Source organism: Pinus tabuliformis, chromosome 2_2 (assembly GCF_031772625.1).
Source record: "Pinus tabuliformis cultivar Carrire ecotype Pingquan chromosome 2_2, CPIR1, whole genome shotgun sequence".
NCBI lineage: Eukaryota > Viridiplantae > Streptophyta > Pinopsida > Pinales > Pinaceae > Pinus > Pinus tabuliformis.
In genome coordinates this window covers 1,108,509,239-1,108,581,327 of record NC_142300.1, presented here as the reverse complement: position 1 = coordinate 1,108,581,327, position 72,089 = coordinate 1,108,509,239, and positions in this window count along the sequence as shown.

Genomic DNA, 72,089 nt, shown 5'->3' with positions numbered 1-72,089 from the left:
TTACATTGAATTCCTCTTTTGAAGAGGACTAAAATCAACCCTAAGATCATCGAATTTGGACAAGGGAAAGTGTATTTTTTAATTATAAGCCCACATATGCATATTTGATTAAGTCAACCCTAAAGAAAATTGGACACCCTTGGAAAGTTAGAAATACAAGTGACCTAAATCTCATTTGGACATCATCATGAGACATTCTTATATTCTCTTTCTTGTTTTTGGCTTGCACAAGTCTGGGGAAGTTCTGTGGAGGAATGGGGTAGAAAAAAGGTGAAATTGCAGGGACTGAAGCTGACATCTCTATTTTAGGGTTTTAGGTCTCAGTCGTAGGAAAAACATAGAGAAATATCGAGTACACTTGCTTGTTAATTGACTCATCCATGTGACTGAAGCATTTCAGTTGCTTGCACAACATGTCCTCTGTGCAACTAGAAGTTAGGTTTTGGTTTTTTTTACTTATACAAAATTTTCGCTCATTGGCCATAATGTTCAACAGTTGTTCATAGAAAATAAGATTTCATTACATGCTATAGGATCATTTTTTTTAGTATGAGCATGATTAGGTTCATCTCATGGAGATTGTTTTGTTTATTTTTGTTGGATAGTTGTATGGATGAAGATATGGACCATTTTACTCTCTTTCCCTGAATCATTCAATGAAAAACTAATAAGAAGAATAATTTGAAAGGGTATTCCCCATAGTGGGTATTTCCCTAGTCTATGACAAATTTTGGTGTCTCTATGTGTGAATTATTTTCTTCTATTGTTCAATTATGTTATGTTGCATCGATGATGATGATATTTTTCTTTCTACATAGTTTCTTATGTTGCTAAATAATAATGTCAATATGAATAATGTTATAATTGTATGAGGTGAATTTAATGTGTAAATGAAGAAATGCAATTATCAAAGCAAAGAACAATATATCCCTAAGAAAAAATTAACATGCTTTCAGAGTTGGGCTCAAGAAAAGTCATGGAGATCACCCATATGATGACACCATTGATTGATGCAAGAGAGGATGGTGGAGACCTAAAAGAATATTAGGGTTTGAAGGTAACCCTAGGAAATTTGTGTATTAGGGTTTGATGGATATTATGAGGTAAGGGTTTAAAAGAAACCCTGGCTTATGGAAAATATATGAGATATGAAATCTATAAAACCTAGCATGATCGATGGGAAAATGTTCAAGCAATTGTGTCATATTTAGTAAAGCCCTAGATGGGATAGTCTCTAGTAAGCCTCGTTGTTGATAAAGTTGGTTAAAATAGTGAAGGCAACATTTTCATATGGACAATGGACAATGATGGTTGATGAAGGCTAGTCCAAGAGGGAGATAATCAACGCTCATTGAAGATAAGTACTTTTGGATTTGTGATGCTTCGTTATGTCTTTATTTTTGTTTAGAATTATGGATCTGATTATTATTATTTATACTTCATGCATGTAGATTTGAGTATTTGGATGCATTTAATCTCCTGATAGTTTTTGATAAGTGAATCCTTCTCGACGATCATGCCTACTGCAGGAAGTGAAGAAATAGCACGAGAAGAGGTAAAAGTTCACTTGATGAAAATGTGAAAAAGTGTTACAAGCTACCTATGTAAAATAAGAAGGTTCACAGGTATTCGAATACTACAAGGCATGGATGGTATATTGTTTCAATGTTATGTTTCAGTTGTAATATCGGATGGCAAGGTAAGCCCTAAGGTATGATGAGAATGTCTCCTTCGCAAATGGCTCATGCATATGAAAGTGATTTGAATTCTTGGTTCTTATGATGAAATGGTACACTTGGTATTGAACAAGTATCTTACTTCTTAGACATGATGAATTTCGTGATTCTATAAAGCTACTTAATATTGATATTTGCTATATTTGTATACTTGATGTTTGTCTAACTCCTATCATTTTGGATATCTTGATCCCATAAAGAAGGATAACACATTGATTCTAATGGATGGTAGTTTTATACTATTGATAATGATTGTTAAAATCATGGTAGAATGATCATAGAATTGTAACAATTAGATTTATATTCAAGATCTTTTGTTTACCGTGGTTAAGTCTTTAATGTGATTAGTAATTATGGTACATGGTAAAACTGAATTCCCTAACTTGATGGATTGAGTTATGTGACAAAGAATTAATGTTGTTATCATGATTCTTGAAGTATAACCCTTGATGAAACACTGGTGTCATGATGTAATGGTGAAGTAGCTGATGCTAACATATATGACCATCATAAATATGTGATATAGCATGAATTTACGATCTAATAGACCTGTGGATGCATGACAATATTATAGACGGTTTGATGACTTGAATGAATATTACTAAAGTGGCTTCCCATTCATAGGGAGGATCTCTCCATAAGGTCCTTAATCCTATTATCATTTGCATTATATGTATAGAAGATTCCTTATTTTTGAAGTAAAATTTATAGACATGAATAGATAAATATATGATATTTTTGGTCTGGAAAAAAGGTTATGGTCTAAGAAGAAAGATTTTTCCTTAATCTAAACCTCAACTACGTGGAAGAAAGCCTACGGGTGTGACTATAGCCTCTCAACCACATGGAAGAAGGTATATGGATACAGTTATGCTTGTAAAGCACAAAAGTGAAGTTGTTTGTAAGATTACTACACACCAATTTCAATTATGATGCACCTCTCACTAAAATCTTAAATTAAAATACCCCAAATTTATAAAAAAATTGACCCAATAAGAAAACAAAAAAAAACAACAAAATGCAAAGAACAGGCCAAAGAAATCCCCAAGCTAGAATGCAAATCACTCCAAAAGCGTATCAACTAGGAAGTCAATACTAAAAATAAAAACCAAAACACTCAAGCAATCAAACAAGAAATAAAAAATGAAAAAGGAAGGTAATTTAAACATGTTATGGTTTTAGCACAATGGAATAACTAAGGCCAATGTTCTACAAAGTTAAAAACTAGACCCTAGAGGCAGGAAGGCCTAATTAAGGTCAAATGAAAGTGATATAAAGCAATAAAAACAAACTAAAATGAAATTTTCTAGATGACAACTACAAAACCAATCACAACACCACCAATTGTGACAAAAACAAGCAAGAAAGAGAAAAGATCACCTGAAAGCAAGCAACAATACCACACAAAGGTAACTAGAAACCAAAAATGAGACATGAAAGAGATCGAGATAGTCACCAAAATCATCCTAACAAATACTAAGATGAGATCTAAAAATGATAACTCTAGTTCTTAACCAAAACACACAAGAAATCCTCAAGAGAACCTTGATAGAAATCAGCAGGTAGTAGCAACAAAAACCAATAGATCCAACAGATCCCCAATATATGAGCAAAAACTAAGAAGATCAATGCCCCAAATAAGACAAAAACATTCTCCTTGTGAAGGAAAAAAAAAAATAAGGAAATCACACAACATAAAATGGATATTGACCAGATCTAACTAATAAATAGAGAGCTCAGATAGATCAAGGAGAAAGGCAAAAATTTCTGATGACCAAAATAATTTTTTCAAGGCTAGAAGCCTAGTCGCATGCACAATTCAGACTAAATTCTACAGGTGCTCTATTGTAAACTACAAGGGAGTGACTAGGATCCTCCAGTCACATAGATAACTCCGTATGTGAATGATTGGGGAGAAAACTAATCATTCTTGAAAAACCTGGGCATAGGCGAAGAAAAGATCCAAATATTCAAACAAAGAAGCTCTGAAAAACAACCACAAAGAGTCAAAAAAATTGGAGGAAGCTAAAAAAAATGGAATAAATGAGAAATCACCAAATACGCAAGGCAAACTGGGCACAAAGCAAGAATTCTCTCATTGAAATCATCACTTTAGTTGCATCAAAATTTGCATGCAAGGAGTTATTTATCTATGATCTCATGCCCAAATAAAATCACTAGAGAAAAAAAATGAAAATAAACAATAGATCTATAATCGAATCCCAACCCAATGTTCAATTAGGAAACAATCAAACATTCCTAGGGCTATAAGGGAAAATGTGTGCACCTAGCCTCCTCGAAAGTTGATGAAGGATTTTGGGTCCAATGCAGACTCATGTTCTCCACTCGAGAAATCTACCTCATCCACAATTGATCTCAATACCTACACACAGAAACATACGTAGACGACAAGTGAACTTCCTTAGAAGATTCTTAGATTAAAGCATCATAAAAAAATATGAAGAATTATTGAATACACATGAATATAGGGAAGGAACATGTATCTCTATTGATCATAAATCAAAATCATATTACAACATTACACATTCGCTTGAAAGCTTCCTATCCATGATATGGTAGAGTCTCCCCTCTATGATAAGGAAATGAGCATGAAGAGAAATAACCCAAGAAACAAGAGCCTCAGAAGCTCTCTCTCTAGCAAAAAAATGGCAGCATAAACTCAAGATATGTAACTCTCCCACAATCTGGTTCTCCAAAACCTAGCTTGAACCTCTCAAATGGTCTAGTATAAATACGAAAAAGAGAGGTACCAAGGGGATGAATTTAGATGATCAAGACAATGAGAAGTCATGGAAAATTCTCAATGATAAGTCCTGACCATCTTGAATAAGTGATGAGTCGAACTACTCTCCTAGGGACCATGAAACTCTAGAAGACATATCTATTCGCATGCATAGAAAAGACTAAAAAAAGCCATTGCCACTCACAAAAGGAAGGCCTTGGAATGACTGAGAGGATTCAATCGCTCTCATAGACCTCCATTCTTGTGACTGGGAATTATGGCTATAAAACGAAGGTCTAGGGCCTGGAAAAAAATAAATATCCATGAGGATTAAGGAACACTAACCCTAGTGGGTAAAATAGGCTCATAACAATTGTCACCATAACTAAACCATTATTACTTTAATGTTGTTGAGATTTTTTCATTTATGTCAAAGTAAGGGCAATCCAAATATGGTCAAATTCAAATGGTTGACCAAGGCATCATTGGGTTGAGTGTCCTTCAATAATTGTGAAATAAATGCCTAATTATACTACAAAAGGTCAATTAGTCATTCAAAAACTATAAAAGAAATTCCTACTTAGAAATTATGAATTTCATATAACCTTGGAAGATCTTTTTATGGTGATATCATTAAAATTTTGAAGGGAACATATTGTTGTGAAGATAACTCTAGGTATAACGTAGACTAGTCTAGGATTATTTCCAAAAAAAACAAAGTAAGAATGAGATGCGTGCCCTAACACCAACTACGAACAAGAAGTTTATGGATAGGAAACATATATTGTAGATTACTCTTCAAAGCTCCACACTCATTGTTGAACATATTCATAGATTTTTTGTGCAAAACTAAGGGAGCATAACCTGTTTGGCACAAATCAGAATGGACATAAATTAGTAAGGGACATGTTCTAGCAAAAATGTACTATATTGAATGCAAAACATAAATGTTAACAATATAAAGGAAATACCCATAATACAATGTAACATGAACACAAAATGATGTTAAAAGTTACATATTTCTGTAGCAAGTCTTCTCCAATAAAATGTAATGTATGTTCGACCACATTGAATATTGACAAAAGCTAAAGATTATGAATTACTTATTAGTAAACATTTTGGGAAAACCATGCTGGATTGTCCAAATTTTGTTAAAATATAGACTCTATTTTCATAAGTCCAAATAATCTTCATTATTACTAATCTGAGGAAGTCATTCTGAAGTTAAAACCAAAGTGTTTGGGGCACCTTTTTATCTGGTATAAGGATATTTTATTATCTATTTTATCCCTCCTTGAATTCAAATTTTTACCTTCCTCTTGAGGCACTTTTTGCAGGTTTCTTGAGGACATAATTTCAGCCCTATCTAGGGCTATTATAAGAAACCTTTGGAACTCTTTCACTAAGGCCCAATTTAGACAACTTGAGGCCCAATTTTAGACCTATGCTTAAAGCTTAACTCAAATCGTGAGAGAAAAAAATGGACTTTGGACCAAAACTTAGACTGTGGAGTAGAACTCAACCTTTGATAGGTACACATCTAAAACAGTGGAAGGTGAAAACCTTGGCTCAATTTCAACCTATAATGAAGAGTATAATTTGGGTTTATTGAAGTAGTTTTGCAAGAATATTGAAGTAGTCTTGTTGAAGAATTCTTTATTTTTGAAGTAGTGTTTTGGGAGACCTTGTGGAACACCCCTAGAATCCTTCCTTGAGTAGTCATTGGAGTAACCTTAGATCAATATTTGGAGTACTTATTTAATAATTTTTTAGTGTAGCTATAGGAGATCTTGGATCAACCTTTTGAACACATATACGTGTAGTTTTTGTAGTAGCCTTGAAGCCACCTTGAAGCAGATTTGGTGTTGTCCTTGGAACACATTTGAAGAGTATTAGACTAGAATTTTGGAGCTGAGTTGAGAAACCCTTGATAAAATCTTTGACCAGACCTTGAAGTGTGAAGAAGTGCCTTTTGGAGCAGATCTTAGGCTAGGTTGGTGCTTGGATTAGATTGAGAGGATCGTGTTCTCATATAGACTAGGTTGGTTCCTAGATTTGTCTAAGAGGAGTGGTGTCCTCAAATAGATTAGGTTGGTGCCTAGATTTTCTTGAAATGATTGGTATCCTTGTACAAGGTTGGTGCCTTGAATATTTGAAAAGGTTGGATCCACATTTTTGTAAAAAAGGGATTGGAGTCCTCACTATTGTTTTCAATAATAAAATTGTTTTTTTCTAGTATATCTTGTGCTTCCTATTGTAAAGTACTTTAACTAGCTTAATATTACAATTGAAATAATTACTGATTCACCCCACCTCTCATTGTTTCCAAAAATTGGTATTAGAGCAATTCCTTCAAGAAAAACCTGATATATAGAAGGTATATCCTAGGAACACAAATGGAAAATTCAAGAAGGGAATACTCCAAACCATGTGAAGATATCTTCTCCTCAATAATGAAATTAGAAGTAAATCGGGTTGGAAAATATCCCTTATTTGGTGGAACAAATTATGTGTCATGGAGCAAAGAATGCATTAATATTTGATGGCTATAGGATACAAGTTATGGGTATCAATGGTTGTTGGAAGCACATTGATATAGTATTAAAAATAATACAATACAAGAGCCATGAAGGTGATCTTAAGTAGTCTATTAGATTTTGTAAAAGGCAAGATGGGTCAATATTATTCAAACAAACGTTTTTGGGAAAAGATACAAAATATTAATGTAAAGGAATCTACTCTTATGACAATTGAGCCAAAACTAGAATACGTAGAAAAGGAAATGATCAAGAGTCGAAGGAGAGAGATGAAAGCACCATGGATATAAAAGTCTATGAAGTATACCTTAAAAATTAGAACTTGTGATGTCTCTAGAAGAAATAAATAGATTGATAAAAGAAAATCAAGAACTTATGAAGAAGGTACAAGATGTTGAAGAAAATAATCATGACCTTAATGAAAAAGGAAAGAAGTTTTCTCCTAAGGAAAAAAATAGAAGAAATATCTAAGGATCTCAACGAGATTGAAGCGTAATTAGATCAACAAGATCGGATACATGATGAATAAATCATCTGCCTAAAAACTCAACTAAAAGAAGCAAATAAAATGGAAGAAGTTGTTAAGATACAACTAATAAAGAAGAAGATTGTGAGAAGCTTGATGAAGAAATCATCTCATTAAAAACTGTAGTTGAAAATCTATGCAAAATTCTAAACATTTCTCAAACATTGTGTGAAATTATAAATCATCATAGATCACCATTTGATAAAAGCGAACTAGGATATATAGGTGAATATCCAAAGATGAAATAAAAGAAAAACCCGAAAGTAATGTCATCATTCTCCAAAGGAAAAATCATAATGAAAGCCAGAAATATGTTGCAAGTGCTCCTGTTCCTAAAATTTATGTTTATGGCATCAAGGAATCTTCTCTCTATGCAAGTAACCAAGATATTTTTCCAAGAATTGAACCTCCTCCAAGACAAAGTGATCTAAGAAAGTCATCAAGGAAAGTCTTCTCATCTAGGTATCAAATGTTATTCTCTAGTTATTATTATTCTTGCACTAATTTTGGTGATAAAGCTGGAGATTGTAGAGCACACTACAAGAATTAATGCAAGGTTATCATTAATACAATAGAAGGAAGCTTGTAAGAATACAAGATATAATCCCCAACAGTGGTTAGGGTTCAACTATTACACTATTCAAGTTCAACATATAATATTATCAATGTCACAACTTTGGACATATAGAACGAGACTACAAAAGTGGCATGAGATGGAATCCTACACAAGTAAAAAATCAAAAGTTATCTGAAATTCCTATGAAGGTTTGGAGAAGCAAACAAATAGATCGAAAGAAAAATAATCATGAATTAGTTCTACATCTTCAAAATCCAAGTCTAAATTAAGGGAACTCATCATTTTATGCATTCTTACCATGATGAAATAATGTTATAAGAATGGATGGGAAGGAAGTGCTAAGTGGTGATCAATTTACTCAAGGTTTAAGTGTTGTATGGATCTTTCTATGATTGCCTACAAGGTATATCTTCTTGGAGGTTACATTATAATGTGTAGTGCATAACATTAAAAAATATGGAATAACAAGAACATAGGAATTTGCTAGAGAGAGGAAGTATTGACACGACAGGATATTGTTTGATATGTTTCTATGTAAGAAGTACAAAATTAAAGTATAAGATGGAACACTTACACACGATTTCTTAAACCAACCACTCTACACTACTTTGGCTTAAACACCCCAAAAGGGAGGAAATGAAGGAGCTACCACTTCATCTCTTGCATAAATATGGACTCTTTATCTTTTATACACTTGTAAGGAAAATTCTTTGTAGATCCCAAGAATGGTATTTACCTCCTCCTCAATTGTAATGATATGGGACTCTTTCAGTACGTAAATGTTTGTTCATTCTTTCCTTCCGATATATGTCTACATTATTAGCCCTTGGATTGATTTTCTTTGTTGCTTTTCTTTTTGTATAACCGACAGACAAAATTTATGAAGCTCTTGAAGTAGCAGTGAAGGATGCTTTGACAAATACTTCTAATGTGGCCATTGACATTGTTAGGCACAGGTGCGAGAATAACACAGATAAATCATTGTACAGGGAAATAAATCAAAGCTTAAATTCTATGAAATTTTCATAAATGGGTGTGTATTGAATGCAAGTTTTGGGGGAAGGTAGGAGGGGTTACTGAAGAAACTTTAGCAGTTGTTGGGCATGCTTTGGCGACTACATACAATCTATACAAAGTCATTAGTCCTACCTCAATAGACGTGAATTATCTGGGGAAATCCCTAGGGAACAACATAAGGGTGGAGCTTTGAGCTTGATGAAGGAAGGGAAAGGTGTAAGGGTGGAGATTTGAGCTTGATGAAGGAAGGCTTCATTCAAAATGGAGATGATTGCTAAAATTTGCAACATATCAAAATATCAATAAAAACAAATTTGTAATATCTGTAATATATTTTACTATCTCTCCGCATTGCGCTCTGTATTTATTAGTTATTAAATTGGACACACATGTGGCACCTGTCAAATAAGTCATGTTATTTGTTGTTTTGTCTTATTTGATCTCACCCACCTTGAGCTCTCATGTTACATATGTTGTCTTTAGCCCTAGCAGAGAAAGAAAACATTATCCACATAGACAAGATGCATAAAGGACCCTCCTAAGAGGGAGATAGAAAGGAGAATTTCCTCTTCAAGAAGCCCTCCCAAGAAACTTATTCTTTTTTATTTTCTTGTTTTATTTTGATTATTTTTATTGCTTTTTTAATATTTATTTCTATTTTTATTTTTCACTTTCCTCTTACAGCAAGGAACTTCTGAATGAGCTAAGCTCCAATACAATATATTTCAATTCATTGTTCATAAAGGGGGCCCCATATGTATATATAACTAATTAGAATAGTAATAATCAAATGCTAATTACGTAGTGAACCTTCTTTAATGAGGTCAAGTTACATGATTTCCATGCTAAGTATCTAGTGGCCTTATTTAATAATAAAAAGAATATCGGCCCTAGTATATTTACATTAAGTATCCACCCTAATTATAATATTATTACTCTTATGAACCCTTTGGCCTCCCATTACACTCATAGGAAGGTATTCACCATTTCACTTGAATTCAAAAGGAGTCTCCTTCAATTATTGCAAATATGATTGGTAATTCAAAATGGTCACATGTATATGTGTTTGCCATAATTATGAAGGGTCTAGGAAACTAGGTTTCAAATGGTAGCATCAACATTTAATAAATCCAAGAATATTGTCAACAAGCATGGGTTCTTAGTACATGTGTTCATCCATAAACTATTGTGGATATTCCACTCGACAATTTTTCACAACATATTTGATAAATTATGCTTAATATTCCAAAATCTACATTATGAGTGTTTATTTCTCTTTAGATTTCAAGATATGTAAAGTATTCTTTATTGCATATGCATGTAAATTATAATTATGCAGAAAATAGATATACAAAATAAAAACTCAGAAACGATAATTAACACAAGATATATTGTGCAAAACCCTCTCAATTGAAAACCCAACTAGAAGGTGAGGTCACTTTGCTCTCTTTCTTTAAACATAAAAGTGGTTGCAAGTTCAAAAAGTAAGGCTTCTGACCTATGGACAACTACAATCCACAAATCCTCTCTTTGTGGTATCTTTGTATCCCTATTGGCTAGTTTTCTTGTTTATGGAACAAAATGCACTCGAAAAGAATGGAACCTCTTTTCCTTCTACTCGCTTGGTTATATCATGTCTTGATAATCTACTAGTGGTTAGGTTTGACTCCATCAACTTTTAGTTAGAGTTATAATATGGACTCTTCTGGTCATATTCATCATGATTGCATGGCTAGCACCTCTTTAATAAGTAATTGGGTTGATTTGGCATCCTCTCAAATTATTGTGGAGAAAATAAGAGGGTCAACTTCCAAGTTGCATTAAATTTTTCATATAGACTTTGATAGTGGTGATTCTTACATCATTGGAAAGGTGTCAATGTGCATAATAGAGAAACGGGAGTTGGTGCTAAATCAACAAAGTCTTACCCCAAAAAATGATGTTTGATGCCTCAAAATTCTCCCAAAACGTTTTATACTACAACTAGTGCTAGAACTAGTGCTAGGCCATTTGCTAACCAGATTCTCCACATTGGAATCTCTTAATAGCTATTTTTTTTGGCATGGAGTGGTGGTGCTACTACTGAAAATGAGGCTATGAATTTCCTCACAAACTATGTTACCCCAACGAAACTCATGGCCTATAAAATATTAGTAGGCATCGACCACTTTAATATGTGCTCCATCTTGGTAGAATCAATTTCTAATTGTCCTCCACATATGACATACCATAGATACACCAAATACTACTAGCCAAACTCACACTCGTTGAGATTCCTAGTAGTTACTGCTTCTTTAATGTATTTAACACCTATGTCAAATGTGATATGTGCTTCTCCCAACTAGCATTGTATACCAATATATTATTCAAATACATAATAACAAATGACCAACCGCTCATACAAACCATGTCTAGATTTGAATACGGCCTTCCAAGTATCTTCTTATATGAATTGAACCTAGTGATATCAAGAGTTATGTCTATATTGGTGAAGTAGTTTTCTTGTAACAACTAATCCAACATATCATTTATTATGGGTACGGGGTACCATTCTTAAGCATAATTTTGTACAATGGCTTGTAATATATACACATTCACACAGTACCATCATTTTTTGACATAATCATGATGGGTGTTCCACATGGTGATGTACTTGGTCGAATAATACCCTATTCTAGTAGTTGTTATACTTTGTCTCTTCAACTCTATTTATTCTATAACAAATTTCTCATACAAGCCAATGTTTGCATGGGGAGACTCACAATATTTGGATCTCATGCTCCACTTCCCTCTTAGGTGGTGGCCCTTTAGCCTCCTGGATCACATCCTTGTATGCCTATAGAAAATATTTCTATTGTTGTTTTTGTTTTTTAATACACCCCTTTAGAGATTCATTTTCTCTTTTTGACTCCTCTACATATTGATTTTCTCTTAAAAATAGTAAAACATGCTTCTTGCTATAACTGATTAGTTTCTTGGCTTAGTTGGCACTTGCCAGTGAATTTTTTTACTTATTTTTATGCACATTGATGGTGAATGATTCTCCATCATTGACGAGGTAGAACTAGTTGGATCTCTACATGCATATTGCATATAACATGTACATATTGGGACTTGAAAACACCACCCTACATATATCAAGGGGAACTACATATAGTTATATTTGATAATAAAAAAATAACATTTAAATCAAATCTAATTTTCATTGTTTGATTACCTTTATTTTTGCATCCTTATTTACCCAACCCAAAAAATATGGGCTTGGATAATCACAAAATTACAATCCTAATTCACTGACTAGCTCTACTGTAATGAGATTTGCATGCAATCCTTAGTTAAGTAGAGCATCCATCTTGATCTCTTTCTCTTATATCATTAGATCTTGGTATTTTCATTCTCTTCATCTTGACAAAGGCCACTCATTTTCGCCTCCTTCTGCACTAATGTACAATTGATATTCTCATTGATGTTTGTGCTACTTTCAACATGGTTTCTCGAAATAATGGCCATGAGATTCTTCTTATTATTATAATTCTTATTTTTCTTTGATTGAAGCTCTACATGCAACTCCCAACACTTCACCTTTATTTTTCAATCAACGTTACAACGTCTACAGTTCTTGTTGGGATATTTACATTGGTATGTTGTGATAACTGTATTTTTATTTTTCCAACTTTTTTCACTTCTTCTTCCACTCCTTGGAAGTGTCTTGGTTCTCCTTATACCTCGATCCATTTGATTATCCCTTTCTTCATGCCTACGTTATCCAAGTACTATGCTTGTACAAAAGCCTCATCCAATAATATGGGCTTGAACAACATCACCTACTTTCGTAGATGGCAATGTAGGTCCCCCAAATACTTGAGGAGTACATATAGGTTCTTTAGGGATACACCCAACATTATGGCTGTCTTTCTAAATTTTGTGTTGTACACCTATACTTTTCCCTTGCTTTTGCTTGAAGTAGTGCTACCAGAGCCACTGCTCCTCTACATACCTAATAGGTTTAAATTATGACTTTAAGAGGGATTTAATGTCCTCCCATTTAGTCACTAGAGGATCTCCCTCCAACCTCAATGTATCCATGTGGATTTCCCACCCTGTTAGGTCATGAGCCTCTAATTTCAAACACACAAATGATATGTGTTATTTTTTATTTATATGGTGAACATTGAAATAAACTTCTAATTGTTGCAGCCACTGCTTAAAATTTAGAGCATTGATATCACTTTGATAAAAATAAATATTGAACTCCTCTTCAATTTTGAGTAGGGAATATGAATGGTACATGACACTCAAAGTGGGTTGATATTTTTCAAGTTTTTTCTTCTTCTCGATCTCTATTTCTACTCAACCTATTGATCTCCCCTCTAGTCTAACCTTTGCATTAGCAACCTTGTATTCTTCGAATAACCTGAGCTTATTAGCCAAGGCCTCCATAAGGAAATTCACATTACAATTTATATATTTGACTTGTACTTCTAACTGCAAAAATGTCTCCTCTGTAGGATCAATGGGTTATTCATAAATTTGTCAGCCATATCGAAGGTTCTATGACTATGCCATGGGAGTAGTGTTGATGCAACACGGTAAACCCATATGCTATCATTCTGAGAAATTTAATTCTGCAGTAGTTAATTATCCCACATATGATAAAGAATTGTATGCATTAGTACAAAGTGTGAAAAAAGTGGAAACATTACCTATGGGCAAAGAAACAATTATACATACAAATCATCAACCACTTCAATATTTGGACTCACAAACTAAATTGCAGCAATCAAGACACTATAGGTGGATGGGTTTTCTACAGTAGTTTCATCTTGTCATTAGATATAAGAAGGGAATACACAATAAGGTTGCATATATGTTATCTAGACCAATCATAAATGCATCTACTATACATAAGCATAACTCAGTAATGCATGAAAGCTACATTGAACAATATGCGCAAGATGTAGATTTTAAAGATGTATATATGCAACCTTAAGTCATGGAAAACAAGTAGAAGAATTGGATTATTATGTTAAGGACCAACCTTGTATCATTTGGGAAAGTTATGCATTCCTCAAACTGAAAGAGTTAACATAATCCAAGAAGCACATACTTCTCTAATATCAGGTCATTTTGGTGCAAGCAAAACAGTTGCACAACTGCAAAGGTTCTGTTATTGGCCAAGAATGCATGCAATAGTTTCTAGATATATTAAAGGGTGTACCATGTGTGCTAGAAGAAAGCCCAGTAATAGAAAATTATGCTTTTACACCCCATTTCCAGTTCCTTCTCATCCTTGGGAAAGTGTTTCCATGGACTTTGTTGTGGGATTGCCAAAATCTAGAAAAGGTCATGATTATTTATATGTTATTGTGGACAGCTCAGCAAAATGTGTATTTTAATACCTTGTAACAAGAAGATTACAGTAAAACAAACAATGAAGTTGTTCTTTCAGCATGTATGGGTTCATTTTGGGTTACCCACTTCCTTTGTTTCTTATCGAGATTCTTGATTTGTTGGGAAGTTTTGGTCAAGTCTGTGGGAATTGATCGACACCAAATTGAAGAAAAGCACAAAATTTCATCCACAAACAGATGACCAAATAGAGGTGGTCAATAGGACAGTGATACAGTTTCTCAGGGGCTATTGCAGCAAGAATCCCAAGTTTTGGGATGAACATTTGTGTTATGTGCAACATGCTTACAACCGTGTCAATCACTCTTCTATACAGAGATCTCCTTTTGAGACTTGTTTTGGTTTCACAGAAAAGTCTCCCTTGGATTTTGTCTTTAGTAAAGACATTGGAGTTGATGGACACAGTGATGTGGACAAAGCAACCAAGTTCATTGAACAAATCCAAGAAATTCACCACGCAGAGTAGGAACAGCTAGAAAGAAGCCAAGCCAAGTACAAGGCAAGGCATGATAGGCATCGAATTGAGCATATCTTCCAATTTGGTGATTAAGCTTGCCTATACATCACAAAGATAAAATGCAAGGTGAAGGTAAGAAGCTGAAGCCAATAAGGTAAGAAGTTGAAGCCAATAAGATAAGAAGCTGAAGTCATTGTAGGTGACCATATGACAGTTGCGATAATGGTCAGTGCAATTCAACAAGGACCATCGATCAAGCGCAAAGATTGACAACTCAGGTTAACTCACGATATCGCATCGGCAATATACAAAGGAGTGTTTACCAACGGCCTGGGGACTTTGCTATATGCGTTTACGATATAATAGCATCACAATATCACATCGGAGTAATACAAAGGAGCAGGGCTATAAAAAATGTGATTGTGATAGCCAAACCCAATAAGATTATGGATGATATTTGATAATATTTCAAGTCCGATAAAATGGTTTTTTTAATGTATTTTGCACTTCATTAAATAAACGAAAAATAAAGGAAATGTGAATAAAGTGATGAATCCGGACCCGAAAGGGTTTATGCATGTAGATATATATATTTTGAGTTTCTTAATGAGTAGGATTTTGGGCGGGCCTTAGACAATAAGTGATATTGGATGGGCTCCACCCAATCCCATCCACTGGCCAACACGTGGCTTGAGAAAATCCCCTTTCCAGGCGGGTAATCTTCGTACACCTTAGCCACCTAAAATGAATCTTAATCGTTGGATCAAGATCACTTAGATCAACGATGGATATTCGATCACAATATAAAGGAGAGCCCGATGGAGTTCTAAGGTGGAATTAATGATTTTTGAAGTCCGATAAATGGTAGTTTGGCAGATTTTTCACGTGTTTTTGTGTATTTCTCTGTGTAAACAGAGAATGGCCATTTTTGTGATTTCAAAGGCGTGATGGTCCCTTCCATTACAAAATCAGTGGCCACCATCCCTGAATGCTTTTAGCAATGATTGCTAATGCTCAGAGGGGTATTTGAGCGGACAGAGGCCAGCAGCCAGAGAGCCCAGAAGAGGAAACAAATAGACATCGCCAATTGGCTTAAAAGCGATAGAAGACAAAAAGCAGAGACAAGAAGTGCTGAGACAGAGAGTGAGAGAAAGAGTCTATGTACTTAGAGATGCTTGAGGGATTCAAGCAAAACTCCTGTTGTTTTGTATCTATTGTGTTGAGACTCAATTTGAGCTCATATTTGTAAAAATTTGCTCTTGAAGACATAATAGAGAGGTCACCACTGAAGGCTGGACCAAGAGACGTATCCCAAGAGTTTTGGGTGAACTCCGTATTAAACTTGTTTTGTTTATGTGTGTTTGTCTATTATGTTTCTCTAACTGGTCAATTGTCTATATTATTTGCCATCTTATCGATCCATTGCACCAAGTAATAGAGGCAAATCAATGCACATGAGTCCGTAATACCTTAAAAGTAATCTAATATATTTATTTTCAAATAATTTTGCCTCCGCGTGGCCGATGTATTATATAAGCAATACCTTATAATACACATATTTCTATACAACATAAAAAACCCCTTTACCCCATATTATATGCTCAATATATTATTTCATTTTTTCTTCATTTTTTATGCCCCAATATGAATGCACGTGATATGATATTGCTTTGTTAGTGAAGCCCCCATGTAAGGAAATGAGCATGAAAAGAAGTAATCCAAGAAACAAGAACCTCAGAAACTCTCTTTCTAGCAACAAAATGGTGGCATAAACTCAAGATATGTAACTCTCCCAGAATATGGTTCTCCAAAACCTAGTGTGACCCTCTCAAATGGTCTAGTATAAATAAGAAAAAGAGAGGTACAAAGGGGATGAACCTATATGATCAAGACAATGATAAGTCCTGGAAACTTCTCAATGAAAAGTCATGACTATCTCGAATAAGTGACAAGTCAAACTAATCTCCTAGGGACCAAGAAACTCTAGAAGACATACCTAGTCGTAGGCATAGAAAATACTAAAAAAGGCCATAGACACTCACAAAAGGAAGGCCTTGGAGTGACTGAGAGGCTCCATCGATCTCATAGACCTCCATTCTTGTGAAAGGGAATTATGGCTAGACAACAAAGGTCTAAGGCTTGGAAAAAGTTAAATATCCATGAGGATTAAGGAACACTAACCCTAGGGGGTAAAATAGGTTGATAAAAATGGTCACCACAACTAAACCATTATTACTCTAATGTTGTTGAGATGATTTCATTGATCTCAAAGTAAGGGCCATCCAAATATGGTCAAATTTAGATGGTTGACCAAAATATCATTAGGTTGAGTGTCCTTCAATAATTGTGAAATAAATGCGTAATTATACTATGAAAGGTCAATTAGTCCTTCAGAAACTATGAAAGCAATTCGTACTTAGAAATTATGAATTGCACATGACCTTGGGTGATCTTTATATGGTGATATCATTAAAATTTTGAAGGGAAAGTATTGTTGTGAAGATAACTCTAGGTAAAAGGTAGATTGGTCTAGGATTATTTCCAAAAAATAACAAAGTAGGAATGAGATGCGTGCCCTAACACCAAGTATGAAAAAGAAGTTTATGGATAAGAAACATATATTGTAGATTACTCTTCAAACCTCCACACTCGTTGTTAAACATATTCATAGATTTTTTGCACAAAACCAAGAGACCATAACCTCTTTGGCACAAATCAGAATGGACATAAATTAGTAAGGGACATGTTCTAGCCAAAATGTACTATGTTGAATGAAAAACGTAAATGTTAAACAATATAAAGGAAATACCCATAATAAAAAGTAACATGAACAAAAAATCATGTTAAAATTTACATATTTCTATAACAAGTCCCCTCCAACAAAAAGTAATGTATGTTTGACCCCAAATTAGTGCTTCTTACCACACTATATATTACCCAATCATGGAGCTCAAAATTTCAAGGATGTTGAGCATCTTATGATTAAGAAACTCATTGAAGATCATCCGAGGCTTCAACCACATTGAATATTGATGAAAGCTAAAGATTATGAATTACTTATTAGTAAACATTTTGAGAGAACCATGCTGGATTGTCCAAATTTTGTTGCATCATTAGACTCTATTTGTATAAGTCCAAATCATCTTCATTATTGCTAATGTGAGGAAGTTATTCTAAAGTTAAAACCCAAGTGTTTGGGGCACCTTTTGATCTGGTATAAGGATATTTTATTATCTATTTTATCCCTCCTTGAATTCAATTTTTGACCTTTCCCTTGAGGCAATTTTTGCAGGTTTCTTCAGGACATAATTTCAACCCTATCTAGGGCTATTCTAAGAAACCTTTGGAACTCTTTCACTAAGGTCCAATTTAGACAACTTGAGGTCCAATTTTACAGCTATGGTTAAATCTTAACTCAAATTGTGGGATAAAAAATTGGACTCAACCTTTGATAGGTACAAATATAAAACAGTGGAAGGTGAAAATCCTTGGCTCAATTTCAGCCTATAATGAGGAGTATAATTTGGGATTATTGAAGTAGTTTTATAAGAACATTGAAGTAGTCTTGTTGAAGAATTCTTTATTTTTGTAGCATTTTGGAGACCTTGTGGAACACCCTTAGAATCCTTCCTTCAGCAATCCCTGGAGTAACCTTAGATCAATCTTTGGAGTAATTATTGAGTAAATTTTTGGTGTATCTATAAGAGATCTTGGAGCAACCTTTTGAACACATATAGAGGTACTTTTTGTAGAAACCTTGAATCCACCTTGAAGCATATTTGGTGTTGTCCTTGGAACACATTTAAAGAGTATTAAACTAGAATTTTGGAGCTGAGTTGAAAAACCCTTGATAAAATCTTTAACCAGAGCTTGAAGTGTGAAGAAGTGCCTTTTGGAGCAGATCTTAGGCTAGGTTGTTGCTTGGATTAGATTGAGAGGATTGGCATTCTCATATAGACCAGGTTGGTGCCTAGATTTGTCTAGGAGGATTGGTGTCCTCAAATAGATTAAGTTGGTGCCTAGATTTTCTTGAAATGATTGGTATCCTTGTACAAGGTTGGTGCCTTGAATATTTGAAAAGGTTGGATCCACGTTTTTGTAAAAAGAGGATTGGAGTCCTCACTATTGTTTTCAATAATAAAATTATTGTTTTCTAGTATCTCTTGTGCTTCCTATCGTGAAGTATTTTAACTAGCTTAATATTACAATTGAAATAATTACTAATTCACCCCACCTCTAATTGTTTCCAAAAATTGGTATCAGAGCAATTTCTTCAAGAAAAACCTAATATATAGAAGGTAGATCCTAGGAACACAAATGGAAAATTCAAGAAGGAAATACTCCAAACTGTGTGAAGATATCTCCTCCTCAATCATGAAATTAGAAGTAAATCAGGTTGGAAAATATCCCTTATTTGGGGGAACAAATTATGTGTCATGGAGCAAAGAATGCAACAACATTTAACAGCTATAGGATAAAGGTATGGGAATCAATGGTTGTTGGAACCACATTGATATAGAATTAAAAATAATACAATACAAAAGCCATGAAGGTGATCTTAAGTAGACTATCAGATTTTGGAAAAGGCAAGATGGGTCAATATTATTCGAAAAAATGTTTTTGGGAAAAGATACAGAATATTTATGTAAAGGAATCTACCCTTGTGACAGTTGAGCCAAAACCAGAATACATAGAAAAGGAAATGATCAAGAGTCAAAGGAGAGAGATGAAAGCACCATGAATATAAAAGGCTATTTAGTAGACCTTAAAAAGCAAAACTTGTGGTTTCTCTAGAAGAAATAAATAGGTTGATAAAAGAAAATCAAGAACTTATGAAGAAGGTACAATATGTTGAAGAAAATAATCATAACCTTAATGAAAACAAGCAAGAACTTGTTCGCCTAAGGCACAAAATAGGAGAAATATCTAAGGATCTCAACAAGATTGAAGCGTAATTAGATCAACAAGATATGATACATGATGAATAAGTCATCTTCCTGAAAACTCAGCTAAAAGAAGCAAATAAAATGGAAGAAGTCGTTAAGATACAACTGATAAAGAAGAAGATTGTGAGAAGCTTGTGGATGAAATCATCTGATTAAAAATTGTAGTTGAAAATATATGCAAAAGTCTAAATATTTCTCATGCATTGTGTGAAATTATCAATCATCATAGATCACCATTTGATAAAAGCGAACTAGGATATATAGGTGGACATCCAAAGATGAAATAAAAGAAAATCTTGAAAACAATGTCATCATTCTCCAAAGGAAAAATCATAATGAGAGCCAGAAATATGTTGCAAGTGCTCCTGTTCCTGAAATTTATGCTAATGACATCAAGGAATCTTCTCTCTATGTAAGTAACAATGATACATTTCTCAGAAATGAACCTTCTCCAAGACAAAGTGATCTAAGAAAGTCATCAAGGAAAATCTTCTCATCTAGGTATCAAACCTTATTCTCTAGTTATTTTTATTCTTGCACTAATTTTGGTGATAAAGCTAGAGATTGTAGAGCATGCTACAAGAATTAATGCAAGGTTATCATGAAAACAATAGATGGAAGCTTGCAAGAATACAAGATAGAATCCGCAATAGTTTTTAAGGTTCAACTATTCCACTATTCAATTTCAACATATAATATTATCAATGTCACAACTTTGAACATATAGAACGAGACTACAAAAGTGGCATGAGATGGAATCCTAAGCAAGTACAAAGTCAAAAGTTATCTGAAATTCCTATGAAGGTTTGGAGAAGAAAACAAGTAGATCAAAGGAAAAGTAATCATGAATTAGTTCTATATGTTCAGTATCCAAGTCTAAATTAAGGGAGCTCATCATTGTTATGCATTCTTACCATGATGAAATAATGTTAGAAGAATGGATGGAAAGGAAGTGCTAAGTGGTGATCAATTTACTCAAGGTTTAAGTGTTGTATTGAACCTAATATTTCTATGATTCCATACAAGGTATATCTTCTTGGGTGTTGCATTATAATGTGTAGTGCATGACATTAAAAATATGGAATAACAAGAATATAGGAATTTGCTACAGAGAGGAAGTATTGACAAGACAAGATATTGTTTGATATGTTTTTGTAAGAATTACAAAATTAAATTATAAGATGGTATACTTACACACGATTTGTTAAATCAACCACTGTACACTACTTTGGCTTAGACACCCCAAAAGGGAGGAAAGAAAGGAGCTACCACTTCATCTCCAAATAAATCCCCAAGCTAGAACATAAATCACTCCAAAAGCATATCATGTAGGAAGTCAATGCCAAAAAGAAAAACCAAAATGCTCAAGCAGTCAAACAAGAAATCCAAAATGAAAAAGGAAGGTAATGTAAACATGCTATGGTTGTAGCATAATGGCTTAACTAAGGCCAATGTTATACAAAGTTAAAAAATAGACCCTAGAGGAAGGAAGGCCTAATTAAGATCAAACGAGAGTGATATAAAGCAATAAAAACAAACTCAAATAAAATGTTCTAGATGAAAACTACAAAACCAATCAAAACACAACTAATTGTGACAAAAGCAAACAAGAAATAGAAAAGATCACCTGAAAGCAAGCAACAACACCACACGAAGGTAACAAGAAACCAAAAATGGGATATGAAAGAGATCCAGATAGTTTCCAAAAGCATCCAAACAAATATAAAGATGAGATCTAAAAATGAGAACTCTGGTTCTTAACCCAAGCACACAATAAATCATCAAGAGAACCTAAAATAACACAAGAAATGGAATATCCCAAAAAAAAAATATGAAATGGCTAATATCTGATAGAAATCAGTAGCTAGCAGCAACAAAGCCCAATAGATCCAAAAGATCCCAAACATATGAGAAAAAACCAAGAAAATTAATGCCCCAATTAATACAAAAAACATTCTCCCTGTAAAGGAAAGAAAATATAAGGAAATTACGCAACATGAAATGGATATCAACCAGATCTAACCAATAAACAAAGAGCTCAGACAGATCAAGGAGAAAGACAAAAATTTCTCAGGACCAAAATAATTTTTTCAAGGCCAGAAACCTAGTCACATGCACAATTCAGGCTAAATTCGACGGATGCTCTGTTGTTAACTGCAAGCGAGATATTGGGCTCCTCCAGTCACATAGGTGAATCCCAATGTGAGTGATTGGGCAGAAAACATATAAGAATTCCTGAAAAATTCGTGCACAGGCTAAGAAAAGGTCCAAATATTCAAATAAACAAACCTTGAAAAACAACCGCAAAGAGTAAAAAATATTGAAGGAAGCTCAAAAAAATGGAATAAATGAGAAATCACCAAATAGCCAAGGCAAAGTGGACACAAAGAAATAATTCTTTCTTTGAAATCATCACTTTAGTTCCACCAAAATTTTCATGCAAGGAGTTATTTCTCTTTGATCTCATGCCTGAATAAGATCACTAGATATTAAAAATCAAAATAAACAATAGATTTATAATGGAATCCCAAATCAATGTTTAATTAGGAAACAATCAAACATTCCTAGATGCTATAAGGGAAAATGTGTGGACCTAGCCTCCTCGCAAGTTGGGGAAGGATTTTGGGTCTCATGCAGACTCATGTGCTCCACTATAGAAATCTACCTCATCTACAATTGATCTCAATACCTACACATAATCACAAACATACATATATCACAAGTGACCTTCTTCTAAATATTGTTAGATCAAAGCATCATAAAAAAACTATGAAGAATTACTGAATACACATGAATTTAGGGAAGGAACATGTATTTCTATTAATCATAAATAAAAATTAGATTACAACATTACACCTTCACCTGAAAGCTTCCTATCCATGATATGGTAGAGTCTCCCCTCTATGATAAGGAAATGAGCATGAAGAGAAATAACCCAAGAAACAAGAACCTCAATATCTCTCTCTCTAGCAACAAAATGGTAGCATAAATTGAAGATATGTAAGTCTCCCAAAATATGGTTCTCCAAAACCTAGCCTGAGCCTCTCAAATGGTCTAGCATAGAGAGAGGTACCAAGGGGATGAATTTAGATGATCAAGATGATGAGAAGTCATGGAAACTTCTCAATGATAAGTCCTGACCATCTCGAATAAGTGACAAGTTGTTGGGTCCCTATAATACTAGTGATTACCCCATTACTATTGTAGTTATACCCCTTATTTATATTGATGTACCCATGTAGTGCCCATATTGTTACTATTGTGCCACATAGAAGCCCACTATTGTTATTGTTGTGCCCTACAATATTATTGTTATGTAGGCTTTGATTGTATTGGGACCACTTAGACTCCTATATATAGAAAGGAGGTATTTTCATTTGTATCATACAAGAATTGTTCATTTATGTAATGTAAAGGAGGTTGCCCCCTCGAAGAGGCTGAATTATAAGGCGTGGATCTCTCTTTTCTATCTTTTTGTGAGCTGGTTTCATAACATTTGGTATCAGAGCTTTGGATTCTAGGGTTTCGCTGCTCCAAACAGGTCATCGTGGCATTTTCGCTATAACTTTTTTTCTGTGACGTTTCAGAAGTCGCAAAAAAAACCCATTTGAGAAGAATTGACGCTGAACCTTGGGTCCGAATTTCAGAGCTTTTATTGCGAGATTGTCGGAGATATGATCTGAGGAAGTTGGTCTTTTTGCAGACTCCTGAATTACATTCAAAACAGGTGACCTGGGGAAAATCGTCATAACTCTCTCTCTAAGGATCGGATTGAAATTTCGTAAAAAGGTACAGAAATAGGACGGACTTTAGTTTCGCGTGCATGTGTTTCATATTCAAAGGTTGAAACAGTGACTCGTGGCACGTCGTACAAGTTCGCTCTACTGAACTAGTCTAAAAGCAAGTAACTATGGGAGATTTCACATAACTCTTCCTTGGAGAATCCAATTTGGCTCAGACTTGTGGCATTGGAAAGAGGACGCAGAAGGCTACTACAGGTAGCAATTTCAGAATTGGAGGATCCAAAATTACAGAGATACATCAGATTCAATATCAGGCTTCTATAAAGTGAAAAAAGGTGTGTAGTTTTTTTTTAATTTTTGTGTAAGCTTGGTTTAACGGAATTCAAAGGGCATAGTAAAACTTTATTATCGGTAACTGATGCCCCGAGGAAAGAAAATGCAAACACCTAGTAAGGAACCTGAAAGCTCTAGCATGACTCATGAAGAAGAGGAAGAAATGCTACATGATATATCAAAATTACAAGAACAAGTGCAACAAATGTCACGCTCACAAAAGCTAACAGAAGCTAAGATAAGTGGCGTGGAATCTAAGGTAAATGGCGTAGAATCTAAGATAAAGGGAATGGAAGCTAAGATGGATGGCATGAAATCTAAGATGGATGGCATGGAAGCTAAGATTGATGCTAAATTTGATGGCATGGATGATAAGATGGATGAATTGAAGAAGTTGCTACAAGAAAGGGTCACTAATGGTGAAAAGGTAGTAAAGGAAACTCATGATGAGAACAAAAGAAATGTTAATCATGATACCATAGATGCTAATGTTGGATCGAAGACTCATCATGTTCCAAAAATCGATATGAGGAAGTTTGATGGCAAGGATCCCGCCACATGGATATTACAGATGGAGCAATTCTTCGATCTCAATAATGTGCAAAACACACAAAAGGTACGTATGGCAACTTTATATTTGGAACCAAATCAGTTTGTATGGTATCAATGGCTTTGTTCTCGTAAACAATTTATCACTTGGGCAATTTTTACGGAAGAATTGATAGCACATTATGAGGATACAAAAAGCAACACTTTTTTTAGCCAATTGATAATCTCAAACAAAAGGGTTCAATAATGGAGCACATTGAGGAGTTCCAAAAATTGAACATAAGGATAAAAGATATTCCAGAGGAGCATAGGATTGATGTGTTCATAGGGTCTTTAAAGGATAATATCCAACATGATGTGCGCCTTTGGGAACCCGATTCATTAGAGAAGGCATTCAGGTTAGCAAGAAAAATGGAAAGCAAAATTATGGCAACTAGGAAGCATACCATTCACAACTATAAAGATGGAAGTGTTGTTGCCCATAGTCTTCCACAACCTACAAGGTTGACACCACAACAATTGGAAGAAAAAAGAGCAAAAGGGCTTTGTTACAATTGTGATAGCAAATACACAAAAGGTCATAAGTGTGCTGAGAAGAAATTATTCTACATAGATTGTGAAGAGGAAGAAGAAAAGGAGCAAGAAAGGTCAAAAGAAGAGGATATATTCCAGGAACAAAGCCTAGATGAAGAACAAATAAATCCAACCATATCTTGTAATGCATTGGCGGGAATTACCACTCCTCAAACCATCAAGATAGAAGGACAAATCAAGAAGAAAAAGGTGATAGTGTTGATTGATTCAGGAAGCACCCACAATTTTATTCATTGTAGGGTAGCAAAAGAATTGAATTGCTTCCTATATCCAGCACCAGAGTGTCAAGTGATGATTGCAAATGGAGGAACAATAAATTGCTCTGGAAAGTGCCATAATATCAAGCTATCCATGGGAGAATATGTATTGACTAGCCCAATGCTTTCCATTCCAATGGGAGGTGCTGATGTTGTACTAGGAGTCCAATGGCTACAATCCTTGGGTACAATAGCTTTTAATTTTCAAGAACTTTTCATGAAATTTTCTGTGGAAGGAAAGGAAGTTGAATTAAGGGGTATTGCAGGGAAACCAGGAAAGATAATCAGCTCTAATGGTATGACAAAGCTTCTAAAAAAGGAGCAAAGGGGTGTAATTGCACAATTATGTTCGCTAGATGTTTCCACATTAGAATCATCTATTTCTCCAGATCTCCAAAAAGTCCTGGACAATCATTCCAAGGTATTTGAGACTCCCAAAGGTCTCCCACCTATGCGTGATCATGATCATGCTATTCATCTGATTCCAGGAAGTGTTCCTCCAAACATCAGGCCATACAGATATCCCTATGTCCAAAAAAGTGAAATTGAACGTATGGTTGCAGAAATGCTAGAGGCTGGTATAATTCAACCGAGTCAAAGTTCTTTCTCTGCTCCAGTAGTATTGGTGCACAAGAAGGATGGATCATGGCGCATGTGTCCGGATTATAGGGAGCTCAACAAGCTCACTATTAAAGATAAGTTCCCCATTCCTGTCATTGATGAATTACTGGATGAATTGCATGGATCAATTTACTTCACCAAGTTGGATCTTCGTTCAGGATATCATCAAATCAGAATGAAGATTGAAGACATTCCGAAAACGGCATTTAGAACTCATGAGGGTCATTATGAATTTTTGGTCATGCCTTTTGGCCTTACCAATGCACCTTCAACATTTCAAGGTTTGATGAATTCAATTTTCAAACCATTCCTTAGAAAATTTGTGTTAGTATTTTTTGATGATATACTTATCTACAGCAAGTCTTGGAAGGATCATGTTGAACATGTCAACAGGGTGCTACAACTATTGGAAGAGAAACAATTATATGCCAAAAGATCCAAATGTTTCTTTGGAGTTCAGGAGGTGGAATATTTGGGTCATATTGTATCTCATGAAGGAGTTAAGGTAGACCCTACCAAAATTAAAGCCATTAAGGAATGGAAAATCCCCACATCCATAAAGCATTTGCGCGGATTTCTTGGGTTGACAGGGTATTATCGCAAGTTTGTTAAGAATTATGGGAGAATAGCAGCACCTCTAACGACATTATTGAAGAAAGATGCATTTTCATGGACTCCGGAAGCAACAAAGGCCTTTGAACATCTTAAAGAGGCAATGTGCCAAGCACCGGTCTTAGCTACACCGGACTTCACAAAAACCTTTACTGTGGAATGTGATGCTTCAGGAAATGGAATTGGTGCTGTTCTAATGCAAGATGAAAGACCCATTGCCTTTGAAAGTCGTCCAATCAAGGGAAAGTTTCCAAGAAAAGCTATTTATGAGAAGGAAATGTTGGCAATACTCCATGCACTTAAGAAATGGCGACCCTACCTAATGGGAAGACACTTCAAGGTAAAAACAGATCATGATAGCCTTAAATACTTTTTAGAACAAAGATTATCCTCTGAAGAGCAACAAAAGTGGGTCACAAAGATGTTGGGTTATGACTTTGAAATCATCTACAAAAAGGGGAAGCAAAATGTGGTGGCAGATGCACTCTCAAGGAAGGATGAGGATGTGGAAGCATTGTTGTGCGCTATTTCTATCATCCAACCAGATTGGATAAATGAAGCAAGGGAAGAATGGAAAAATGACGAAGAAGTATGGGCACTTATTCAAAAGCTACAACAAGATTCCAGTACGTCTGATACATTTAGCTGGAAAAATGATTCGTTATGGTACAAAGATCGCTTATACCTCTGTAAGAATTCCCAGCTAAAACAAAAGATTCTTATGGAATTGCACACTTCTCCCTTAGGAGGGCACTCAGGATTTTTAAAAACTTACCACAGGGTGAAGAAGGAATTTTTTTGGGATGGCCTTAAATCAGATATTCATAAGTTTGTGGCAGAATGTTTGGTTTGCCAGCAAAATAAAGTTGAAACAATTAAGACACCGGGTCTATTACAACCTTTACCCATTCCAAGCCAACGTTGGGAGGAGGTATCAATGGATTTTATCACAGGTTTACCCAAGTCTGAGGGAAAGAGTGTCATCATGGTGGTAGTTGACAGACTTACCAAGTATGCACACTTTTGTGCATTATCACATCCATTTAAAGCCAGTACAGTTTCTACTGCATTTATGGAAACAATTCAAAAGCTACATGGAAACCCAAATATTATTGTAAGTGACAGAGATCCCATTTTCACTGGAAATTTTTGGACAGAATTATTTTCTTGTCTTGGTACTCAGTTAGCTCATAGCTCATCTTATCATCCTCAATCTGATGGGCAAACTGAGATAGTAAACAAATGTTTGGAAGGATACCTTCGTTGCTTTGTATCTGATAAACAGACACAATGGGTCAAATGGTTGCCTCTGGCTGAATGGTGGTATAACACTTCCTTTCATACAGCAACAAAAATGACCCCATTTATGGCACTTTATGGGTATCAACCACCATCCATCACATCATATTTAAGAGAAAATTCTAAGGTTCAGGCAGTGGAACATCACATCGAACATCAACAACAAGTCCTCCAACTCTTAAAGGATAACCTTGTGTTGGCACAGAATAGAATGAAACAACAGGCAGATCAGCATCGCAGTGAAAGAAGTTTTGATGTAGGTGATTGGGTATTCCTACGGCTACAACCATATAAGCAAATGTCCCTCAAGCAAGCTAAGAAGGATAATAAATTATCACCAAAGTATTATGGTCCGTACAAGGTGTTGCAAAAGATTGGTACGATGGCATATAAATTGGAGCTTCCTGCAGCTTCTCGATTGCACCCAGTTTTCCATGTTTCATGCTTAAAGAAGGTTATAGGTGACAAGCTCCCAGTTCAAACAATATTGCCAGAACTTGACGAAGAAGGAAAAATTATATTGGAACCGGAAGCAGTTATAGAAACAAGAACTCGACAGCTACGAAATCGATCAATTTCAGAGTACCTTATCAAGTGGAAGAACTTATCCGCTGAAGATTCCACATGGGAGGACGGGAATTTTATGCAGAACTATCCTGAACTACTCAAGCGTTGAGGACAACACTTTTTTGAAGGAGAGGGGCATGTTGGGTCCCTATAATACTAGTGATTACCCCATTACTATTGTAGTTATACCCCTTATTTATATTGATGTACCCATGTAGTGCCCATATTGTTACTATTGTGCCACATAGAAGCCCACTATTGTTATTGTTGTGCCCTACAATATTATTGTTATGTAGGCTTTGATTGTATTGGGACCACTTAGACTCCTATATATAGAAAGGAGGTATTTTCATTTGTATCATACAAGAATTGTTCATTTATGTAATGTAAAGGAGGTTGCCCCCTCGAAGAGGCTGAATTATAAGGCGTGGATCTCTCTTTTCTATCTTTTTGTGAGCTGGTTTCATAACACAAGTCAAACTAATCTCCTAGGGACCAAGAAACTCTAGAAGACATACCTAGTCGCAAGCATAGAAAATACTAAAAAAGGCCTTAGCCACTCACAAAAGGAAGGCATTGGAGTGACAGAGAGGCTCTAGTCGCTCTCATAGACCTCCATTCCTGTGACTAGGAATTATGGCTAAAAAACAAAGGTCTAAGGCCTGCAAAATGTTAAATATCCATGAGGATTAAGGAACACTAACCCTAGGGGGTAAGATAGGTTGATAACAATGGTCACCATAACTAAACCATTATTACTCTAATGTTTTTGAAATGTTGCCATTGATGTCAAAGTAAGGGCCATCCAAATATGGTCAAATTCAGATGGTTGATCAAGGCATCATTAGTTTGAGTGTCCTTCAATAATTTTGAAAGAAATGCCTAATTACACTATGAAAGGTCAATTAGTCCTTCAAAAACTATGAAAGCAATGCCTACTTAGAAATTATGAATTGCACATGACCATGGAAGATCTTATATGGTGATATCATTAAAATTTTGAAGGGAAAATATTGTTTTGAAGATAACTCTAGGTAAAAGATAGATTGGTCTAGGAATATTTCCAATAAATAACAAAGTAGGAATGAGATGTGTGCCCTAACACCAAGTTTGAACAAGAAGTTTATGGATGGGAAACATATATTGTAGATTACCCTTCAAACCTCCACACTCATTGTTGAACATATTCATACATTTTTGTGCAAAACTGAGAGACCATAAACTCTTTGGCACAAATCAGAATGGACATAAATTAGTAAGGGACGTGTTCTAGCCAAAATGTACTATGTTGAATGAAAAACATAAATGTTAAACAATATAAAGGAAATACCCATAATAAAATGTAACATGAACAAAAGATGATGTTAAAATTAACATATTTCTGTAATAAGTCATCTCCAACAAAAAGTAATGTATGTTCAACCCCAAATTAGTACTTCTTCCAACACTATATATAATACCCAATCACACAGCTCAAAATTGCAAGGATATTGAGCATCCTATGATTAAGAAACTCATTGAAGATCATCCCAAGCTTCAACCACATTGAATATTGATGAAAGCTAAAGATTACGAATTACTTATTAGTAAACATTTTGGGAGAACCATGCTGGATTGCCCAAATTTTGTTGCAACATTAACTTTATTTGCATAGGTACAAATCATCTTCATTATCACTAATCTGAGGAAGTTATTCTGAAGTTGAAACCCAAGTGTTTGGGGCACCTTTTGATCCGGTATAAGGATATTCTATTATCTATTTTATCCCTCCTTGAATTCAAATTTTGACCTTCCCCTTGAGGCACTTTTTGCAGGTTTCTTGAGGACATAATTTCAGTCCTATCTAGGGCTATTCTAAGAAACCTTTGGAAATCTTTCACTAAGGCCCAATTTAGACAACTTGAGGCCCAATTCCAGACCTATGGTTAAAGATTAACTCAAATTGTGGGAGAAAAAATTAGACTTTGGACCAAGATTCAGCCTGTGGAGTAGAACTCAACCTATGATAGGTACAAATCTAAAACAGTGGAAGGTGCAAATCCTTGCCTCAATTTCAACCTATAATGAGGAGTATAATTTGGGTTTATTGAAGTAATTTTGTAAGAATATTGAAGTAGTATTGTTGAAGAATTATTTATTTTTGAAGTAGTGTTTTGGGAGACCTTGTGGAACACCCCTAGAATCCTTCTTTGAGTAGTCCTTGGAGTAACCTTAGATCAATCTTTGGAGTATATATTGAATAAATTTTTGGTGTAGCTATAAAATATATTGGAGCAACATTTTGAACACATATAGAGGTAGTTTTTGTAGCGCCCTTGAAGCCACCTTGAAGCAGATGTGGTGTTGTCCTTGGAACACATTTGAAGAGTATTAGACTAGAATTTTGGAGCTGAGTTGAAAAACCCGTTATAAAATCTTTGACCAAACCTTGAAGTGTGAAGAAGTGCCCTTTGGAGTAGATATTAGGCTAGGATGTTGCTTGGATTAGATTGAGAGGATTGGTGTTCTCATATAGACCAAGTTGGTGCCTAGATTTTTCTAGGAGGATTGGTGTCCTCAAATAGAATAGGTTGGTGCCCAGATTTTCTTGAAATGATTGGTACCCTTGTACAAGGTTGGTGCCTTGAATATTTGAAAAGGCTGGATCCACATTTTTGTAAAAAGAGGATTGGAATCCTCACTATTGTTTAATATAATAAAATTATTGTTTTCTAGTATATCTTGTGCTTCCTATTGTGAAGTATTTTAACTAGCTTAATATTACAATAGAAATAATATTAATTCACCCAACCACTCATTGTTTCCAAAAATTGGTAGCGGAGCAATTCCTTCAAGTAAAACCTAATATATAGAAGGTAGATCCCAGGAACACAAATGGAAAATTGAAGAAGGAAATACTCCAGATCTTATGAAGATATCTCCTCCTCAATCATGAAATTAGAAGTAAATCAGGTTGGAAAATATCCCTTATTTGGTGGAACAAATTATGTGTCATGGAGCAAAGAATGCATTAATATTTGATGGCTATAAGATACAAGGTATGGGAATCAGTGGTTGTTGGAAGCACATTGATATAGGATTAAAAATGATACAATACAAAAGCCATGAAGGTGATCTTAGGTAGTCTATTAGATTTTGTAAAAGGCAAGATGGGTCAATATTATTCAAACAAAAGCTTTTGGGAAAAGATACAAAATATTTATGTAAAGGAATATAGCCTTGTGACAAGTGAGCGAAAACCAGAATACGTAGAAAAAGAAAATGATCAAGAATCGAAGGAGAGATATGAAAGCACAATGAATATAAAAGGCTATGAAGTAGACCTTAAAAATTAGAACTTGTGGCTTCTGTAGAAGAAATAAATAGATTAATAAAAGAAAATTAAGAACTTATGAAGAAGTTACAAGATGTTAAAGAAAATAATCATGACCTTAATGAAACAAAGCAAGAAGTTGTCCTCCTAAGGCAAAAAATAGAAGAAATATCTAAGAATCTCAACAAGATTGAAGCGTAATTAGATCAAGAAGATAGGATACATGATGAATAAGTCATCTACCTGAAAACTTAGCTAAAAGAAGCAAATAAAATGGAAGAAGTTGTTAAGATACAACTGATAAAGAAGAAGATTGTGAGAAGATTGATGAAATCATCTCATTAAAAATTGTAGTTGAAAATCTATGCAAAATTCTAAAGATTTCTCAGTCATTGTGTGAAATTATCGATTGTCATAGATCAACATTTGATAAAAGTGAACTAGGATATATAGGTGAATATCCAAAGATGAAATAAAAGAAAAACTCGAAAGTAATGTCATCATTCTCCAAAGGAAAAATCATAATGAAAGACAGAAATATGTTGTAAGTGCTCCTATTCCTAAAAGTTATGTTGATGGCATCAAAGAATCTTCTCTCTATGCAAGTAACACTGATACTTTTCCAAGAATTGAACATCCTCCAAGACAAAGTGATCTAAGAAATTCATCAAGGAAAGTCTTCTCATCTAGGTATCAAACCTTATTCTCTAGTTATTATTATACTTGCACTAATTTTGGTGATAAATATAGAGATTGTAGAGCTTACTACAAGAATTAATGTAAGGTTATCATAAAAACAATAGAAGGAATCTTGAAAGAATACAAGATAGAATCCCCAATGGTGATACGGGTTCAACTATTCCACTATTCAAGTTCAGCATATAATATTATCAATGTCACAACTTTGGACATATAGAATGAGACTACAAAAGTTGCATGAGATGGAATCGTATGCAAGAAAAAAATCAAAAGTTATCTGAAATTCCTACGAAGGTTTAGAGAAGAAAACAAATAGATTGAAAGAAAAATAATCATGAATTAGTTCTATATGTTCAGAATCCAAGTATAAATTAAGGGAGCTCATCATTTTTATGCACTCTTACCATGATGAAATAATGTTAGAAGGATGGTTGGAAAGGAAGTGCTAAGTGGTGATCAATTTACTCAAGGTTTAAGTGTTGTATGGAGCCTAATATTGCTATGGTTGCCTGCAAGGTATATCTTCTTGGAGGTTGCATTATAATATGTAGTGCATAACATTCAAAAATATGGAATAACAAGAATAGAGGACTTTGCTACAAAGAGGAAGTATTGATAGGACATGATATTGTTTGATATGTTTCTCTGCAAGAAGTACAAAATTAAAGTATAAGATGGGAGACTTACACACGATTTCTTCAATCAATCACTCTACACTACTTTGGCTTAGACACCCCAGAAGGGAGGAAATGGAGCTACCACTTCATCTCTTGCATAAATATGGACACTTTATTTTTTTTAAACTTGTAAGGAAAATTCTTTGTAGATCCCAAGAATGGTATTTACCTCCTCCTCACTTCTAATGATATTCTTGTCCAAGAATTCTATAGAGTATCTTGTGAATTTCATTCCCATCCATTGTAGGATAAACATTTCCTTATGCATGGGTTGGGAATTTTGGGAAATAACTCTTTGAAGTCCACACTTATGTAAGCTTATCCTCTTCTAGTTCCAAGTTACATGACTCGAATGAATGCATTCAAGGCACTTAATGGGGATGTTGGTATCTATGGGATGATAAGTGGCCTGTGCTAACTTATATTATCAATGACCATACAATTTTGTATGAAAAGTGAACTAAGAAGGCAAAGAGGGCTATCGATGAGTTTCTACTATCTATCTCTAATAATACAAAGGACCTTTATATAAGTTAGTAGTGGAAAAAGAAATGCACCTATGTACTGATCATACCCATACAAATATTAGTAGAGACATAAAGATTGCTAGTCACCACAAGAATTACTAATCTCATGGTAAGGTTCTGAGTAGGCTTATTGTTCATAAAGTGATAAAAAATGTCATAACACAACTTCTAATGTTTACAAAAAAATTAATATCTTGTGAGATGAGAGGCAGTTGACAGACAATTTTCTTCAAGAAGTGCTTGTGGAAGGAATAAAACAACAATACAAACAAGTTTTATACATGTAGTTGCTTTGGGGATGATCGATAGTAGCTTATTTGAAAATGTAAGCCATGAAACCTAGGTTTTTGATGCATGTAAGCCTTATTGTAGATCATGTTTTGAAGTTATTGTATTGACAATTACTATAAAAATAATCATATGGGGGTAATAGTTCAGATGAGGTAGTTTATATCGAATGTAACGTTGCTAGTCATCAAAGAAACAATGCCACATCTAATTAGGATATAGATTTAGAACTCCTAATAGATTATGGAAATTAAATTTGAGTAAGAGGAGTAGATCTTTGTGTCAAAAAGGCACAAAATTTAATCTTCAAGAGCACTTGATTTACCATTAATTTCAAATTAGGAGAAATATCAAGAAGCATGAGAACATTAGGTGCATTATCGTAGGGGGAGTTATAGTAGGCATGTTGCTATCAATGAAAAAGGGGGAGATTGTTGATATGTTGTGATTGATGTCAAAGTAAGGACCAACCAAACATGGTCAAAGTCAAATGGTTGACCAAGGAACCATTAGGTTGATTGTACTTTAGTAATTGTGAAAGAAATTCCTAATTAGACTATGATGAATTGCACAAGACCATGGAATACCTTTATATGGGGACCTCATTAAAAAACTAAAGCAAAAATATTGTTGTGAAGACTAGTCTAGGTAAAATGAAAATTGGTCTAGTGTTGTTTCCAACAAATCACAAAGTAGGCATGAGAGGAGTGCCCTACTGTCAAGTATGAACAAGAAGTTTATGAAAAATAAATATGTATTTTAGTTTACTCTTAAAACCTCTACATTCATTATTGAACATATTCACAAATTTTTTGTGCAAAATTGAGAGACCAGAACCTCTCTTATACACATGAGAAAGGAAAAAAAATAGTAAGGGACCTATGCTAGCCATAACATACTCTGTTGAATGCAAAATACCAATACTAAAAATATATAAATGATAGCCCCATAATAGAATTTAACATGAACACAAAATGATGTTAAAAAATATGGGTTAGGCTAATAGGTTGGATCCAACAAAAACTAGAATTTTTCTGACCCCACTTTAGGGTTTCCTCTAATATTATATATTACCCAATCATGGAGCTCAAAATTAAAAGGATGTGGAGCATTTTTTGATTAAGAAACTTGTGGAAGATCATCTGAGGCTTGGAATACATTGAATATGTGATGATAGAAAAATATTATGAATTTATTCTAAGGAAATATTTATGGAGAACCTTGTTAGAACATCCAAATTTTTTTGCAACATAGAATCTATTTGCACAAGCCCAAAACATTTTCATTCTCACTGATTTGAGTCAATTCTTATGAATTTAATACCCAAGTGTTTGAGGCACTTTTTTATCTAGTATAAGTGCATTTTTTTTATATATTTTTGCTCTCCATGAAGTAAAATTTTAGCCTTCCTCTAAAGAAATGTTTCAGGTTGTCCAAGGACAAAATTTGGCCCATCTATAAATATTCTAAGCAGCCTTCAAATCTGTTTCACTGAGGCCCAATTTAGACTACTTGAGGCCCAATTTTGGACCTGTAGTTAAAGAAAAAATCGAATTGTGGGAGCATAAGTTAAAATGTGCAGCGAAAATCAAATTGTGGAGTAGAACTCAACTTGTGATAACTACAAACCTTGAATAGTAGAAGGTGCAAATCCTTGCCTCAATTTCAACCAAAAATTAGGAGTAGAATTTGGGTTTATTGAAGCAATTTTGTAAGAATTTTGAAGTAATCCTATTGAATCATTCTTGATTTTTTAAGTAGTCTTTCTAGACACCTTATGGAGCACCACTACAAGCCTTATTTGATCAATACTTGGAGTAACATTAGACCAATCTTTAGAGTACTTCTTAAAGAATTTTTTTGTTGCAGCTATAGGATATCGTGGAGCAAGATATATCCTTGAAGCCACCTCGAAGAATACTTTTTTGTCATTGGAGAAAATTTGAAGAGCCTTTGAGCAAAATTTTCAAGTCGTCTTGATAAACGTTTGAACAAATCTTTGAGTAGACACTGATGTGTGAAGAAGTGCCTTTTGGAGTAGATCTTAGAACAGGTTGGTGCCTAGATTATATTAAGAGGATTTGTGTCCTCATATAGGTTAGTTCAATTCATGTATTCATCTAGGAGGATTGGTGTCCTCAAATAGACTATTTTGGTTCCTAGATTTTATTGAAAGGAATAATATCCTTGTATAAGGTTGTTTCCTTGAATATTTGAAAAGGGTGTAGACATATTTTTGTAAAAAAAGGATTAGAGGCCTCACTATTATTTTCAATAATAAAATTATTTATTTCTAGTATATCTTGTGCTTCTTATTGTTAAATATTTTAGCTACCTCAATATTACATTTGAAATAAATACTCATTCACTCCCTTCTTACTATTTCAAACAAATGTTCCCTTTGGACCCCCATTACACCCATAGGGAGGATTGCACCATTTCATCCAAATAAACGGGTCGCCTTTAATGCTTTTAATTATGATTTGTAACTAAAAATGAGGGTCCCATTTATGGGTATTCACCATAACAATGGAGTGGCCTAGGAAACTAGGTGTAAAGTGTTGGCATCAACATTTAATAAATCCAATAATATTGTCAATAAAATTGGGTTTTTAGTACGACTGTTGATAACATTTCTAAAACCACTATGGTAGCTTGGTCATTGGCCAAGGTACCACATATAATTACTAGCCTTAAACTTGGACTATTTCATTGAAGAAACTCATCCACAAACCTAGGTCCCATGTCCAAGTGCTTATGTAAACTCCAAAATCATGACACATGAGCTCAAAAATTGGTTGAGTACTATGCTCCAAATTCTCACCATGGTCATGTATATCTAAATAAATAGAACCATTAATGTCTAAAATAGTATCCACAAAGTTGTAAGGTTCTGATTATGGATCTAGAAGGAACACTACATTGGATAATATGCAATTTGAACACTAGAAGTCATAATAAGCTCCTAAGTTTTTCTCTTATATGGAAGAGTATGCTTAATTTCCCCATATAACCCAACACCTTAGCCTCTAGCCTATATGCAAGGTAAAATATTCTTCAAGGTTCAAGGTCATAGAACAAAGAGACTTGAATCCATTACATCAATATATGTGATATAAGCTCAACATGTCACTAGTAGGAATTGAACGTAGGTGGGGAGGATAACAATAATTCCTCGTAACCACCTGAGATGAATATAATGAAAGAATGGAAGAGTATGGATATCAAAGACAACTTACTAAAAGTAATTATCTTTCCACAAATGACGCTTATCTAAATACCATTCTTCGTAAGCTTCACCTAAATTATACAAACCATATTTTTTTGGGGATATTTCTCTGCAATGTCTCCAAGTTTCCAACCTTTGGATTACTTTAGAGGTTCCCCATCATTTTTTTACTCGATGCTATATATGAAGTCATATTATAAGAAATTTTATAGAGTGGGAAATATCTTCTTCTTTGAATAAACCATGATTTAATATGCTCTTCATAAGCCATGGGGGGTTTAATAAAACTTATAAGAGATGATTCTTCCATATTATCTTTAGATCTATTTAAGGATCTAGGAGGCTTTCCTCAAAGAACATCTTGATAGGATCTCATACTTACTTATGTTTCTTTTTACCTACCATGGTGTTATGAAACCAGCTCACAAAAAGATAGAAAAGATAGCTGAACACCTTAGAATTCAACCTCTTTGAGGGGGCAACCTCCTTTACATTACACAAATGAAAAATTCTTGGATGATTCAAATGATGAAACCTCCTTTCTATATATAGGAGTCTAAGGAGTCACAATATAACCCAGCCAACCTAACAATAATAATATAAAGCCACAAAAATAACAATAGAGGGATTCTATGGGGCACAGTAATAACAATATGGGGAAAATAGGGGCACAACAATATTAATAAGGGATACATCTACAATAGTAATCGGGTAAACACTAGTATTATAGGGACCTAACATGCCCTTTTCCTTCAAAAAGTGTTATCCTCAACACTTGAGTAGTTCTGGATGCTTGTGTATAAAATTCTCATCCTCCCATGTGGAATCTTCAAGGGATAAGTTCTTCCACTTGAAGAGATACTCTGAAATTGATCGATTTTGTAGTTATCGATTTCTTGTTTCTGTGACTTGCTTCTCGTTCCAATATAATTTTTCCTTTCTCTTCATGTTCTGGCAATATTGTTTGAACTGGGAGCTTGTCACCTATAACCTTCTTTAAACATGAAAGATGGAAAACTGGGTGCACTCGAGAAGCTGCAAGAAGCTCCAATTTGTATGCCATCGTACCAACCTTTTGCAACACCTTGTACGAACCATAATACTTTGGTGATAATTTATTATGCTTCTTAGCTTGCTTGAGGGACATTTTTTTATATGGTTGTAGCCGTAGGAATACCCAATCACCTACATCAAAACTTCTTTTTCTGCGATGTTGATTTGCCTATTGTTTCATTCTATTCTGTGCCAACATGAGGTTATCCTTTAAGTGTTGGAGAACTTGTTGTTGATGTTCGATGTGATGTTCCACTACTTGAACCTTAGAATTTTCTCTTAAATATGATGTGATGGATGGTGGCTGATATCTATAAAGTGCCATAAATGGGGACATTTTTGTTGTTGTATGGAAGGAAGTGTTATACCACCGTTTAGCCAGAGGCAACCATTTGACCCATTGTGTCTGTTTATCAGATACAAAGCAATGAAGATATCCTTCCAAACATATTTTTGCTATCTCAGTTTTCCCATCAGATTGAGGATGATAAGATGAGCTATGAGCTAACTGAGTACCAAGACAAGAAAATAATTTTGTCCAAAAATTTCCAGTGTAAATGGGATCTCGGTCACATACAATAATCTTTGGATTTCCATGTAGCTTTTGAATTGTTTCCATAAATGCAGTAGAAATTGGACTAGATTTAAATGGATGTGATAATGCGACAAAGTGTGCATACTTGTTAAGTCTGTCAACTACCACCATGATGACACTCTTTCCCTTAGACTTGGGTAAACCTGTGATAAAATCCATTGAAATCTCTTCCCAACATTGGCTTGGAATGGATAAAGGATGTAATAGACCCTGGGTCTTAATTGCTTCCACTTTATTTTGTTGGCAAACCAAACATGCTACCACAAAATTTTGAATATCCGATTCAAGGCCATCCCAAAAAAATTCCTTCTTAACCCTGTGGTAAGTTTTTAAAATTCTGAGTGCCCTCCTAAGGGAGAAGTGTGCAATTCCATAAGAATCTTTTCTTTGAGTTGGGAATTATTACAGAGGTATAAGTGATCTTTGTACCATAATGAATCATTTTTCCAGCTAAATGTATGAGATGTACTGGAATCTTGTTGTAACTTTTGAATAAGTTCCCATACTTCTTCATCATTCTTCCATTCCTCCCTTGCTTCATTTCTCCAATCTGGTTGGATAATAGAAATGGTGCACAACAATGCTTTCACATCCTCATCCTTTCTTAAGAGTGCATCTGCCACCACATTTTGCTTCCCTTTTTTGTAGATGATGTCAAAGTCATAACCCAACATCTTTGTGACCCAATTTTGTTGCTCTTCAGAGAATAATCTTTGTTCTAAAAAGTATTTAAGGCTATCATGATCTGTTTTTACCTTGAAGTGTCTTCCCATTAGGTAGGGTCACCATTTCTTAAATGCATGTATTATTGCCAACATTTCCTTCTTATAAATATCTTTGTGTAAAAACTTTCCCTTGATTGGACGACTTTCAAAAGCAATGGGTCTTTCATCTTGCATTAAAACAACACCAATTCCATTTCCTGAAGCATCACATTCCACAATAAAGGTTTTTGTGAACTCTGGTGTAGCTAAGACCGGTGCTTGGCACATTGCCTCTTTAAGATGTTCGAAGGCCTTTGTTTCTTGTGGAGTCCATGAAAATGCATCTTTCTTCAATAATGTTGTTAGAGGTGCTACTATTCTCCCATAATTCTTAACAAACTTGCGATAATACTCTGTCAACCCGAGAAATCCTCGCTGGTGCTTTATGGATGTGGGGATTTTCCATTCCTTAATGGCTTTAATTTTTTTAGGGTTTACCTTAACTCCTTCATGAGATACAATATGACCCAGATTTTCCACCTCTTGTACTCCAAAGAAACATTTGGATATTTTTGCATATAATTATTTCTCCTCCAAAAGTTGTAGCACCCTATCAACATCTTCAACATGATCCTTCCAAGACTTGTTGTAGATTAGTATATCATCAAAAAATACTAACACAAATTTTCTAAGGAAGGGTTTGAAAATGGAATTCATCAAACCTTTAAATGTAGAAGGTGCATTAGTAAGGCCAAAAGGCATGACCAAAAATTCATAATGACCCTCATGAGTTCTAAATGTAGTTTTCGGAATTTCTTCATTCTTCATTCTTATTTGATGATATTCTGAACGAAGATACAACTTGGTGAAATAAATTTATCCATGCAATTCATCTAGTAATTCATCAATGACAAGAATGGGAAACTTATCTTTAATAGTGAGCTTGTTGAGCTCCCTATAATCCAAACACATGCGCCATGATCCATCCTTCTTGTGCACCAATACTACTGGAGCAGAGAAAGAACTTTGACTAGGTTGAATTATACTAGCCTCTATCATTTTTGCAACCATACATTGAATTTCACTCTTTTGGGAATAGGGATATCTGTACGGCTTGATTTTTGGAGGAACACTTCCTGGAATCAGATGAATAGCATGATCATGATCACTAATAGGTGGGAGACCTTTGGGAGTCTCAAATACCTTGGAATTATTGTCCAAGACTTTTTGGAGATCTAGAGAAATAGATGATTCCGATGTGGAAACATCTAATGAACATAATTGTGCAATTACAACTCTTTGTTGCTTTTTTAGAAGCTTTGTCATACCGTTAGAGCTGATTATCTTTCTCAGTTTTCCTGTAATACCCCTTAATTCAACTTCCTTTCCTTCTGCATAAAATTTCATAAAAAGTTCTTGAAAATTAAAAGCTATTGTACCCAAGGATTGTAGCCATTGGACTACTAATACAACATCAGCACCTCCCATTGGAATGGAAAGCATTGGGCTAGTCAATACATATTCTCCCATGGATAGCTTAATAATATGGCACTTTCCAGAGCAATTTATCATTCCTCCATTTGCAATCATTACTTGACACTCTGATGCTGGATATAGGAAGCAATTGAATTCTTTTGCTATCTTACAATGAATAAAATTGTGGGTACTTCCTCAATCAATCAACACTATTACCTTTTTCTTCTTCATTTGTCCTTCTATCTTGACGGTTTGAGGAGTGATAATTCTAGCCAATGCATTACAAGATATGGTCGGATTCATTTCTTATTTATCTAGGCTTTGTTCCTGAAGTATATCCTCTTCTTTTAACCTTTCTTGCTCCTTTTCTTCTTCCTCTTCACAATCTATGTAGAATAATTTCTTCTGAGCACACTTATGGCATTTAGTCTATTTTCTATCACAAATGTAACAAAGCCATTTTGCTCTTTTTTCTTCCAATTGTTGTGGTGTCAACCTTATAGGTTGTGGAAGACTAGGGGAAATAACACTTCCATTTTTATAGTTGTGAGTGGTATGCTTCCTGGTTGCCATAATTTTGCTTTCCATTTTTCTTGCTAACCTGAATGCCTTCTCTAATGAATAAGGTTCCCAGAGGAGAACATCATGTTGGATATTATCCTTTAAAGTCCCTATGAACACATCAATCCTATGCTCCTATGGAATATTTTTTACCCATATGTTCAATTTTTGGAACTCTTCAATGTGCTCCATTATTGGACCCTTTTGTTTGAGACTTATCAATTCTCTAAAAAAGGTGTTGCCTTTCTTATCTTCATAATGTGCTATCAATTCTTCCATAAAAATTACCCAAGTGATAATTTGTTTACGAGAGCAAAACCATTGATACCATACAAACTGATTTGGTTCCAAATATAAAGTTGCAATACGTACCTTTTGTGTGTTTTGCACATTATTGAGATCAAAAAATTGCTCTATCTGTAATATCCATGTTGCGGGATCCTTGCCATCAAACTTCCTCATATCGATTTTTGCAATATGGTGGGTCTTCGATCCAACATTGGAGTCTATTTAACATTTCTTTTGTTATCATCATGAGTTTCCTTTACTACCCTTTCACCATTAGTAAGCATTCCTTGTAGAAACATTGTTAAATCTATCTTCAAATCTTCCATGCCTGTCTTCAAATTTGTCTTCAAATCTATCTTCAAATCATCCATCTTCGCTTCAACGTCATTCATCTTAGCTTCTATGCCTTTCTTTAAACAATCCATCTTAGCTTCTACGCCTTTCTTTAAACCATCCATATTAGCTTCAACGTCTTTCTTTAAACCCTCCATCTTAGATTTTGTTCCTTTTTGTGCAAGTGACACTTGTTGCACTTGGTCTCGTAATTTTGATATATCATGTTGTACTTCTTCCTCTTCTTCATGATTCATGCTAGAGCTTTTAGGTTGCTTACTAGGTGTTTGCATTTTCTTTCCTTAGGGCATCAATTACCAATAATAATGTTTTACTATGCCCTTTGAATTCCTTCAAACTAATTTTTCAAACCAAGCTTATGCAAAAATTAAAAAAACTACACACAATTTTTCACTTTGTAGGAGATTGATATTGAATCTGATGTATCTCTATAATGTCAGATCATCCAGTTTTGAAATTGCGATCTGTTGTAACCCTCTACGTCCTCTTCCCAATGCCACTAATCTGTTCCAAATTGGATTCTCCGAGAAAGAGTTATGCCAAATCTCCCATAGTAGTCTCATTATAGACTAATTCAGTAGAGCAAACGTGTACGACGTGCCATGACTCATTGATTTGACCTTTGGCTCTGAAAAATATATACAAGAAATTATAGTTTGTCCTCTTTCTGTACCTTCTTATGAAATTTCAATCCGATGCTCAAAAAGAAAGTTATGACGATTTTCCCCAGGTCACCTGTTTGGAATGTAATTCAAGAATCTGAAAAAAGACCAACTTTCTCAGATCATATCTCCACAAATATAGTGTGAAAAGCTCTGAAATTCGAACCCGAGGTTCAGTGTGATTTCATCTCAAATGGTTTTTTTTTTAGCTTCTGAAACGTCGCAGAAAAAAGTTATAGCGAAATTGCCACGACGACCTATTTGGAGCAGTGAAACCCTAGAATCCAAAGCTTTGATACCAAATGTTATAAAACGAACTCACACAAAGATAGAAAAAAAAATAGTTGAACGCCTTAGAATTCAGCCTCTTCGAGGGGGAAACCTCCTTTACATTACACAAATAAACAATTCTTGGATGATTCAAATGAAAAAACCTCCTTTCTATGTATAGGAGTCTAAGGAGTCACAATATAACCCAGCCGACCTAACAATAATAATATAAAGCCACAAAAATAACAATAGAGGGATTCTATGGGGCACAGTAATAACAATATGGGGACAATAGGGGCAGAACAATATTAATAATGGATACAACTACAATAGTAATGGGGTAAACACTAGTATTATAGGGACCTAACACAAGGGTTGTGGGGGGGAGGGAGAACTAGGCCTACTAGGAAGACTTCACAAGGATCAATTAATTTGAGGCCCAACTCTAACTTCCTTGATCTCAGTGCAAATATGCACATAAATAAATAAAGAATGGACTATTTTTATACCACTGATATGAGTTTTGTTGAAAATAAAATGAAGATCATAGTACATGTACGATAATAGTGAAATATTGTAAACGGATATATATTATAATAAAACACATACTCTATAAAAAAAAATGGAATGGTAAAAACACTACAAGGTACAAGCCAATACAAAATTAACAAAAAAATTGTGATAATTTATCCTTAAAAATGTCTTCACTACATTCATTTGCAAAAATATTATTATAAACTATTAACTCTTTAATAAAATATCTAAATACGTGAAAAAAATAAAATCCAAAACTTTAATCCTAAATACTGATATGACAAAATAAATGCAAATTCTCATATTCCATTTTTATACATCAAGTATTTAAAACCATAATTTTAAATATAATGTCGCTAACATTTGGGAAACTTATTAGAAACTCTATAACATAACATATTTTTGGAACATAAATTTAACATAACATATTTTTGGACCATTACCAACTTTATATGAAATTTTTAAACTTTTATGCCTTAACATTAAAGAATTGATGAATCATATAAACTTAAAAAAGGAAAAAAGAAAAGAAGGTCAAAAGTTAAAACCCACAAAAACATTTATTAGCTTGTCAAAGTGTAAAGCATTTTCAAAATAGAGGTTTACTCCTTTCACTTAAAACATTATTGATTTAACATATTTTATTTAATTATAACAGGAGGTTTGCTCCTTTCTACTTGAAACATGGATGATTTAAAATGTTTTATTTAATTATAATGTACTTATATAATAAGTAATGCATTTTATTTCACTTATTAACCATCATAATTATTAATCAATTTATATTAAAATATACCATATCAATTATATTTTTACAAAATTAAATTGTATTTTTATTATATTTTGTTCGAAGAAAAATTAATAATGCTTCTTTTAGCATTTATATGATTCTTCTGTTTTTCATATATTTAATGATCATATATTTCATCTTATTATTGAAAAAACTTTAATACATATTTAATTTAAATTATTGATGAAAATTTAAATCTAATTGATTAGCCCACTCCTAACTAGTAAACCTAACCCTATTAGGGCTGCTCATGGTGAAAGTGGGCCGACTCCATTGTGATGGGAGGGAAAATTTACGAATAGAATATAAATTATTAAACAGTTTATATTATCGTTGTAGACCAAGCAAACGGGTCATAGCTTTTCGAACGTAACAACAGATTCATAGCTTTCAGACGCGGAGCAGTTGACAGAGTTTTATATTACGATAACATTCGAGTAGCATGGCTGTTAGAAGACGTACGCATGACCAATTGCCAATAGCTGAAGCTGAGCTCGACGCTGAAGATAATAACGAAGTTTCAGACTCTGAAAAAGGTGTAAATATGGCGGATTTTATGGACGACGTGAATGCGTTCCCTTCTACTTTGGCAGACACACACCATGAATCATCTACAGAGGAAAATCTTCTGACAATTTCCGTAGCAATTGTAAATCTGGTGCACGGAGAGTGGAGTGTTGAAGTGGGAAGGGCGATTTTTCTATCGTTAGACAAATTATTCAGGGAAGCACGGACTTAGTTGTGGTGGCTAAAGTTGGCGAGAAGTTTCGTTGGCCTATTTCTAAGGATGTGCGCGCATTTAAACTTGATAAGCTGCGCTATTTATTCCTCATTCTGACTCCAGGTGTGGAGGCCTTCGAGACTGTCGAAGATACAGTTATATTGTCGGATGGTTCTTCCGATGAAGTATTGAATTATATAGTCTCTTTCCAGGAGAAAAGTGAATCCATTTCATTGTATTTGTTGGACAAATTACTTGACCAACATGCCCAATTCACCTATTCCTCTCTACATACAAACTCTGCACTGTCTGACGTCAAAGACTGCAATAGTAGGTTAGCTAATGCAATAGCCGCAGTTACAGGAAAGCTAGTCAAGGGTTTGTTTTATCTAATCCCCGGTGAGCTTAAGTGGATTGCAGATTCCGAAATATTCCGGGATCGAGATATAGGGGCAGTCAAAATATTGGATCTATTCCTCTCAGATCCATAAAGGTGGGAAACTTGATATGGATCGCATGGATTCAAAGTGCCCGCCTTCGATTGTCAGAAAGAGTTCAGAGATAAATGTTGATCGACTCTTTAGAACCATTGAAAGACAAGAAGTCTGCTTTATTTTTGTTAGATTTGAATTATTTTTGAATTTTGTTTGGTATGTGACCCTCTAGTAAACCCTAACCTAGTTAGGGATTTTACTGATTATTTGACTGGTGTGTTACAATATAACAAACAATAATTTTATTTTTGATATCAAATTTAATTTCATTAGTTATTTAATTGTTTGACTCCACTCATATCTGTAAGTAAGATTCCAGAATAACCTGGAAATCTGCAATCCAGTAAAGGCCATCCTTTACTGACTGTTTCTCGTATTAGAGTATTTCTTATTTTGTTTCAGATTGAAAAAACTCTCAAAGGCTACAGAGAAATTCGCTGAGAACGTGCTGGTTGGGTTATATGATTTACCCAATGTTGTTATGAGCTACGTAGTGAGCAGTACAGGAAATAAGTCCAGTGATGGCCAAAATTTCTCCAGGACACTACGGGTGGAAATGCTTATTGTTTTATGGGACTCTTTCAGTAAAATGTTTGTTCATTCTTTCCTTCCGATATATGTCTAGATGATTAGGCTTTGGATTGATTTTCTTTGTGCAACAAATCAAAATTTCAATAAAAACAAATTTGTAATATCTGTAATATATTTTACACTCTCTCCGCATTGTGTTTTGTATTTATTTGTTATTACATTGTACGTCGATGTGGCACCTGTCAAATAAGTCATTTTATTTGTTGTTCAGTCTTATTTTTTCAGCAAATGTGAAGACCTGAGAATGAAGACGATATTGTTATATTACTCTAATGAACTATTGTATGAGGTTTATATGAAAATAAGGTTTATGGTCATGACGTATAGCTCCATTAAGTTCATTCATTATAAATGAGGTTTATATGAAAATAAGGTTTATGGTCATGACGTATAGTTCCATTAATTTCATTCATTATAAATGATGGTTCAACTTAGTAACATCAACATCAATATTGAAAGGTAGTTGTTCTACAATATAAGTGGTAGTATGATTTGAAATGGATAATTATAAATGATTAATGTTAGGGTAAGTTTTATTTTAGAAAATTAGGATTCACAACTTTTTAACACTATTTTGAAGTATCCAAATTTCTTATTTAAAGGTAAGAACTTTATAAGCATAGCTCTCTACACCTGGACATAATTCTATACATTGAGATATTTTTATTAGTGTAAAAATCACCTTAATTGAAGTTAGTATATAGAAGTTAGCCCTTTCACAAGTTGCTAATGTGCTAAAAGGCTAACTCTAGCTATGTAAACATGTAATCACTCTCATTATTAAATAATAAATCACTACTACAATCCAATTTATGCCAGAGAGATAAGGGGTAGGACTCTATAAGTGAGAATGGTGGCTAAGGGGATTTATCTAAGGGGGATAAGCCATATTTAAGGGTATCCTAGAGTCCAAAGTGTATATACTTTTATCCTAGGTCTTTAAAGTGACTTTCTTCAACTCCATTTTTCATTTTTGGCATATGCACACAAAAGTTGGATTTTTAGTGTTATTCCATTCTTCTTATTATTTAGATTGCCTCACTTCAGGTAATAGTCATGGCAGCAAGATATGCTCCTCTCCTCTAGTTTTTCTTGCTCAACTTTACGATTTACATTTTAATTAGGGACATAGGCTGCCTCAATATGATGGTAAGGGAGAGATTACTTCCAAGCAACATGTTCATAAGGTCAGTGATTTTGTATATTTGGAGGAAGTTGACTATTTGCTTAAAGTTTTCGTGTGATGTTAAGAAATGGTTCAGAAGTTCTAGTCTTCGAGCTTTTGCCAATTATCAAGAGTTCGAAGATGCATTTCTTGCAAGATGGGGTGAAAAGAAGTATCCCTTACAGATTCTAGCTTAGTATAATAATCTTAAAAGACAACTTGGAGAAATTGTTCAAGATTTTTCTATAAGATTCAATAAATTATATAATTCAATTCCTGCATAGATCAAGCCTCCTCTATTATCCTGATGCTTTTGACCCTGAAATGGCTTACCAACTTAGAAATCTCAAGTTTTAAAGGCACTTAGAGTAGACAAATCTTCTAATACTCTTAATATAGCAGATTATCATCCAACTATAATCTTGGGTCCAAAGATTAATGACAGATGTGGATGGAGATGTTCCTCCTTTCTATGTCAAGTTGAATGTGTATGAGAAAATTTTACATAATGCTCTGGAGCTTCACACAATCTAATGATGAAAGTAATCATGGAGAGATTAGGCTTAGATATCACAAGGTGATATGTGTTCATTGGATTCCAATAAGGTGAAGTGTTTGTAATTAATTAAAGATTTTATGGTGTCCTTCAAAGTGTATAGTTATAGATATTGTGGTGGTGGACATACTCCAGGAATGGTATGTGGTTGTCTAGATTGGATGGAAAATTTGAATGGAGCATTACAAACAGACATGCCCTACATCAAAATTCTAGTTTTTGGAGGTGAGTTGAGAAGGTTATATAGGGAACGCGTGCATGATCAACATTAAGGAGAGGCATGTGAATCATCTAGCCTATGTTGTTCATTTTGACTGGACTCCTTCATGTTGTTCAATTTGTATTGTCCTAATGTTGCAAAGACTCTTTTATATGAGAAAGAAGAAAGAGACAGCGCTCATTCAGGCAAACATAAAATTAGTTGTTCTGGAAATTTCAGAAGTAGTAAATAATGAGTAAAATTATGATTAAAGTAGTCATGAAATGAAGGAATAGGAAAACAACAAAGATGATGGACAAAGAAATCAAATTGTCTTTGAGAAATATGAAAGTTTGAAGTCTGAAAAGGGTAAAAAGGAGCCAAAAAAAACAGCCCAGTTTGGACCATGCATTTAGATGCGGTAGCAAGAATAGAAGGCGCAGGTGCCCTAATATGGATAATCAACCCAGAGATTGGTAAGTCAAAATTATGTTCCTACAAGTTAATGTATCTGAATATGAAGCTCTTATCTTGGGCCTGCAAAATTTGAAGAAATCAAGAGCTAGAAGAATAGCTATCTTCAAGGATTCTGACCTGGTGGCCAGACAAGTCAGAGGTGAATATCAAACCAGAAAACCATGAATGCATGCTAATCATAATGTTATCTTAGATTATTTATAGAATTTTGTTGAATACAACTTTGCAGTTGTTTCTAGGTGTCAAGCGTCTATTTACTGCACATTAACTTATCAATCCAAGAACGATTTGTTATCTCAAAGAGTGTATTCAGTTTGAGTCAGTCAGTAGTATAGTGCTCAAAATACAAGGGTAAATGAATGCTCAAAATGAGCAAAGCACCGTAAGACTTAAATCTTGCATTCAAAAAAATAAAGCAAATTATCAGTCAAGGGTACAGATAGTAACGCATCCCTCTGTAATGATAATCAAGGAATAGATCATCAACCTGGGAACTAGACAACAAATTCCAACGCTCCCTATAGTGTGAGATCATTGTGCACACCAAAGCAATGATAACGCAAATAACAGGAAATGGAATAGCAACTAGGTTATGGAACTGCAACTAGAAATGGAACAGCAACTAGTTCTTATAAACAGCAAAACCTTAGTTTAAGGAAATAAAGGCAACAATTGTATCCTACAGAAATCAGATGGCAATGTTTACTCTAAGAATAAATGGGACACCATACAGAAATAGAACGGCAACTCATTAGCAATGAAATATAGAACAACACTTCGAGCCAAATTTAAATGTACAATGAACCAAAATAAATAACACACATAGCAAGCTTTAATATTAAGAGAAACAGTAATCTCACTTTGGTACCACAAATATCAATCTCATTTACAAAGAGTAACGATTGTAATTCGTAATGGAACAACAATGTGAGTTGAGCAACAATCGCGATTAAGTGTAAACCATAGATGAATATAGTAATACCAACTTATGAATGTTACAACACAATTATTCTGCAATTGAATAGCAATAGCATTCTGTAAGGACAAGCAACATTATACCAATGATTAAGGGAACAACAATGTGTTACAAAGCCAGAATGAACAATACGACATTCTTGTCAAAGAGTCAAACATAAATCAAATATAACAGAATCATGATGTAAAATAACAAAACACGTTAGATTACCGAACAAAACTGATAATGAAAACCACGCACGAATTAAAGATAATGGTACAGGAGTAAGTGTTCCAACAGGGTCGGGTATTCCAAGATCAAAGATGGAACAGCAACGAGATTTATATTAAAGGATCAAAGAATAGTTACAATGGATCACTTCTCAATGAGAGTTGATGATCAAAGTTTCCAATACAAAGGAAAGTTACATAGAAAATAACAGCAGATTGTCCCCCTGGGCTAGCAGTGCTGCCCCTTTTTATAATAGTCGAATGGAGATATCAATGATGCAAAAATAGTTAATATAGCGATCCGTGAGCATCAAAGGATCCTGAGGGATTCGTCGAACTGTTAATTCCCAGTTATCCATTTGTTTCCTTGTGCCGATTCGATATCTCCTTTTCCCTTCCTTGGCTGATATGCTTCAATTTGGATCGCCTTGTTTTCATGTGGTTCCCTGCCAAAGGGACAATAGTTAACTTTGCCATGTCTTTTTCTTTGGGACGACAATCTTTCATTTTTCCCTTTTCTTGCATAAGAAATGGCAATTATTAGTAGTTTTGTGTTGTGTATAAATCCCATATATTTTGTCATGATTTCTTATTATCTACCTAGTTCATGATGCAAAGAGGTTATGAGTTTTAAAGAAAAGATGACAAAATAATCAATAAAAACATACCTTCTTCAGTACTCCACACACCCCCTTGCTTACCCTTTTTCATGCCCTCATGAAAACATTGTAGTTTACATGTAAGGCATGAGAGAGTGGACCAGAGACGAGATCTCATATGGTGGTCTACAGCCATGATGCCTAACTAGGTGTTCAAAAAGATGGCCTGTCTCACCCTCAAGCATCTCATGCAGGGCTTGGTATCCAGGTGCAAGGTGCCAAATAATCGGACTTCGGAACCTATATCCTAACCAAGATGGCCCTGTCCTCAAGATAAGTTCACCATAGAGGTTCAAGCGATCAATGGCTAATTTAAAGTTCTCATAATTAAATGGTTCCCTGAGTTGGATATTCGGATTAGAAATATGATATCAAAATTTAGCAGTGTCAATGGCAAGGTCTTTAATAGTAAAGAAGTATTCTATCCCTTGCCGATTGATTGTTGTATGAATAGTTCTTAATGCTTCAATCACGCCTGGAGTCCTCATGAGGTTTCTATGTTCCCTCCATAACTGCACTGGATTTCTAGGCTCAGCTCCTACCCATAAATCTAATCCATTTTCTTGCCTTTGGAAGGCATTATAGGCTTTAAGCCATTTGATTTGATTAACTCCAAATGAAATAAATTCCTGCAGTTGGATATCCCCAACGAAAGGGCTAGGGTTCTGCTCTGTCTCTTGATCTAACACAAGGTTATGCAGATAGAATTCACACAATAATATTTGAACCCTTACTCCATAGTGCTTACAACAATTTATAAAATCATCAATAGTATTAATTTGTATAGGGGCTCCTACTTTGATAGCCTTAATTTTCAATTGCAAATATCATTCCACTAAAAACAAGGCATAATTCTTAGCAAGGGCTCTACACGCTAGGACGTCAGTGTACAAAGAGCATAAGGTATCCATCTGCTTGATAACTACATCTAACCTATGAGTTACCTTTGCGAATTTTTCTTCTTCCTTTCGCCATCCTTCAAAAGCTTGGCTTTTGGATAAATTGACATTCCTTAGCTGTTGTTGTAATTCTTCATACTTTTGTCGAGAAATCATTTGTTCTGTGAGTTTTTACACTACTTTTTGAGCTTGCTTCAAACCCTCTCATAGGGTTACTTTCCTCGGATCACTGGTAAGCAGAAGGTTCACTTGATTCTTCTTATTGCATCGTCTCGTTTTTATGGTTCACATTTCTTCAGAGGGTTGTGCCTCTATCTGAAATTCTTTGTCACGGGCAGATATATCTTCTGTTTTCACTTCAACATGGGTAACAGCTAAATGTTGTTCCTTTTGGTTTTGAATGGCAAGCTGGACTTGAGTCCTCCTTACCTTTTTCTCAAGGGGTCTCGGGAGAATGGTTGCATGTCTTACCCCCAAAGTCCTTTTTGCTTGCTTTATTATTTTCAAAACCCTAATTTGTTGTCGAAGTCGTGCTATCACATTCAACAATCTTTGTTGTTCTTTTCATAATCTTTTAATTTATTCTATTTCCTTAGAAGGAACAGCTGTCTGTTTACTCAGGCCTGGACCATCATCTTGGCCAATTCCCTGGTTTTCTTCTTGGCGTATCACTTCGTTGTTCGTTTCGGGTTGCTCAGGAGTTAAAACCCTAGCTGGTTCTGTTATTTCCTGGGTGACTTCTTTTTCCACCCCTTCTTCACCATGAAATTATTCCGATGTAGTCTAGCTAGGAGTGGATTGTTCCTCTTCTGTATCTTCATCACTTTTCTCTCCTGTTATACTTTCATCATGAACAGAATGATTCTCTTCTTCTTCATCATTCCACAATTCTTCGGGTACATTTTTGTCCTAAGCAGAATGCTCCTTTGGTTATTTTTCAATATGGAGGCCTAGTGGGCTGAGAGGTTGGGCATATTCGCCCATATTGGCCAGAATTTGGGCCAATCTGTCCTCTTGCAATGGATTTTGCAATGGGCTCTCTTCGCATTGCTCTGTCTTTTCCTCTGCCTGCCTAGGCTGCTCGGTCTCTTCCTCTATTTCTCCTTCCTTATTTTCTCCCATTTCTTTCTCATTCTCTTCTTCTTCCAATTGCGGGGGTTGCTCATCCCCTGAATCATCTATCTCCACTAGTTGGCTGGTATTCCCTTGGGAATTTTCCAACCTCCCTCTGATCCATGCCAATCTAACTGATTTCCTCCATTTCAATGGTCTATTTGATGTACTGGCAGCATGTTTATGTTTTGGGGCTAGCAGAGTCAGTCCCCCATCTATCGTGGCAATTAGCTCTTCCCAGCTGCTTTGTTGCTAAGCAAGACAGTGGCTAATTATCAGTCGTATCAACCCATGATGACTTATTACCGATTCTAATGCTGCGATATTTTCATGCTTCGGGCAACATCATGTAGTAATGAATTTAAAAATGCAGGTAAGTTGACAGATCATTTCGGTTTTAATATAGCTAAAAGTTTAAGGTGTCATGTTCTTACCATGTCTTTCCTGCCTTCACACGTGATGTAGCTCTCGATGATCTTTTCCACTTCTGCCCATGGCTCTCCTAATGCTACTGATAGGACTCCCTTTTCTCTTACTGTCAGGTTCTGGCCTTCATCTTGGAAGATTTTTATGATTTTTCGCAATCTCTCCTTATTTAGAGTCCACACAGGTCTAGTGGCTGGCAGTCCCGAGACCTGTGCAATTATGTCATCGGTGACTGCTATGTGTCCCCCCCTTACTATGGAGTGATATTCTTGCAAGTTCTGCAAGAATTCTATTGCTACGGTCTCGTTGGATTCCTATAAACGAATAAGATAAACTAAATATCCTGCCATTGCTAGGATTTCCCGTGCAACATCAGAATTGTCAATACCTGTGGTTCTCTTAGAATTGATATTCCTCCCATGTTTTAGCTCACTATAAAAATGTAGAGACGACAATGGAACAACAGACTATTCAAACTGTTAGAAACACAGAGAAAATAATGAAACAGCAAGGCTCGTTCAAATCCTGAGTCACTTACTAATTGTCGTAGAGCATAATATGAAAATAGCTTAGGAACAGCAAGCCATGCAAATTGAAAAAGGATATACCATTAATCCTTGCTATTCCTAGGTAAAAATTTTCCGAATAATAGCCTGACACATATACCAACAAATTATGAGGTCACCTACCTCCCCCCTGCAATGTGATAGGTTGTCCTCGACCGTCAAATGAGGGAGCGGCGTGCTGAACTACCATGGTACAGAGTCATAAAGGAATAGCGTATGCTGAAATGCCATGTTTACAAAAGGAGCAGGTTGTCGAAATTGAGGTGTATAATAGGAGCGCTTAATAAATAAGAGAATGTTGTGATATGATGCAAGGCTGGGAGGATAGGACAACTGATGTGAACAACAAGTCTAATGCAGTCATTATCGACTTTTCTGTCATGATTGGTTATAATAGATTTTCATGTGTTTAATGGTTCGGGAAGTGATATACATAATCTTATTTGACGTATTACAAAGGTATAAGAGAAAGAACGGTGTTGATGACTGCTATTGGTGTATAAGGAATGTGACTTCAATACCATTAATAGAGCTCTACTACCAACAAGTGTCCATAACCTTGACAGAGTTGTTTGTTCCACCTATGGAACCATGATCCTCTATGTATGCTTATGAAGTGTTGTGCAATGTCAAAATGGAGGTCATTATGCTGGCTTGGTAACCCGTTAAACCATAATGCCATTCACCAGGAAGGAGTGAAAGGTCGATAGGCCAGCTCATGATGAGACATCCTGTTCCAAAGACTCTTTATTTTTTCTGATGTGCCTCTTGGATCATATCCCTGATGTGGTGGCCATAGTGGGAATGCCACTTCACATTCTTCCTTATGATCATGGTAGGCTGGCTCTTGATGAGACCCCCTATCATGCATTTGACAACTCATATAAACAAGTCATATATACTTTTTTCTCTTTTTTTTTCTCTTTTATAAAGTACTTTCCTATTTATACACAAAGGGTGGTTCAACACTCCTTAAGAGTAGGAATGGTGGAAGAAGTCTTAACATCTCAATAGAAAAATATAGACCCTTTGTTCTTATTCCTTAATAATGATCAAAGAAGATTTTGGGAAAAAAAGAACCACCATGATAAAGATAACCAATCATATTAGTATTAGTAGGATAATGACAACAAAAGTGATGAATAATTGTGTCCTTTCCTCTTTCCTCGTATCAATTCAAAGCAATTTCTTGTAAAAATAGCGATTTTATATAATTTGTTGATTTCAGTATGCTCTAATTTTGTATCCATTACATAAGTGTATAGATGTGCTCCAAAAGACTCGAAATTATTATGTATTGAGCGGAATAGCAGCTATCCTTAAATTGGAATGGAAAGGAGAACAAGCAGAAGTAAAAGGAATACGAAAATGTTGGTGTTTCAAAGGAAGAGAAAAAAACTACAAGTGTTGTTCCTTTGGAAAAGGAACAACAGAAAACGCAATGTCGTTCCTTTGGAAAAGGAACAGTAGAAACCAAAGTGTTGTTCCTTTGGAAAAGGAACAACAGAAAATGCAAGTGTTATTCCTTTAAAAAAGGAACAGCAAAACCAAAAGTTATGTTCCTTTGGAGAAGGAACAACAGAAAATGCAAGTGTCGTTCCTTTGGAAAAGGAACACCAAAAACCAAAAGTGTTGTTCCTTTGGAAAAGGAACAGCAGGAAACACAAGTGTCATTCCTTTGGAAAAGGAACAACAAAAGCCAAAAGTGTTGTTCCTTTGGAAACGGAACAACAAAAAACGCAAGTGTCGTTCCTTTGGAAAAGGAACAACAAAAATGCCAATGTCGTTCCTTTAGAAAAGGAACGACAAAATGAAAGTGAAAAAGGAGCGGCTAAAACAAAAAGTGTTGTTCCTTCGAAAAAGGAACAGTAAGATGAAAGTGTTGTTTCTTTGGAAAAGGAACAGCAGAAAAACAAAAGTGCTCACAAATGTTGTTCCTTCAGAAAAGGAACAACAAAAACGACATTGTTGTTCCTTCTGAAAAAGGAATGGCAGAAAAATGCAAGTGTTGTTCTTTTGAAAAAAAGTAACATCAAAATGGTGAAGATGTTGTTCCTTCTAAAAGGAATAGCAAAAATGATGGAATTGCTGATTCTCCGAAAAGGAACAGCAAAGTGTAAATATATATATATATATAATTTATGCTAACAAAGCAAAGGAATTATGTACAAAATGTAAGAACAATTGAATCACTTTAATGAACTAGAGGTGAGGAAGATTTCTCTTGCTCCTCGAAATTTTTCATGTCAAAGTCTTCGCGGAGTTGCTTGTAGAAGGATTCTCAAGTAAGTGGTTTGTGGTATAGTCGAACTCAATGGACGTTTACCTTGAAGGTATCTCTGGATCTTCCAATGGTGATTAGAGTAAGGGTGCCATTATCATGTACCTTTTGTATTTCATATGGCCCCAGCCAATGAGTTTGAAGTTTCCCAGGAAAATCCTGAAACTTGGAATCGTATCGGAGCACCCAATCTTCTTTGCGGAAGACTTTATTTTTAATGAGAGCATCATTCCATTTAGCTCGTTGTTGTTGGATTAATGCAGTGTTTTGAAGGGTAGAGAGCCTGATTTCATCTAACTCATTGAGCTACTGTAATCTATTAATCGGTGCCTTGTTTAGATCTAGACCAACTTCTTGTGCTATTCGCAGTGTTTGGATTTCGAATTCTATAGGAAAGATGGGTTCCTTTCCAAACACCAATTGGTATGGTGGATAACTAGTAGTGCTTCTCCATGTTTTTCTGTGAGCCCACAAGGCTTCTAGTAATATTGCAGACCAATCGCATCTATGTGATGCAATGGTTTTTGTTAAGATTGCTTCTATTATTTTATTGTTGCTTTCTACTTGACCATTTTCCTGTGGGTGGTATGGAGTGGTAATTTTGTGCTAGATATGATAGTTTTTTAGTGTTGTAGCAATCTTGTTATCAGCAAACTGTGGTCCACCATCTGTAATTATATCTCTTGGAAGCCCATATTGCACAAATGTATGGAACGAGAACTGTATGACAGAATTCTCTGTAGCTCTCGGCAATGCCTTTGCTTCCACCCATTTGGTGACATATTCTATTGCTACAAAAATATATGTTTTCTAGTTCGAGGATGGATTAATTTGACCAACAAAATCGAGGGCCCATTGCTCGAATGGTTCAATAACTAGCTGTGGATTCAGGGGAATTTCATTGTACTGACCACGGCGTCCTGCTCTCTGGCAACTATCACAAACCTGAACGAACTTCTTTGCACCTTTGAAGATCATGGGATAATAATACCCTATCTGCAGCACTTTATGTCCACTTCTCCGATTGGTGAAATGTCCACCACATGGTCCGTCGCAACAAACTTTCAAAATGTCAAAAATTTCATCCTCGCGGATGCATCTCCTGATGTGCATATCTGCCCCTGTATGAAACAGGTAGCCCCCAATCCAAGAAAATCGAGCACTTCACTTGAAAATATGTTTTCATTCATTAGGGGTCAGATGTTTCAGTAATTTTCCTACTACTAAGTAATTCACAACATTAGCATACCAGGGTGTTTTAACAATGACAACAAACAAATGCTCATCTGGAAATTGATCTTCGACTGCTGCTGTGTCCACTGGTTTTGTCATTCATGAGAGAGTCAGCTACAGGATTTTCTTTTCCAGGTCGGTCCTTGATTGTGATATCTAATTCCTGCAATAAAATCATCCATCTAGTTATTCTACCTTTGTGATTGGTTTATTTGCTAAATATTTTATGGCAGAGTGATCTGTATACAAGATAACAGGATATCTAGTAATGTAATGCCTGAACTTATTGATAGCATGTATTACAGCTAGAAATTCATTTTTAGTAACAGTATAATTCAATTCATCAGGAGATAAATTCTTGCTAATATAATAAATTGCATATGGTTTTTTATCTTCTTCCTGCCCAAGGACTGCTCCAATAGCTGTATCTGAAGCATCTGATGAAATTTGAAATGGCAGGTCCCAATTTGGACCTCGAAGGACTGGGGCTGTTAACACAAGCTTTTTCAGATCCTATAAAGCACGGTCTCATTTTTCTATCCAAATAAAGTCAACATTACATGTCAGTGCATATAGATGTGCAGCAATATGCGAAAAAGGTTCTATAAATCTTCTATAATAACCAGAAAATCCAAGAAAGTTGCATACCTCTGTTTGAGTGGTAGGAGTGGGAATTAACAAAATTATTTGAATTTTGGTTGGGTCTACCTGTATGCCAGCTGCTGAGATATAATGGCCTAGAATAAGTCCTTCAATCATCATCATATATCAATTTTCATGGCTCAAACAAAGCCTGGTGGCAATGTAGTGTTGCAAGAATTTTTCCAGTGTGTCCAATGCTAGGTCAAAATCATCTCTGTATGGTGTAAAATCATCCATGTATACTTCGAGCCCTTCATTTATTAAATCTGAAATGATGTTGAGGATAGCCGTTTGAAATGTGGCATGAGCATTGCATAAGCCAAAAGGTAGAACTTTGTAGGCAAATGTTCCCCAAGGTGTTGTGGGGAAAAGTATCCGACTCGGAATGACCCTATCCCTACTCTAAGGGTGATAGTTCCTTAGCAACAACTGAAAGTAAAGCTTTGATATTTTTCCTTTATGAAAGTACAGAGAAGGAAGAAAAGATTGACCAACCGATGTCTTTCGCTTTTGTCGATCCTGTCTTCTCTCTTTGCCTCTTGTTCCCAGCTCCTTGCTCCCTTTGCCGGCCCAGCTACACAAAGATCCTGCAAAAACAAGAGAGGGAAACTACAAGAAACATGTACTCATAACTGATGCATGGATTAGAATGGATCAAATATACAGATAAAAACAATACATCATTGCAATACAAGTATATAGGAGAACATCAAAGCTTTATTGATAGAAGAAAAAGGTTCTGAGAAGGTTACAACCATAAATGGCTCCAATCCGGCAGCACCTCCCCAGCAGCAAGAAATCTCCTCTTCTCCTCTATAAAAGCAATCACCCAATAGCTCTAACTGTAAACCAACAGCACTTCCTTGCTTTGCACAAAATTCCAGCCTCCCTAGACCTCATAGAAGAGCTCTATATATAGGGTAAAAGGAGAAAGGATGAGTCAGCTTGAGACTGACCTAAAGCTGCCTTGTGTCCTCTCCCTCTTCAGTTAAACTTCAGTTCTTGAGTCCACTTGGAGATCCTTGCTTCCACATGGAGATCAAGTACCTCTTACTCATCATAGGGCGAATTCCTTGAACCAAGTGTCAGTTTGGAAGCTTCCTGGGCAGTTGACACCTTGCAGAATGACTGTGCCACTTGGCCAATCTTGCCCAGCGCAGGTAGCCTTCATTGGTTTTGACTTTCAGCGCAGGTACAAGGAGGAGCAGTTGACATTCAGCGCAGATGCTCAGTGGAGCAGCTGACATGATCCAAAAATAGCCTGTTTTTGAGTGTTTTCAGGAGGAGAACTGATAGGAAGTGCTGTGGTTTGCTGACCTTGTTCCTCTAGGGGTAAGAACAACATGTTTAGGGACTGAGGATCCCTGTAATTATTGACATTTCATGCTCCATGCTGCGAGGCACAAAAATGTCTATAACAGTTGCCCCCTAAAGTATGAGGCCGTTTATCGGGTGAAATGCTTTATCCAGAGGGTCCGAAGTTCATTCAAGTGCTGAGAGGTGCCCTGTAATACAATACAATACAATACATTATTTTTCATTCTGTTTTCATGATCTAGCTGAGGCGGGCATTCCCATGCTCAGCTTTATAAATACATTTTGGTACATAGAACAGACGATCGTCTGATGGTAGACTGATAATTCTCTGCTGAAATTATCATCCTTTGAATAGGATGATCATCTGCTGCAATGATGTACATGACAAATGCTTTTATATTTCCTGAATATATATCGCAGCCCGGATGGATGAAACTAGATTCGGGGTCTTCAAACTCGTTCGATCTTCACTCTAAGTACAAGTCGATCCATGTGAGAATTGCGCTGAAGTCGAACATGGAAAGACATCGCTTGATTACCGGTCAATGATGAAAACCGTTAACAAGCGCGAGAGGAATCACTGATAATGATAATGACCCTCAAGGTACTGCAGTACAATTCACGTGGCGTGAATAAAGGACTTGGCGTCGAACGCCACGCAAAATCTTCTGGTCGAAGGTCATTGATGTATACCTGTCGCCGGAAGTGAGAAACTTGCCATTGAGGCATGCAAGCTTCAAAGTACTGATGGGGTTGTTCCTAGATCAACTTCTTGGATAATGAGCTGAAGTCGACAAGAAGCGATCCGTCAAAGGAGGGCCTTAATGAATCCCACATCAATGACATGGAACGGAGCTAATGATTTTAGTGGAGGTGAAAACAAACTGTGACATATGATTCAGGGTGGCGATCATGAATGGATGAAGGATAATGTATGGCAGTGGATGGGACACGGTTGACACTTTCAGAATGACCTCTCTTGAACATATAACGACACTGATGCGATGGATCGGTAGCATTACCCCAAAATGTGGATGGTTTAGTGAAGACCATGGTGATGAGACCGGTGAATGAAACAACCCAACCCGATGTGGTACGGAAGAAAAGTGTCATGTTCAAGAGCGACTTGCTACCATTAAGCTTTGATGTTCTCCCAATTTTTCCCCAGTCATTTCTGACCAGTACCTCTTTATTTTTGTCAAGCTTGAGGAGGATAACATATGATTGTTCTATAACCTGCCCTTCGGGCAAGCCCATCGCTATGATTTAACGAGCTTAGCGATAGGGAAACTCGTTCTCGTCTAAAGACAAGTTTGTCGCTATTTAATCATTTTAACGAGTCTAACGACAAGGAAAACTCGGTCCTTTTCATTTTTAGAGAGTCTGAAAAGGTACAGAAAGTTAACTCCATAATTCCTTTTTCGTCATCTAATCCCTTAAGTCCGAAAAAGTATAAAACAATACAGAAGGGATGGGTGTACGGTACTTTTAACGAGCCGAACAAGACAAGCGCTCAATCTTTTTGTGTAATAATCCCTCAGGTCCAAAAAGATTAAAGTCTAAATGAGGGATAGCTCTTCCGGTCCTTTTAACGAGCTGGAAGGCCAAAACTCGGCAAACTTTTCATATTTTACGAGTCTGAAAAGAGCTCAAAGAGGACTCGTCTTTTGAGGAACGAGTGATAAACAGGGATAGCAACTGATTCCAGGTACAAGTTGGAATTTTCCAATCACGGCAGTGTCACAAGGATGGCTAGGTGAAATCACTCTTCGCAGATGTTCCTCAAAATGGGTAAACACACAAATGGAAGTGAATGATCGGCCAAATGACGGTGGAGGTGACGGTGCACAAACACGACCAAGGCTTTTATGGCTGATGAATTTACGATCTCAGAAGGTTATTTACCGGGATAGGTTCTTTTTTTAGATAAAAATGAGCTTAAACTCTGGAGGGAACATTGCTCACTGCTTTTATTTATTTTTTAACGAGCATGAAGACCGCGTTAAAACTGCTCGGATCTTGCGTTTATTTTTTAACGAGCATGAACCATGTGCTAAAACTGCTCGATTAATTTTACATGCCCCCAGCATAATAATGCAAACGAGGTGCATGCCCCCCAAGCTTCATTGCATTCAACTCGGTGGTTGGAATGAAGGTTTACCTTTGAGAAAGGGGATTTGTTTCATTTTTTAATGAGGTTGACATAGTAAAAGAACTATCCTCATGACTCCTTGTTTCATTTTTTAACGAGGTTGACACGAGATTAGAACCGTCCTCGGAGCCCACTGTATTTACAGTATTTCCATTAGGGCGATGATCCATGCTGACAAAATGTTCAGGAATCTTCCGAATCCATTAGATATAGAAGATTTCATATTGTAGGTTTCCACTGTGGCCACTTCCGCCAGATTTCTTGCAGGCGGTAGGGCAAAAGTACCCATTAAGGCAGGGTCTTTTAGGAGACCTACTCCAATATTTTGAAGCGAATGATCGCTTCCATGGATCATTGGAATGCTTCCCGTAACTTGTGAACTGTCGGGGAGGAAAGTTTGTTGGTCGATGACTGTAATCCCTCCTTGAAAGGGAAATGCAATCTTCCTGAAGTAGGTCGACACGATTGCGGCCATGGCATATATCCAGGGCCTTCCTAGTAGGATGTTGTAATCAAGGTTTCCATCAATTACTTCAACATCGACTTCTACTGTTTTTCCCCCCAGTTCAACTTGCAAGTTACTTATAATCCCGTAGGGAGTGTATGATCGTCCATCAAATGCTTTTAAGGTCGTTGACGATTTCGACAAGGGTGGTGAGCCTAAATTTTTCCAGCAACTCATCGACATAAGACATGTAGATGCCCCCTCATCAATAATTGTTCGATGAACAGTTTTGTTGAGGGCTTTCGCTTGAATAAGGAAAGCTAGTTGAGCTGGTAACTTAGGGTCATATCCTTTATGATCAAAGGCCACAAGATTGGAATCCATTGGGCCAATCCCACCTATTTCTCATAATAAAGTTTGCTCTTGGGAGGGGCAATTTTGCGGTACCTCAAGTGTCGACATAGCGGACGGCGATTGGGCCAGGTCCTCTATTATATTATAATTCTGTGCTATTTTGGCACGAGGATTAAATGTCAATTTGTGTACTACTCCCTTTGGCAACTTTATCATTGGTTCAGGAATGATGGGTGGCAGGTCAAAGCTGTCGTCGAACTACTAGGTTGTTCATTAGCCTTGTTATTCGACAACCATGGATTCCCGTAATCTTTATTCCTTGTCTGCTTTGAGGTAGACAACATAAGCACTTGGGATCGGGAAGCATTTTGATTAGCAACCAGATTTTGACCAGGATTAGGAAACGGATCAGTCAACACAGCTGAGGTTATCGGACTCTTAAAGAATCTTTTAAGCTCAGCTTTGCATGGACAATCTGCTGTCCAATGATCCTCATCGCATATATGACACCCCGAAGGGGGTTTCCCTTTTCTCCCTTTCTTTTTCTTCTTGTCTCCTGGTTGCTTCAGTTGTTTGCCCTTGTCGTCCGACACGGCACTTACTTCCGAGGCAAGAAGTTCTTCATTTGCATTTTGATTCGAAGTCTTACGGGTTTTCTTAGATGAATCCCGTGTTGACTTTGCGTTTGCAGTGCCAATCACACCATCGCCGGCATGAGAGTCACTATTTGATCCAGGGGGGGGAGGAATTGAAAATTCCGGTCTAGGGGCGTCAGGTATCTTGTCATAGAGCGTGCCAGACTGAGTATATACTAAGTCTAAATACTGGGCACGAGCAATAACTTGCTCCTCTGTTACGACGCCTCCCTTGGCCACATCTTCTGTTATAGCAGGAAGAAGCGACTTTATAAACCACTCAGCTAAAAGCTGATCTGGAACATAAGTCTTTACCATTCTGCGACGACGACGCCACTCATGTATATGATCTGATATATGTGTGGCCGTTGTCTGCTTGAAATTGGTCAAGATCTCTGTTCCAGTTTCATACCTTATAGGTAACTGAAAGTGTGTTAAGAAAGTCGTGGCTAGGGAACTAAAATTGTCGAAAGAGGCTCTAGGTAATTCAATATACCATTTAGCCACCGGACCAGTCAATGTCCTCTGGAAAAGGCGAAGCCTTATCGAATCATCATTCAAGGTATTCGACGAACACCACAGATGGAATGTCATCACATGATTCGACGGGTCTTCGCCAGGATTTCCATTGAATTTAGGAATGTCTGAAGGAAGTTTGTGAGGAATCGCTGGCCACCAATGGGCATAGGCGATTGGATCGTTCGTCAATCGATGTAAATCTGGTAATTCTAGAGTTGCCACGAATGGCAACTGCTGATTCAGGTTTGGCGAGGCGTACCCAGGATACGATGGAATCGCCTGAGCAGTAGGCCTTTGCATACCAGCATAATGCAACTGATGTTGATATGACTGATATGGCTGGTGGGCTTGGCCACTGTAAAGTGGTTGATTTAACCCGTTCTGAATATAGGGTTGCCCACTATTCGCAAAGATCTGTTGTTCAGATCCCTGGTACACCTGTTGAAACTGAGGTTGTTGGTATTGCACCATCCATGGTTGTGAAGCCATGTTTTGCTGTGTGATACTAACCGACGGACCAAGATGCGGGGTTATGGTTCCCGTTTGTGTCTGTGTCGTCCCGGCAGTTGGCGATTGTGGTTGTGTTGCAGGTTCAATGGGCTGTTGCATTACAACTTGGGGTTGACATACAACAGGCATCGATTGAACTTGCGACACGGTTACAATTGCTGGCGTCGTCGGGATACTAGACATAGGTACACACTGTTGCATGGAATATACAACTCTTGGTTGTTGGGGTAACATAGGTACCCAACCACTCGTCGTTACTTCAGTCAAACCTGAATGTTGTTGAAAACGGCCGTATGGGTATCCCCCCGGAAGGGGAAGTGAAAGGGCATATTGCCCCCCATATGGTAACAATCCGGAACTCAAGGGTATAGATTGCCTTTGAGGACTGGATGGCCCAAACTGATTTCCAAAGGGATCAATTTGTCTAGTTTCAACATAATAATTACCGGGTATTATACCGGAAGAACAAACTGGAACAGACCAAGTTGTCGTAATAGTCCCTGGGTGGACTCCTTCTAGCTGATGAGAGCTAGTCGGGACAGCTGGTATGCCGGCAAACATCGTTGGAGTGACAGCAGGAGTTTCTGCTGTCGCTGTGTCATTTGGCACAGTCCTAGATGTCGACGGTTGCTCAGACATTTTAAGTCTATCCAATAAACTGCCTAACGATTCTACAGGAACTTCCAGTGGCGATGGACAAACTTCTGATGCAGAAGGAAAAAGAGTGGCGCCTACTCCAAAATGAGTTGGAGTATTTGCTTGCTGGTCCTCTACGATTTCCTCTATTGCAATCAGACCAGGAGGAAGAGGAAGACTGTCAGGTCCGTAAAAGATTTCTGGTGCCGAAGAAGGGGTTGCTTCGACAGCGACAGTTGTTTGAGCAACAAGACTCTGTGGACCGGTTTCAGATGGAACTGGTTCAGTTATGCAAGTACTTGTCCTCAGACTAGGATCAGTACAACTGTCCCTCTGTTGCTGTTGAACTTCTTCAATAGAGGCAGGGATTCCAGAAATATTAGGAGTGACCAGAATCTCAGATGTTGTCGGAACTATTGTTCTAACTTTAATGGGAGATTTTGACCTGGTCAAGCGAGTTCGCTTCGTCCGTACTACTCTCGATTCCGGAGACAAAGACGGTTGACTCGCGAGTCTCCTCGAACGACGGAGTTTTAATTGACTTTCCTCCACGGTTGCGGATTACTTGATCAACTAAAATACAAAAAGGGGAATTATGTTTCCGTATTGAATGAATTTTATTAGACGCTTTTAGACACAACTTTGCTTTTTCATGTTTTAAGAGTTGAGAAAAAGCTAAAGATGACTCTAGTTGCCTTCGATGTATTAACGAGCCCGAAGTGACAAATGCTCGGTTGGACTTTTTCAGTTATAGAGTTTGAAAAAGGCCAAAAGAAACTGCTCTGGAGATCTAGGCAGAGGGTGCGCCAAACCTTTCGCGAAACCACAGAATACGTTTTACGGTACGGGTGGTCGATCTTCGTGAATGCTGTGTTCACTGCATCGCGATCAGTAGGGCGGCCGACACGGCTTCCTAAGGATAAAGGATAAATGCCTATAGGGGTCTGCCAATATACGCGACGGTACGCGGGAGCACAAGTCCGTATTAGTGTTATCGTCCCTCAGGAGGAATCACCCACCTTCGTAGAGATCGACAGTCACTACGTTTAACGACGCCGGAACACGTCTCTACCTAGACCTCTATTGTGAGCGTTATGTTACAAAGCGTTTTTAGATTCATTCAATATATTTTAAGTTGATCTTGTTTAGCAGTTTGTCTTTCAGGATCACCACGAGATGTATTGGTACAAATTCCTAAATGCAGCTAAAATGATAAGCAAGCTTTACAATCTTTTTAGCTTTGAAAATCCTAACTACTGAGGGGAGAGAAAAACATTATCTTTCCACACAGAGCACAAAGCACAAACTAATGCACTTTCCCCTAGATCAATCACGCAAACTTATCAAAAAATGCAAATGCAAGATGCATGTATTTCTTTTCTTTTCCCTTAATGTTGATGTAGACAAAAGGAAACTGTCGTATAATTTTCAAATTCAATTTGAAGCGTAAACAAACAAGTTTTGTCTAAAATCAAAAGACGCCTTACAGGTACTTGTTTCGACACTAAAAATGTATGAATTCAAACCATAAAATGAAAAACAAACAAACTCAAACAGCCATGAACAGTAATAAAACTAGCTCTTAAGATCACGACGACACTTTTACAGTTCAAGATCTAAGAGGCCACAGCTATACTGGTTTGCTTTTCACAATGGGAAACTGTAACTGAAACAAGAAATACTGAAAGAACAATCACAGTTTCATCACACAACTGAGGCGGAATAATGTCAAGGAAAGTTGGTTTACAGCAAGTACAAATGACAAGCAATCAGCAGCAAAATAACAGTGAAAACAGGGCCAAGACTCAGTGGGAAACCTCAGGAAGACATAGCCTAACTGGTTCAGCATAGGCTCTGGTCTGTCAAACTGATTCTCAGCGCAGTTCCCGAAGGGAGTACCTGCGCTGAAATGCAGACTGCCTTTGGACAACCTGCACTGAGACATGAGAGTTGCGTTTACAAGGGTTTCCGGGTCATAAAAAGCTCAAAAATTCACTGTTTTTGCTGAAATAAAAAGCTATAGGTCAAGTACAAGCTAAGGGATGATCAAGAGGATGAAAAGCTATCACAAAGAGCACAAGAGTCCTTGTGGATCAGCTCTTCAAATCATAAACTTTCTCAGAAACTGAGCCAGAGCAGCTGCCCTCTACTTTGCAATTGAAGGACTCAATTGCAGTTCGATTTGGTGCTCTCCTTGTTTATGAGATGAATAGCAAGAAACACAATAAACCAACAAGATACTAGTTTCCCCAGCGGAGTCGCCAGTTTGTTGTGGGGAAAAGTATCCGACTCAGAATGACCCTATCCCTACTCTAAGGGTGATAGTTCCTTAGCAACAACTGAAAGTAAAGCTTCGATATTTTTCCTTTATGAAAGTACAGAGAAGGAAGAAAAGATTGACCAACCGATGTCTTTCGCTTTTGTCGATCCTGTCTTCTCTCTTTGCCTCTTGTTCCCAGCTCCTTGCTCCCTTTGCCGGCCCAGCTACACAAAGATCCTGCAAAAACAAGAGAGGGAAACTACAAGAAACATGTACTCATAACTGATGCATGGATTAGAATGGATCAAATATACAGATAAAAACAATACATCATTGCAATACAAGTATATAGGAGAACATCAAAGCTTTATTGATAGAAGAAAAAGGTTCTGAGAAGGTTACAACCATAAATGGCTCCAATCCGGCAGCACCTCCCCAGCAGCAAGAAATCTCCTCTTCTCCTCTATAAAAGCAATCACCCAATAGCTCTAACTGTAAACCAACAGCACTTCCTTGCTTTGCACAAAATTCCAGCCTCCCTAGACCTCATAGAAGAGCTCTATATATAGGGTAAAAGGAGAAAGGATGAGTCAGCTTGAGACTGACCTAAAGCTGCCTTGTGTCCTCTCCCTCTTCAGTTAAACTTCAGTTCTTGAGTCCACTTGGAGATCCTTGCTTCCACATGGAGATCAAGTACCTCTTACTCATCATAGGGCGAATTCCTTGAACCAAGTGTTAGTTTGGAAGCTTCCTGGGCAGTTGACACCTTGCAGAATAACTGTGCCACTTGGCCAATCTTGCCCAGCACAGGTAGCCTTCATTGGTTTTGACTTTCAGCGCAGGTACAAGGAGGAGCAGTTGACATTCAGCGCAGATGCTCAGTGGAGCAGCTGACATGATCCAAAAATAGCCTGTTTTTGAGTGTTTTTAGGTGGAGAACTGATAGGAAGTGCTGTGGTTTGCTGACCTTGTTCCTCTAGGGGTAAGAACAACATGTTTAGGGACTGAGGATCCCTGTAATTATTGACATTTCATGCTCCATGCTGCGAGGCACAAAAATGTCTATAACACAAGGACAAGTAAAGGTGGTTTTGTCTTGGTCTTCAGGGGCAATATGAATCTGATTGTATTCGCTGAAGCCATCTAAGAAAGAAAAGAATTTCTTTCCTTCCAAAGTGTCTAATACTTGGTTAATGAATGGACGGGGAAAGTGGTCTTTTTTTGTTGCTTTATTTAGCTCTCTATAATCTACACAAATCCTCCACTTCCCATTCTTCTTTGGTACCACAATAAGAAGAGACACCCATTTACTATCGGAGATAGGGTAGATGAAGTTCACATCTAAAAGTTTTTGAAGTTAAACTTTTACAATGTCTTTTAGATGAGGATTAAGTCTCCTTTGTGGTTGGTAAACAAGTCTCGCATCTTTTTCTATGTAAATGTGGTGAAACTAGCTCAAGAAAAAGATAGAAAAGATAGATCAATGCCTTAAAATTCAGCCTCTTTGAGGGGGAAACCTCCTTTACATTACATAAATGAACAATTATTGGATGATACAAATGAAAAGACCTCCTTTCTATATATAGGAGTCCAAGGGGTCATAACATAATTAGAGCCGACATAACAATAATAATGTAACATCACAATAATAACAATAGTTGGCTTCTATGGGGCACAATAGTAACAATATGGGCACTACATGGGTACATAAATATAATAAGTGGGTTGTACTAATAAAATTAAGGGGTTACACTAGTAGTATAGGGGCCTAACATGCCCCTCTCCTTCAAAAAGCATTGTCCTCAACGCTTGAGTAGTTCTTGATGCTTCTGTATAAAATTCTTGTCCTCCCATGTGGAATCTTCAGTGGGTAAGTTCTTCCACTTGATGAGATACTCTGAAATTGATCGATTTCGTAGCTGTTTTGTTCTTGTTTCTGTGACTTCTCTAGGTTCCAATATGATTTTTCCTTCCTCTTCAATTTCTGGCAATATTGATTGAATTGGGATCTTTTGCAACTTTTGAATAAGTGGCCATACTTCTTCTTCCTTCTTCCATTCATCCCTTGCTTCGTTTATCCAATCTGGCTGGATAATAGAAATAGCACAAAACAATGCTTCCACAGCCTCATCCTTGAAGATTCTTCCCATTCGGTAAGGTCGCCATTTTTTAAGTGCATGTAGTATTGCCAACATTTCTTTCTCATAAATAGCTTGCTTGAGATGTAACAGTAAAAATACCCAGTCACCTACATCAAAACATTTTTCACTACGATGTTGATCTACCTGTTGTTTCGTTTGATTTTGCACCGAAGTGGCGTTATCCTTTAAAATTTGGAGAACTTGTTGTTGATGCTCAATGTGATCTTTCACTGCTTGAACCTTTTTCTTCTTGATATGTCCTTCTACCTCTGGAGTTTGAGGAGTGGTAATTTCTTCCAATCCTTTACAAGATATGGTCGGATTCATTTCTTTTTTCTCTGGGGTGGGGTCCTAGCATATACATTCTTCTTTTGATGTTTCTTGGTCCTTTTCTTCCTCCTCTTCATATTCTATGTAAAATAATTTCTTCTCAGCACACTTATGACCTTTAGTGCATTTGCTATCACAATTGTAACAAAGCCCTTTTTCTCTTTTTTCTTCCAATTGTTGTGGTGTAACCCTTGTAGGTTGTGGAAGGCTAGGAGAAACAACACTTCCATATTTATAGTTGTGAGGGGTATGCTTCCTGGTTTCCATAATTTTTCTTTCCAATATGTCACAAAGCCATTTTACTCTTTCCAATTGTTGTGGTGTTGCTATAAAGAAGGTGTTGCTCTTTGTATCCTCATAATGTGCTATCATTTCCTCTGTGAAAATTGACCACGTAACAAGTTGTTTACGAGAACAAAGCCCTTCATACCATAAAAATTGATCTGGTTCTAAATATGAAGATGCAAGACATACCTTTTGTAACAGTGGTACACCATGTAGATCAAAATATTGCTCCATCTGAAGTATCCAATTTACCAGATCCTTGCCATCAAACTTCCTCATCTTGCTTTTTCTCTATTTTAGGAGCTCGATCTTGAAATGAGTTTAACTCTGTACTTTCAGATCTTTAAGTTCTGAAATTTCAACCTGTGGTAGCCCTCTTTGTTCTCTTTCCAATACCACCAGTCTGATCCAAATTCGATTCTCCAAGAAAGAGTTATGTACAATCTCCCAAGATGACCTAAATATAGACCTTTCCAGAAGAGAGAACTTGTATGAAGTGCCACGTGTCACTGTTTCAACCTTTGGCTCTAAAAAATATCTGCGAGAAACTAAAGTCCATCCTCTTTCGGTACCTTCTTATGGAATTTCAATCCGATGCTCAGAGAGAAAGTTATGACGATTTTCCCCAGGTCACCTGTTTGGAATGTAACTCAGGAGTCTACAAAAAGACCAACTTTATCAAATCATATCTCTGAAAATATAGTGCGAAAAGCTCTAAAATTCGGACCCGAGCTTCAATGCGATCACGTCTCAAATGGGTTTTTTTTAGCTTCTGAAATGTCGTAGAAAAAATTTTATAGCAAAAATGTCACGATGACCTATTTGGAGCAGCGAAACCCTAGAATCCAAAGCTCTGATACCAAATGTTATGAAACTAGCTCAAGAAAACGATAGAAAAGATAGATCAACACCTTAAAATTCAGTCTTCAAGGGGGCAACTCCCTTTACATTACATAAATGAACAATTCTTGGATGATACAAATGAAAAGACCTCCTTTCTATATATAGGAGTCTAAGGGGTCATAACATAATTAGAGCCGACATAACAATAATAATGTAAGGGCACAATAATAACAATAGTGGGCTTCTATGGGGCACAATAGTAACAATATGGGCACTACATGGGTACATCAATATAATAAGTGGGTTGTACTAATAACAATAAGGGGTTACACTACTAGTATAGGGGCCTAACATCACATCTAAAAGTTTTTGAAGTTCAACTTTTACAATGTCTTTTAGATGAGGATTAAGTATCCTTTGTGGTTGGCGAGCAAGTCTTGCATCTTTTTCTATGTAAATGTGGTGAGTACATAACTGGGGATCAATTCCTTTCATACCAGGATAGTCCCATGCAAATTCTTCTTTGTATTTCCTCAGTAGTTGGATGAGATTCTCTTCTTGTTCGGAAGTCAGGCTGGCATTAATGTTTAGTCTTTCCTGGCTCAATTTCTACAATTTTGCTATTTGAAACAAAGGTAGTAGGTATTGTTTGATCATGTGTATCTTTAAGAGGATCTTCTTCTAATTCATTATCAAATGTTGCTTCTATTATGTGACATTGTATGTGGGATCTGGATTCAGCTTGACTAATAAAATTAGTTAATGGCATCATCTTCTGTTTGGTGTTTGAAATCAATGGCCTTTTCTATGGTTAATGGAGATCTAATATTTTCGGTGAGGTATGATACAAGATGCTTGTTAGTTTTTATTATTGTGACACTTGGCTGCGCTGGAGGATATAAAGCTAGGTTCTTGATATTTTCCCCCCTAGTTATGGTCATACTACCTTGTCGACAGCCAATATAAGCATCGGCAGTTGCAAGCCAAGGTCTACTTAAAATCAATGGATGTCCATCAAGTCAGTTTTTGGGGTTTATTATTAGAAAATCGGTCGGATACTCCTAAGAGTCAACGGATACCATAACATCATGTAGTGTGCCTTCTAGCCTAACCACAGATCAGTCAACCAGTTCTAGTAAAGTGGAGGTCGGTTCTACTGATGTGATGCCCCGTTTTTGGCAAGTGTTGGTTGTTAAGATATTAATTGCAGCTCCTAGATCAACTAAGGAATTTGAGAAGGTTTCTCCATAGATTTGTATGGTTACTATTAGATTTCCTGGGTCTTCGTATTTAACGGGTGTTTCTCTTCCTGATAATAAGTCAGATAGAGTGCCAACTACTTGGACTTTTGGGTTACTTGTTATTTTCCTCCTTGGTTTCTTTATACATAGCTCTTTGATAGTCTTTGCATATATCAAGATGTCTTGAATGGCTTGGAGTGGGATTTTATGTACAGATTTTTTAGTTCTCCCAGAATGTCAAAATCAGGATATTCTATAGGTCGAGGTATAATTAATTGTTCTGGGAATGGGGGAGAGGATGTGGTTGCTTGATCATGAATTTTTTGTCTCGTCTTGTCCTCTTCTTGTGGCGGTTGTTCTATAGGTAATTGATTTTCAACTTGAGCTATTTTATCTCCCTCTGTTTCAATGATACACCCAGATATTAATTGAAGGTCATTACACTCCCTTAGATCGGTTCCTATCTCTGGTGTTTCAATTATATGAATGGATTGGACCGGTCTATTATTCGGATTGGGGTTGGGTTGGGCTGGGAGTTGTGGTCTTAAGTTAGATTGGGGGTTTTGTTATAATGCTAGCAGTGTAGGTTGAGGGAGTGGGATGGTTCCTACTGGCTGATTCATCGGTCTTTGCTAGTTTGTATGCCATGCTTAACTCTGTGAAGTAGGAGG